The 72,089-nt window shown below is 40.7% G+C and overlaps 3 protein-coding genes across 4 annotated transcripts in view; all 3 read left to right on the forward strand.

Moving 5' to 3' along the window:
* Positions 1 to 6,187: 6,187 nt before the first annotated feature.
* R3HDML (R3H domain containing like) lies at positions 6,188 to 15,780 on the forward strand. The gene is made up of 6 exons (XM_053452896.1): positions 6,188 to 6,254; positions 6,730 to 7,033; positions 10,098 to 10,216; positions 10,755 to 10,887; positions 14,232 to 14,347; positions 15,279 to 15,780. The coding sequence occupies exons 2-6, from the start codon at positions 6,773 to 6,775 to the stop codon at positions 15,409 to 15,411; spliced, it is 762 nt and encodes a 253-aa protein (XP_053308871.1). The 5' UTR covers positions 6,188 to 6,254; positions 6,730 to 6,772; the 3' UTR covers positions 15,412 to 15,780.
* A 2,120-nt stretch (positions 15,781 to 17,900) lies between these two features.
* On the forward strand, positions 17,901 to 60,340 carry HNF4A (hepatocyte nuclear factor 4 alpha). Of its 2 annotated transcripts, none has more exons than XM_053452893.1 (10): positions 17,901 to 18,591; positions 49,695 to 49,869; positions 51,555 to 51,649; positions 53,362 to 53,468; positions 55,219 to 55,374; positions 56,393 to 56,480; positions 56,588 to 56,740; positions 56,965 to 57,201; positions 57,680 to 57,805; positions 60,191 to 60,340. In XM_053452893.1, exons 1-10 carry the CDS (start codon positions 18,543 to 18,545, stop codon positions 60,331 to 60,333), a joined length of 1,329 nt encoding a protein of 442 aa, XP_053308868.1. In that variant the 5' UTR covers positions 17,901 to 18,542; the 3' UTR covers positions 60,334 to 60,340. The 2 variants fall into 2 exon arrangements, with proteins under 2 accessions (XP_053308868.1, XP_053308867.1); XM_053452892.1 differs by lacking the exon at positions 17,901 to 18,591 and adding an exon at positions 43,399 to 43,605.
* A 5,721-nt stretch (positions 60,341 to 66,061) lies between these two features.
* The window catches only part of TTPAL (alpha tocopherol transfer protein like), a 6,349-nt gene continuing 321 nt past the window's right edge, over positions 66,062 to 72,089 (forward strand). The window contains exons 1-5 of the mRNA XM_053452894.1: positions 66,062 to 66,280; positions 67,011 to 67,460; positions 68,018 to 68,211; positions 71,345 to 71,455; positions 72,083 to 72,089. The exon at positions 72,083 to 72,089 is cut by the window's right edge and continues 321 nt beyond it. Coding sequence (XP_053308869.1) covers positions 67,025 to 67,460; positions 68,018 to 68,211; positions 71,345 to 71,455; positions 72,083 to 72,089 — 748 coding nt within the window. The 5' untranslated portion in view covers positions 66,062 to 66,280; positions 67,011 to 67,024. The remainder of the gene's footprint in view (positions 66,281 to 67,010; positions 67,461 to 68,017; positions 68,212 to 71,344; positions 71,456 to 72,082) is intronic.

Consider the following 72,089-nt stretch of genomic DNA (forward strand, 5'->3'; position numbering starts at 1 on the left):
GAGGTTGGCTTGGCTCCATTTTGCACTCCCCTTCTTTTGACGAGCCAGGCCAAGTCACCAGCTATACTTTAGGTACCTTCTGTAGCAACTCTTCTGCCACCATGGTAGTGCCCACCTCTTCAAAGGAAAAACATACAATGGACTCAGTATGGATATGATGGTCCCTAATAATGGGATAGAAGACAAAACCACCCCACCAGCCGCCATATTCACAGGGGTACCTTACCAACCACGAAGAGGTAGCGGCATCAAATCATCTACTATATGACGATCTGCTCTATCCATCATGTGGCAAATGTTACTCCCAACACCAGTAACCAGCCATATTCATTACATGGCACCTAAATAACAGAATAAAGTAACCTATTGGTAGGAAAATCCATCCTATATGTTCTATTAATTCCAAAGGATATTTCCTATAGATTGTAAGGCCTAGCGGGTAGGACCCTGGTTCCTCTTTACGGAGTCAATTAAATTTGTATTTTTTCTTGTAACGTTGTTAACAATAACTGACAATTAAGGGAGATATTTGTCAAATTGGGTAAATAAAATGAGTTAATCAAACACCCCAATATATTAATCTGTATTGCAAAAAAAAACAATGTTTCGGAAAGTCTAGTTGTGTCAGCTCTAAAAAAAAAAAATCCATTTTCTCACAGCTTTCCAAAAAAAAAAAAAAAAAAAGAAGAAAGAAAATCTTTTTCTGGAAATGCTTCTCCCCTCCCGCATTCTATGTTTACTGAAATATGTCGTAACTCCTTACCAGAATGCAAGCAGGTCAAGACTTTTCTAAAGCCGGTTCTTTCGTCATAAACTCGAGAATTAGTGAAAACAAAAGGCCAGCTGTCATAAAGAAGATGTATAGAAATCCCAGTGAATTCCGATGAACCCTTTGAAATCCCGGCTTCCTTAAGGGACAGTAAATGCAGGAGAAGCGCGGCACTTTTTGGTCAAATAGTTTATGTTTCTTATTTAAATAATTTTTTCTTACTGGTCGTTTTCTAGATACATTTTGGTTAAAAGGTACCACCATTTTCATTATCGGTATGACCAGGAGAAACTAAAATCATTCCACACGGCCACGCTGTGGACCAGTGCACCACGCCATGGGCTGGTGATCACAAGCTGGCCCTGGTGCTTTAAGGCCAACTGGTGCCGATGGCCAGAGGTCCACCGGACATTTGCCTGGTGTGCCAGTCCTGGCGTGCTCAGGATGATGCTGTTGATGTACTGGTGGCCACCAGCTGGATACAAGTAGACGGATGTTACGTTTTTATACTCTCACACCACGTGGCCACCTAGGTTTAGCTGGCGGCCTCACACTGCTGGATCCGATTGACCACCGGAGCGGCAGTATTGGTCCTATTGGCCGCCGGCCCGTCAGACCCTATGGTCCTATTGGACCTCACACTGCTGGATCCGATTGACTACCGGAGCGGCAGTATTGGTCCTATTGGCCGCTGGCCTGTCAGACCCTATGGTCCTATTGGACCTCACACTGCTGGATCCGATTGACCACCGGAGCGGCAGTATTGGTCCTATTGGCCGCCGGCCCATCAGACCCTATGGTCCTATTGGCCGACGGCCCGTCAGACCCTATGGTCCTATTGGCCGCCGGCCCGTCAGACCCTATGGTCCATCCAGACCCTATGAATCATCTATATGGTATTGTTCATGTTTACATCATAACAATATTACTCCAAAAATACATATTAAATTAAATACATTTTTAACATATTAAATTGTAGCAAAGTTCTACAATTGTTCTAAAATCTATATTGTAATTCAACATAAATCGTAGAACTGATACTAAACCTAAGACTAACCTGACCTTTCCCACTTTTTACTTTTTTTCTCCATACTTTCTTTTCACTTATACGAGAAGAATTTTCTCCAATCTGTTTATTTTCTCTTTCTCTTCTCGCCGCAGCACTGTGCAGCCATTGTCCGCCAGCGGTTACTCCAGGTTTGCACAGCAAGTGTTTTACAAACCTGGTCTTCTAAGGAAATAAACGAAACGTTGGCTTCTACCGATTTTGTTTAAGTCAGAATCATTTTACCATTTTATGACACTACGGTCCGAATGACCTTACGCCATCCCTTTTGGCAGAGTCTCGTAGCGGCGACACGATCCGCATTCCTCTTTCGCGTCCGAGTGCGGAGACAGCTGGCGGGGGAAATTATACGAGCCAAAGTTAAAAAACACAGAATTATTATTTGTCATATACCCCCCCCAATAAAGAAATGACTGATACAATTGTGTGCGCCTCACTTTTACAGGGAAATTAATGGAAATCTGGTTTCACTCTAAATAATAAAGTTTTACTAGCATCCGGTCTTCTAGGAACTTTTAATCGCTCAGCATTTTGACCCATAGTTGATTCATTTCATTTGTATTCAGTTAATTTAATATTTGACTACTAAGACCGAACTTATATTTTAGTAGAACAGATACTATCAAAACAATTTAGTTAAATTCTCATAGTACATTGGCTTCTTGATCCTAACCACATTTCATAACTCGTGGTGCAACGAGGGCACAACCATGACTGTCTTACGGCAGGGCAATAGGCTGTAGGCCAGGGCAACAGGCAGTAGGCCACGGACCATACCATTCCAGAAGGGCCCGCAACGGGTAACTTAAGTGTCCAACAGCCAATGGATTTTGTTATACCTCATTAGGGGAAACCTGTCTGTCAAAGTGTTAAGGGGTAAGTCTAAATGGAGGGACTCCAGATTGGGTTTAGGTGGAGGTACAGGATGGACTAAGGGGTGAAGAATAGGTGCTAAAATGGAGGTGGCAAGGTGCTTAGATGGATGACGCAGGTGGCACACATAGATCCTTTGGGTGGGTTTGTTGGATATATACTGTAGACAGACATTCAAGTCCATAATAGGATGGATACGAGGAGTGGGGAGACCCCAACGTTTTGTGTGACATATCTGATTATGGCGAGCCAAATATCTCTTCATGCATTATGCACGGTTGGCTCTATCTCGCAAGGAATTCCTCCAGAATTGGCCCATCACAGTTTTGGACCAAACCTGAATTATGTCTTATATTGAATATTGTAATACATTTATTTGAAAGGTGAAGGGATCCGCGGAAGCTACATATGAACAAAGGTTTTCAGGAGAACGTAGACGTAGGTCTATGCCGAGGTCCCATCAAAAAAACCAGAAACAATGTCACATCCAAGTGTCAGGTCGTTGTTCCTTCTAGTTCAATGGGATTATGATTTTGAAGTCCACTTCAAAGCGCTGCTACCCTACAGACCTTTCCTAACCTAAGTGTCAAACTCTACAAATATTTACAGGCGCCATTGGATACCTTATATCTCACACAGACATGTACTTGGCCGGGCTATAAACGTGTGAGGCTTTGATGTATTTCCAGCTGTAAATCTAGAAAAAAAAAATCTCTTCTCGTTCTGTAATGCCTATAGATATAGATATTAAAGAGTTAATACGAATCAAACCTACCAGTAATGGATCAGCAATGAAACTCACTTTCCTCTCTGTTATATATTACGGGAAAAGAGGAAAATATAGTAAGAGGACATTAAAAGTATACATTAAGCCTGCGAGCTGGGCCCTCTTTACCTAATGTATCGGCTCGTCTTAGTCTGTCGGTTCTAGTTTTGTCGGACCCTTTGAATGTATGGACTGTAAGAAGTGCTGCGGAAAATGTCGGCGATATATCAATAAAGTATAATAATAATAATAAAAATAATAATAAAAACATAATTAAAACTGACCATTCTTTGCATTAAAAATGGTGGCTTCAGAGGGTGGGGGGGTCAGGGGGGCTTTGGGCTTGCTTGGGCTTAGAGCATCGATTGATTAATAGGATTTTCTGTGGACCCCCTTATTAATAACACATTATTAAGTTATTTGAATGTAGCGGGGGTTGTAATTTTGTAACTTTCAGGTGAGGGCATGCAGTTTCACATTGACTCTTAACTCAACTGACCACTTGGCTTCTTAGTGAGTAGCCCAAAAATGATTGCATGAAGTCTGTGTCCCGGGTTAAAAAGACAATCTTGATTATCCTACTTCAAGAGAAAATAGTACTTTTTTTTCTCTTTTTTTGACGTTTCCAGTTAAAACAAACTCCTGAGCACTGTTTACGATAAAGTCAGACGGCTCCATCTGGAGCTTTATATCACTTTTATACTAAGAAAAATATGTTTCATCATAGCATTTTTTTTTTCAGCTCCAAAGCTCAGGATGAGGAGACTTTTCATGAAATGAAACACGGCTCATTAACCTGCGCAACCTGACTCGATCCGGATCACGTGTCCCAAAAACGATGACCGTTCTCCCAGCTTTGTGCTCTCTGTGTCAGAAAACGTTTCCCCTCTTGTGGCCGTCCTGGACGAGCTGCGTTCTTGTTATAAACTGGTTAAGTTAGCGGTTCGCTCGCCGTAGATGTTGTGTTTTTTGGCAGGCGACACAGTCTGGGCTGCAGGATATTGCCCCTGGTGAAGACGCAGATCTCTACCAGTTCTTGGAATTCCTTTGGCGCGTGCGCGAGGGATGATTAGGTAGAGTTTTTAGAACACACCAAAGAACAATGCCATGGAACGGGTAGATCGTGAGCCTCCGACTAAAGTTACTTTCTAAAACTAGAAGACCAGAGGCTTAGATGTAATATAAGGAAGTTTACTGTTAGGGTCGCAGATAAGTGGAACAGACTCCCAGCAGAAGTGGTAGAGGGTAATACAGCGAGGGTATTAAACATGCATGGGATAGACATACGGCCCCTGAATCTAAGACAAGACCAACGACTGATTAAGGTTTGAGGCTTTAGAGCAGGGAGGAGTAGACGGGGGCCGAATGGGGGCCGATCTGCTGGTAAATTCTATGTTTCTATGTACATAGCAGAGAATGACTGACATCACTTATGTTCATTTTTATAATAGAATTGGGAAGAAATCTTATTAGTTATCTCGGATGTAGTCTCCCGGAACAGCAGACAGATGTTCCCGCTGACGTTATCGTTCGAATTATGTTCCTGCACATTAGATTTGTCTCCGTTCCAAAAAAAAAACGCAGAACGCTCATAAAAATCTCTAAATGACCTCTGCCAACCATGGATCACGATGTGCCAATAAAAAAAATATCTGCCCATTTATATATTAAACATATGAAATGGCCAATTTATCTGTTTATTAGATGTTTTGTAGGTTATAAAGGATAACATAATAACTTTCTTGCTTGATTGCCTAATATCGACCACCTTGGCGGAGAATTACCCCACTTTTCACTAAAGACCTAGAATTCCTAATACAATTGATTATTTTTTTTTACTGGTTCAAGATTTTTTAATAACCTCAAAAATAGCAATTATTTATAATATAATCCAATTATTTCCATCATCAAAATTATTTTGAAATCATCTCTAATTTAATTTTTCACGCAAATATTTATTGATTTCCAAAGAATAAATTATATATATCATATATATATTTTTTAATAATTTAATAATTTATATAATATATATATTTTATAATAATTGTCATCCTCCATAAATGATTTGTATATTTTTTAAATTGACTTTGTTTTGTTTTTGTTGTTTTTTTTTTTTTTTTTTTTTTTTTACAGGAAATGTCTGTCTCAATAGAAAAAAATAGTAAAATAAATAAATAAATAATATATATATATATATTTTAGAGGAAATGTCTGTCTTGTCTCAATAGATACATTTAAAAAAAAAACAAAAAAAAAAACAGCGTCCTTTCCATAAAATAATCTGCAACAATTCCAATGGCAATATTTTTTTCGACCAGATATTTCTACTAAATCTGTTTCCACTTAAAATAATTTTGGATACACCATATCAAAATAAGCTTAAAAGGATGTTAGGGTCATTTAAGGGGAAATACGGCCGTCATATCAGAGAAAGTTGAACTCCGTACAACAAAAAAGGATTTATGTCGGTTCTGGTGGAATATTACTGCATTTCAAACGGAATTCTGCTTCCTCCACACACGCCGCTTACAATCCTGGCAGAAACGTGCCGGCTTTCGCTGTTTGCTAACAGAACGCAGGCTTTCATCCCATCGCTTTCCCAACTTCGAGACATTCCTCCGAGGAAAGAGTTAAAATGCAAATTTCCGTACGGATGCCATCGGAGACTCCTGTGATTTGCCAGAGTTAAAGTTCTATCCCATGTGTGGTTAAGCAGGTTGCTTGTTAAGATCAGATCCTTAGTCTGCAGCCGCTCAGCTGGTTACGTTCCTCTGATTCGGGTAGGTACTCTGCTTCAATATCTAGAAATGTCTTGATTTCTTATTTTATTTTGTTCTTTTTTTCCTTTTTTTCTTTCTTTCTTTTTTTTTTTCTAAGTATATATTACTGAATTTTTATCTAAATTATTCACGTTTTCTCAAAAAAGAATTTTATTGTTATATATAGTACAACAAATATATAATATTTTGTATTATTTTGTCTAAAGTAATAAACAATAATTTATGTTCTAAAATGGCAAAGAGTCCTCCTATAGGTGGATTTTACGCGACGTCATCATCATTATGTAATGATGTAATCGTGATGCAGTATATCATGTTTTATTGATAAGGTGATTCACTGAAAACATTGTTGCGGTTCTAAGAAAGTCATCAGTATGGAGCAACCAGGAGGAAGGTTCTGTTGGCTCCAATTGTTATTAATTCATTGTTAAATCATTCTTTATCAAAAACTCTCTCTTTTTCCCTCTCTGAACAGAGAAGCCATTCATATCTTGAGAGCTGATCAGCCTGCAGAGACGATGACCCTGTTGACCATCCATCCGTACGTCACCGGTCTGCTCGTGTGGATTATACAGTTATCCGGTTCGTTGGTTCCAGCTGAAGCTACTGATCTCCGATATCCTTCCAACAGCTCCGACCCCGATCTCATGCTCGATGTCGGGATCCCCAGGCACAGGAGAAAACGTTACATTTCTGCCAGAGACTTGAGTGCCTTGTTGGACTACCATAACCAAGTGAGGTCAAAAGTGACCCCTCCAGCTGCTAATATGGAATACATGGTAAGTGAATGTTCCAATATGGATACTTGGAATTAAGTTCAAGGGGTCATCAATATTTTCTATTTGGCCATAAGTAAGGATTGCAATTTCAATGTCTATAGGATCATATTTGTCTGTAAATTGCTCTGCTACCGATCCAAGATCTGCTCTAAATAATAAAATTTTACATTAGATATATGCAATTGTCATTCCCACCAATAATAAATGAAGTGTCGTTGCAGAAACACAAAGTATATTGTGTCCAATGTTGAACGTTACTTCCTGTGACATCATATGCTTACATCACAGGAAGTGGTACTTAAGTGGATAATTGCAATTCCCATACAATTATGTAACATGATCTCGTGTGTTTGCCTCGCTACTCATTATGTCGCGTGTCCATGTGGACTAATAATTTACAGCTGGGAAATATGACATGGAGCCAATAAAATATGGAAGCCAAACCCATGGAAAGGCTTGTAAAAAGTTACCTGCCCCACCGTACAGAATAGAATATTTCGTATGACTAAAGAATGCTGATATTCTAAGTCTGATTTTTGCTTTAAACTTTTTTAAGAAGACATGTGATGGTAACACCAACATTGTTTTTCTTCAAAGTTCAAATATAGACTTTTCAAAAGCTCATAAGACTCCTCTCTGGAAAGATAAGTGAAGGATAACAGAGATCTGTAAAACTGTAATCCGTGGACCAGAGCAGAAGATACGGGAGTCTAGCCAAGATCAGCTTTGTAAATGAGCGTCAGTAGAAAGGAGGCCAAACACTCAAGTCTGGCCAGCCAAACCGTCAATGACTACACCAAGGAGCTGGTAGGGTTAGAGGGGCAAAAATTCCAATGTGGGAGAAAGTCCACCTAACAGGCCAAAAACATGAGCCTTAATTTAGGCAAATGGAAGTGACTTATTATTATTTTCTGCATATCTTTCACTCTGATTTGACAAATTGGGTCAGAGCTTCTCTTTTTTGGCATCTGTAGACCCCAAAGGTCTCTTGATGAAGCAAATTTACTGTAATTTTTATTCTCTGCGTATTTAATGTCCTCGTATGTCAGGGACCTTTCCAAAGTTTTAATAAAGGCCGGTCCAATTCGGACCAGGACCACGCGCAGAAGCAGGAACGCAGTGGGTTTTACATGACCCTTCAGTGAAAGCACAGCGAGCTCCGCGAAGGTAAGGGGGGGATGGAGAGGAAGGGTAAAGGAGCGAGTGAGTAAGGGAGAGGGCGATAGGGGAGTTAGAGGGAGTGAGTATATATATATATGTATATATATCTACATGCATTACAGTGAATGTGCACGTGTTTGCATTGTGTATATGTGTGCTAGGGCGAGGGTAAGCATCGCTGTATGTGTAAGTGTGTGTGCATGAGCGTGTGTGTTTGCATGAGTGCGTGTGTATAATTCTGTAAATGTGTGTTTATTAGCATGAGTGTGTGTTTGCATGAGTGCGTGTGTAAGTGTGTGTGTGTATTAGTATGAGTGTGTATATGTGTGTGGGTATATGTATAAATGTGTGTCTGAGTGTGTTAGTGTACATATGTTTGTAGCATGAGTGTGTACGTGTGTATTAGTATGAGTGGTTAAAATGTGCGCCAGGGTGTAAGTTAGTCACTGTGGGTGGGTGGGAAGGAGACGATTGAGGCCTCTTTACTTTACCTGCCCCCTCATAAATGATTATACCAAGATTATACAGGTAGGACAAAAAAGGACAATGAGGTCAGAATTGAAACAATGATTGTACGGGCATCGGTAGTAAAGGCCAATTGATTAATTTATTTTCCTGTAATTCCCTGCTTATTTAACGAGCCTGATTCATATAAACCTATCCCACTAAATCACAAGAACCCGGCACGCTCTAATGACTGCTCTGCGCTACAAGTTACTTTTATTCTCAGAGTTCTTGCAAATGATACTTTTGAGGTTTTTGACCACTATGCACTGCCTGTATTTCCATTGATTAAATGGGGTTATTTGCAGGTTGTTATAGATTTTCTTGGAAAAGCTCTCAAATCTCTTGTTCCATCATGGGCTGTCTCTGCGCCGCTAGTGTGGTTTCTGCAAGTGTTTCATAAAAATCCCCACTTGGATTATTTTCAGATTTTTCCTGTATAACATATCAAAAATTCAAAAAAAAATCCATTTTCCTTTCCTACAGCTGAAATTTTCCTCCACTTTATATTTTTTATGTATATATTCATATATTTTTTCATGTCATTGCAGGTTAAAAAATAATTTTAGACATTTTAACTAAATACATCTACTATCGATTTTAATTTAGTTCCAGGAATTCTCCCCACCTTTCTCTCTCTCTCTCTCCTCTCCTTTTCTCCTCTCCCTCTCTCCTCTCCCTCTCTCTCTCTCCTCCCTCTCTCTGTCTCCCTCTCCCCCCTCTCTCTCTCTCTCCCTCTCTCTCTCCCTCTCACTCTCTTTCTCTCTCTCTCTCTCTCTCTCTCTCTCTCTCTCTCTCCCTCTCTATCTCTCTCACTATATATATATATATAGTTGAAACATCAAAACATCAGAGCACATGATGTGGACAGCTAGTATAGCTATAGATTGTTTAAACACATTGTGAAGTTTGAGGGACATCTAGTGGTCATGATGTGTAAAACATGCTAAGGCGACGTGATGTTGGCAACATAACCAATGACATCATGGCTCGCATTCCAAAGTGATGATTCAGTATACAAAAGTATAAAGGAGTTCCATTGCTATGTCGAGGTCACCCATATGGCTCAACATTTAAATGGCCAAAGCAGCGTGGCTCAGGTGCAGGGATCTACCAAGATTTTTTTTATGTGACTTAGGGACTATTTATGCAAAACATTTAAATGATAGTATAATATAACTACACATACTTCATGAAGTATTTTCTGCTGTTTCTATACACATTATTGGAGCTTTTCGTTCTTTTCTCTGGCGTAGAGCTTATCCGCGATCAAAGGATTTATTTGGTTATGCGGTATTTTAGGCATGCAGCATTGTTACTGATCTCGTGCTGATGCGTAATGTTTTCTGTGACTCGGACAGAGTGTGATAATGGTTATTACTCTTTTTTTCCCTTGGAGGTTTGGGATGAAAAGCTGGCGAAGTCTGCAGAATCCTGGGCTAAGCAGTGTAAATGGGATCACGGTCCCAGCCAGCTCATGCGCTTCATAGGACAGAATCTCTCCATTCACTCTGGAAGGTAATCCATACATTTCTATTCGATTGAGCCCGAAAGTCTATAGATTTAATCCAACGCTATCTTATATCGGATTTCCATACCTGGGAACTTCCCAGTTAAGGCTCCCCAAAGTTCTCCCTCTTCTGGGGAAGTGGCTTCCCAAAGGAGGGCTAGCGGCCCATGTAGGCAGGGCTAAATATGTGTGGGGCGGGGCTGGTGCACATAGGAATACGACTAACTTATTAGTCTTGAGGGACTAGGAAGTAGGTGGGGAGTGGGTGTGGCTAAATGCCTTCCCCCTCCCCAGAGAAAGACAAAAGTGACCTGGAGACTCCGAGTCCCACCCAGAGTTCCCAGGTATGCGGATTTTTGGACTTGTCAAGGTTTTTGGGGCTTCACCCTCTAAATTACGGGACTCGATTCATGGTAATCTTACAGTAGAAATACATTTTTTTAGTGGTTCAAAATCCCTCATTTTTTTATTTGTTATATAAATAAATAATGACACCGTCATTACTATCAACGGCACTACGATTAATATCTCTTGTTTATGTTGTAGGTATCGGTCAGTGGTAGACCTTGTGAAGGCATGGTACGACGAGAGACAGCACTACTCTTTCCCGTACCCACAAGAGTGCAACCCCAGCTGTCCGAGCAAATGCAGCGGCTCGGTCTGCAGCCACTACACCCAGGTAACGAACACACGAGCCCCCTCGTTTTACTTCTTCTGAATGAAGGGATGTGAAGAACTAAGATCTCTGGTTGGTCGTCACCAACATTCTGAGCCAACTTTTTGATGTCTGTCCACGATGGGTGTTATAGTCCATTAACATCTGTTACTAGAACAGACCATATAGATACAGAGATATCGGTGGCAGAGAAGAACATATTGAAACATCTCGTCTTCCTTATTTTCAATGACCTTTTACCCAATTCTATAGGATAGCTTTACACACATCCCAAGATTTCTTCAATACTTTTATTGACCACGTACTGGAGACAGCATATGTACGTCTCGCCATAAAGCGCTTGAGAATAAGTTGGATAACTGGAGTGGTGGAATGAGATGTTATCTTTCCACCCCAAACAGCCAAATACTCCAATGCCCACTGGGTCCATTAGAGAAGCAAATGTCTACACTTGCATATAAATATTGTTTTCTAGAACTCTTGATGTTATAAATTAGAAATCCAATCAGCCAAGTCAACCAATGTCTTGATGTAGTCCTATTAGTCAACCAATGGGATTACAGCAAGACATTCTTTATGAGAGGTATGTTATCGTGATACTATTGGCTTTGCTTAGATCCAAAACAGGCCACTCAACACATTTTTCTCGAGTTATAGGACAATCGGATATTCTTATTTTTTCCAGATATCACTTGTCCATTCTTCTTTTTAACACCTCCAACGCCACATAAAAAAAAATCCAGTGCCAAGATTATATTACAGTTAGTGGTTATTCTGCGAAATATCTGAAGCTTTTCCTATAAATGTCTTTCTAGTAACATTCTTTAGAACATTTAACCTTTTTTTTCTCCTCCACTTCCCTGGCACCTCTCTCTCCATCTGTAGGCAGTTAAACATTTTTCCATGCGCAGTTTTCCTACGTATTCCGGTTGAGTTTCAGGGCCTCGGCCGCATTTTTATTTTCGAAGGAAGGAGGTTTTCCTCTTATATTTAATTTTTACCATCTGCAGACAAGTGTTGGGTGACAGCTGCCGCATTTTCCCCCTTCTCTTATTAAACACCGCATACAAAGCCACAGCTGGTTTCTCTGTTTGCCTCGTTGTGCCCTTTGTTACTGGGAAAAGTTTGCAGATGGTGGGTTTTATGGTAGGACCATTGGAAATTGTGCTCTAGAGCATCACACGCATCGTTTAGTAGAGTAGCGTCAATAGTCCAAACATTTGGAAGGTTAGAACCTCCGACCACGGAGTTTTTCGACTTCCAACTTCCTGTCCCACCGCTCTTTTTCATCCCTATGATAGACTTTCCTTTAAATTGTTGAGAAAAATGTGACATTTCATGCTTGCTGATGAATGACGAGGCTAAAGTAGATATAGCCCAAGGACTTAAACATGGAGAATGGATAGCGGTGCTAATAAGATCTAAACCTTTTCTTTATGAAGGATTTTTTTATGGAAACTTCCTAAAAATGGGGGGTTTTTAATTCTCTTACCAAAACCAAAAACCAATAAGGAAACCCAGTAACTCGTTGGCGGGACTCGTTCCCCTCAAAAATGACTCTTAACAGGTTGGAGGTCCATCAGGTTCTGAAGATCAGGGCCAGATGGGCAGATGGGTTGTACAAATGTGTTTTTTTTCTTCATTCTCTCCCTTATACATATTGTTTTTGGATAAAATAACACTTTTAGCTGTCAAGGACCATATAGTGTAACATTGGTTTGGAAAGTAAAGCATTACAACATCATCTTTGGCAGACAGGAGAAACTGGAAATCAATCTCTACTGTAACTGACGCACGGCTCTTGAGTAGGACTTTTAATAAAAAGCTCTTTTATTTGAGACATATCCATAGCACTGTTTTTACTGGAAAACACACTTTTCCACCAGCTGCTTCTTTAGCTTCCAGTTTTTTTAATACACCTTCTTTAAATGTGGATTGATTTTGTTGCCTTAATATTTTCCCTAACATAACGCCCTATTTTTGTAGATAGTTTATGGTTTTGTGGCTTGGTTGTCTTCCATGAAGATTCAATTTGTTTGTGACGTGCGTATATTCTTTAAAATGTAACCGTAGTTATTTTGTTTTCTGTACAACTAATATACAGAGATAGGAAACTCCAGAAGCTGCATTTATCGGGACAATACCGTGACCATTTGGAATGTAGAGTCTGTAGAGATCTTCTGTTGGTTTCTACAGAAGGTTTCCAAGAGCTCTTCAGAGTTTTTGCCTAAAACTTGGTTTCATTTTGTTGCTAAACAAGCTCTCTGGAACCGATCAATAAAGAATGAAATAGAAGCTGTGTGAACACTTCATTTCCAGATTCAGGTCATGATTTGACTAGATTAGAATTTTTAAAATTTTAGTAAAAAAAAGAGATTTACAGGGACAATAACCTTAAAATGGAAATAATTGAATTTTAATAATAAATTTAAGAAAAATATGTTTGCCCCCCTTGATTAAGGACGCAGAGTAGTCCATACGACCATAGCGTCATGTATTTTTTTAGTAGTCCATTGGAATCTGGTGAGGAGTCTGTAAGCTTTTTTTTTGGCAATCTATATTTCACAAAAGTAATGCTGGTGAGTGTCGGGTTATTTCTCGAGAGATGACATAGCTGGCGACCAGATACGTCTGGCAAGCTATTCGGTCTTTCATCGAAGGTGTGAGGAGACTCTGAGACAGCCCGTGGCCACCAGACTGGCCACTAGCTGGAAATTAGCTGTCATTTTGGAGGAATGTCAGGGTGTCTACAAGTGATTATCAAATGAGACATCAACAGCCTGTCTAATCAGAAGGGGACAGCTGGGCTGACGTGAAAAGGTCCATATTAAGCGAAACAAGCAGCGCATGTATGCCGGTAGAAACATTTCAAAGATCAATGACATATGTGCTTCCTTGTAGCGAATGTATCATGTTTAGAAAGAACTGTTCACTTTGTAGTTAGACGTCTTTAGACGTTACAGATATCATGGAATAACATAAAGAACCTCATAGGCTTTCAAGACCTGAGAAGCCCTTCACCAGATTGGAAAATACCAAAATGTATGACACCTTGGGATAGATGTGACATAATATACCCAACCGAACAAACAAATATACTTTATCCACCTCCACTTCCTGTGCGTTGGGTGACCTCACAGGAAGTGAAGGCTGGAGAGGACAATGACTTCTCAAGCGCTATACCCTTTAGCCCTCTGTGTGTTTCCACGTCACGATAAAGGATAATGTTGGGTTACGGATTTGTCTACCTGCCAATAGGAATCTAAAGATGGAACACTAGACAGGAATCTACAGTGATTATAAAAATATAGAAATGACGTCTAAAAAGAATGATTATTTTGTTGCAGATGGTGTGGGCATCATCAAACAGAATTGGCTGTGCCATTAACACATGCACCAATATCAATGTTTGGGGCAGCACGTGGAGACGAGCAGTATTACTCGTGTGCAATTACTCAATAAAGTAAGTATTTCATTTATTCCTCACCAAACATTATCCTTTGGGGGTCTTCGGAAATAGCAAAGTCCTCGGAACCTTCAAGAACTATGTCTTCTTAAAACAGAAGCTCAACCTACAATATGAGTAGGCTTTTCATCTTAATCCTCCATAACTTGGACTCGTCCAAACTCGTTGGTACGTCTGCATTACCCAAAGTAAATATGGACGGTGAATACTGTCATTCACCACCAAGACACCTGGGTTTCCCGCATGTATTTTTAATCGACTTTACTACAGAATAGTTTTCCTGTCTGCAACAAGGTTTTTGGAGAAAAAAAAAATGTCTAGACGGTCCCCATTGATGTTGGAATATTTAATAACCGGTTTACGAGAAAAAAACAAAACGCAAAGGTCAAATTATAGGTGAAATTTGTATTTCATTCTAAATATAAAGGTACAGGCTTCGTCTTTTCACATGAAGCACTTCTCTACTGAAGAGCAAAGTTTATATTTCCCGGAGAGGTGAAGGTTGTAGAAGATCCCAAGCATTTTAGGCTTATTCCTCATTTCTAGTTACTTGTCAAAGTTTGTAATTTTTATACGTAAGAAAGTTTTGTTCACCAATAGGTTGGTGGAACAGACTCCCAGCAGAAGTGATAGAGGGTAATACAGTGAGGGTATTAAACATGCATGGGATAGGCATACGGCTCCTGAATCTAAGACGAGGCCAACGACTGATTAAGGTTTGAGTCTTTACAGCAGGAGAAAAGGGGCGACTAGACGGGGGCCGAATGGGGCAAATTATAGGTTTCCTCTTCTTCAATTAGGAGATGTTGGCCAATAATTATTAATTTAATTTATTATTTTAAAAATATTTTAATTTTATTAACCATGTATCTAATCAGCTCTTCATCATTCCAGCTGACATCTTGATTATATATGTCTTTTTTTATAGGGGTAACTGGATAGGTGAAGCTCCGTACAAACTGGGAAGGCCCTGTTCAGCTTGTCCACCGACCTACGGAGGCGTCTGCAGCAAAAACATGTGTTACTCCGGAGTAAAGTCTAATAAACTAAGCTGGTTTTAAAATATTTAATGGGGCACAACCGGAGCAGATGTTTTAGCAAAAGGTAAAGCTCTGGATGTTTATTTGCGAGTTTGGTACGAGTGATGGAAGTTGACGTTGGAAGGTAGATATTTATCTTAAAATTATTTCACCACCACTATGATTTTTTTTGGTTTCGGTAGACGCCGCTGCCTTGGCATGTACAGCCTTTCCGTACCAAAATAAAAATGGCGGGGTGGGTAATTTTTGTAGACCCAAGGTGCTACTCTTGACTCTTCTTGGCCAAACTGTGGGAACTTCCTAGGGTAGAATACTTGGAGCTCTTCCTCTGCTGGGGTAGTGACTTTGTGAGGGGCGGGGATTGTTAGATGTAGAGGCGGGGCTAGTCATACAAAGGGGCAGGGCTAGCCCGAGTCAACCTTAAGCGGGCTAAGAGTAGGAGGGGAAGTGGGTGGGGAGTAGGTATGGCCAAAAGCTGGTCCATTGCCTGGAGAGAGAGGAAAGTGACGCAGAGATCGAGGGAACAAGCGCTTCACCCGGAGACTCCTGGTCAAACCCAGAGAGTTCCCAGGAATGCTGATGAGGAGTATACCATCGGGGAATTAATTGTATGAAGTCAAGAGAAGCACATTGGGTGCCGCTCTTATCCAGCTGTTGGGTTCTCGTTTTAAATCCCTTATTGTTTCAAAAATGACCTGGAAATTACATCTCCGAACAAAACTGTGGATAAGAACATCGGCCAACCATTTTCCTCTCTATGTAACCTTCTGCACAGCTTTCCAAAAGGAACTGCTTAAGGCCGTCGAAAATGTGTCTTTTTCAAAGAAAATTTACTGATCAATGGCAACATTGAGTTTTCCCACTTTGCAGGCAGACCTTTAGTTAAAAATGGTAATTTTTGTGTAATTAGCAGAAATAGAAAACAGGACAGAAGATTTGTTTAGTTTTTTTTTTACTATTGTTATTTTTTATATATATAAACTTGTACTGCTCTGCACTGAGGCTACACAAGTTAAATGTTGTTTGATTTTAGTACGGTAAGGAAGTTTGTATATGATCTACATGGATATATATATATATGTATGTGTGTATATATATATATATATATATATATATATATGATATATGTAATATATATATATATATGTAATATATATATATATATAATTAAGACTCCGGTTGTTGTGTTTGATCATCGTATTGTAAGCTGTGAATTCTTCAGTGTCATTAACCCCCCATTTAAAAGCATGTAAATGTTCTTATATCATCGGAAGCACTTATTATTAGTAAATTATACGTCTGTAAGTTATGAACGTATTTCTCCATAATTTAATATCCATATGCAATATTATTGTAGATTTTTCCTCTGCTCTTGTGCATATAATAGTTTAGGGGAAATAATATTTTGTGTAGATAAAATTGTCGCTTAACATTATTGCACGTAGCCGGCACGGCAACAACGCCTACGCCGGCGTAAGTTGTATTCTCTTAGTAAAGCGGGAATTGTTCACCATGAGAATTTTACCTGAATCAAAAAAGCAAATAAATCATAAAAAAAATTACATTTTTTTTAATTATTTGAAACATTTTCGAGATTTTAATAGATTTTTGCAGATTTTACATTTTCTGTGCGTTTAGAACAGAAATCTTCCCAGCATGCACCTGACTTCCTTCTCCCATTTGGCCTATTTTTTTCAATAAAATAATCTATAGAATATTTGAAATTTGTCTTATATATAACTGAAAAGTTATAGTTTTGTAAATAATGTCAAGTTCTCTAAGTGACAATTTCTCCTTAAAAGAATACATTTTCTATTGAAACACCTGTTTCTCTTCCCTAAAAAAATACCGAATTTACAGAAATTCTTACATTTGGTTTCCAAAAATTATTAATTGTAAAATATTGTATATTTGTGTATTTTATTTTGTGTTTTGTTAGCGGCGACAGAACAGACCCACAAATTGTTCCTTCGGAAGATTAAATCTCTCTCCCTTCTAACTAAGAGTTTTAGGAATTTTTTAGGAATTTATGTTGTGCTGGGCAAAATACTTATTGTCTTTAAAATAATGTATAGTTCTGTTTTTTTTTTATATTGACTGTATGTAAAATATTAGTAATGTTTATTATGCTCATTGTGAAATATATGGGAAGAATCATTTAGATTTGTCCGAGTTTATGTGTTTGTATAAATTAATAAAAAGAAAATTAAAATATATGAGAGGCACATTTTTTTATTTATTTTTTTACCTTGACGTAGAACATTTTAAAGAAAAAAAAATGTTCAATGCATCGACAGGATTTTAATATTTGAATTAATAAAATCAAAAACAAAAAGAGAAAATATGCAATTAAAAAAAATAAAAAAAAACCATAGCAGGGATTTACAAGCACAAAGAGCGGGGGGGGGGGAATAAATAAAAATATGATGACAGCAATATATAAATTACTTTACTGCCCCATTTTCCAGAAATTGACAGTGGCTCTAAAAGTTAGAGCTCCATTCCATATAAAGTGGGGCATCTATAAAAGAAAGTAATGGCTGCTATACATATCATTATGGCGCATGTACAAGATATAGCATTGTGCTTATTCAGGGGAGTGCGTTTTAATGTATCAAGCATCTCAATTGCCATGATACCTGGACTTTTTCTGCCCTACAAACCTGTTGCTCCTTGTTTTTTTTTTACACAACACCTAGATTTTTTCCCCCCCCACGCGTTTCGCGAACCCATGAAGACCCGTGACGATGTTCATACACCGGAGCGCCTTCGACATTCCGATAAACATTTTTCGAGTTGGCCGAAGGGTGTCAGCCGCAGAGCAGAAGAACGCTTTCTGAGTCCTATTTATTTACTTAGTTAGTTAAGGTGTGAATCAAACCAAATGTACCTGCCCAGTAAAAGCCATGTTTGAGTTTCAGGCCTTCCTGTTTCTATGGTTACAACCACCGTGTAGAATTGTCTGTACAAGGGATTGGTTACTATTTAACATCTACTCCGGCATTAGCCCTGATTAGGAGAATCAATATGATAACAGGCACCGGTGCGTACCCTCCCTTATTTTACAACACCTTCCTACTCCTTCCTCGCCTACTCCCTGCGCTGCCTGCATATGCGGTGAACTCTCTTGTAAAACTGGACGGAAGGAAGAAATGGTTAACGTCCAAACACAAATGAACGCCAACATGGATGCCCCGTACGGTACGTGAGCTTTTCCATGCTTAATTCTTTTGCGAAAGGGGGGATTGGGGAGTTGTCGTCGTGGTAATGAGACAAAATGTCTGTCATCAGGAAAATGGATACATAGTAGAACACGGTTGACGTTTGGGAGTTCGCACCGCGCTCGAGAAAAAAGTGCAAATAAAAACCCCAAAAAAACAGGGAATATATGTCCTCCCGTAATCTTTTTCTTTTTAAGAAACCCGAGGTCGGCGTTTTTCAAACGCAGCCGGCGAGAAGAACTTTGGCCTTTTTTTGTCCGCGATGTCATTTCAAAACGAAACAATTTTTTTTTTTTGTCTCGGCTCCTCTCGAGGCTGTAGGGTAAACATTGCCCCAAAAAAAAATATGAAAGAGAAAGTGTTAAGCCGTACGTATTAGACACAGGTACAGCCCGTCCTGCAACCACATGTTTCTGGCTTCTGCGTGTTGTCGTTAGGGAAATATTTCTCACTTTTATATCAAACGAAGAAACTTAAAAGGGAGGAAATATTCACCTAACGCAGGAAAGCCGAGAATAAACAGAATAATTTGGATTTAAAATAAAATATTTATTAGCTAATATTTAAATCATCATGGTCATTGGCAATAATGCATAAAAACATTTTTGGGGGATATTTTTTTATTCTTGGCCTCTAATTATTGCAAATTTTGTTTCCTTTCATTAAATGGGAGTTTAATGATATTAGTGATACATGTTTTTCAGTCAAATGTCTGTATATCATATTTGTGCCAAATTATTTTTTACGTGGAAGCTAAAAACTTTTTTTTTATTTTTTGTTTCCTAAAATATTTTTACCAGTTTAGACATAAAATAAAACACTTTATAGAACTTTATTTCTGTATTCCAATACCAATGTTTAAATTATGTGTTAGGTATACAGAATGGGTTTTTAATGTAATTGTTAATCATCCCCAATCCCAATTGTACAGAATAATAAAGAATAATATACATTTACTTCAAAGAGAACCCAGTACTGCATGCGAACTCTATAGAATAAGTTCTTGCCACCTTCTGCCACACTTAGAATCTCTGAACGGGTATTGTTTTGCTCCTGTGGTGGGGTAACTATAGGGGGCGCAACCACAACCTGGGCCCTCTGATCTAATGGTTGGCCAAGATGGTTGACTTGGTCATAAACAGTGTTTAGTAAATCAACTGATGATACTCAGAGGTGTATTTACCTTGGGGGTTGTTGTTCTCCTGGGTTAGGGTTGCCCCCCCCCAGTCGTCTCCAGTAACAATAAAAGCCAGTGTAAGCCTTTAAGGAACGGGGCGCCGGGATATGATGTCATATCTTGGCAAGCAGTCGGAAACGATTCTGAGCCTCCATAGCTCCACGCTATCCATTGCGTAAATAAATAGGCTGGTTGAGGCGATCTCCCCTGTAACCGGCCCATTCTGTGGCAAGACACCAGTGGGCTTGGTTGCGGGAGAGGGATATCCCCCATGATTTTGTACCAGAGAGGCTGAGGGCCCCTGGGTGTAGTCCGCCTAAGCCAGGATCTTTCACCAATGATGCTCATTGCAAATGTCTTGTTCCTGATCTAATGTGGCCTAGACAAAGTGGAGAGAAGCCCTTGTGTGTCGTCGGTGGGGTATTGGAGTGTGAGAAGATGGCCTGGTTTGGTCAGTATCCTCTGTCCATGTTCACTGACTGAGAAGGTCAGACCACTGAAGGTCCCAAGTAAGACCATGGCTTCAGGGAACACATATATTTAAAGTTTAGACTTTCGCAAGTGTCGGTGTTCAAAAAGTAGTAAAATCTAAAAGTTTTTGCTGTCTCAGGAAGAAAAACTCTCCTCATCAGGGCCCATGGCCTCATGTAACAATATTTTATGGGTCGTTGCTCGAGACCCTAGGACAGTCTCTGTCATAATGGGTTATTGTTTGACTTTTTATAGCGTTCAATTTGTAACAGCTCGATGAATGATTTGCACTTGTTGATAACATATCTTGTTCCTCAATTTATTCCGTGACCGCAGGGAAAGGTTTTTCACGCACCTTTACGGTTCAGGAGGAGCTCTCCGCGGACCTAAAATAATATTTAATCGATCGAGAAAATAAACCGATATGAAGAGGTAGAGCGATGAATGGATAGATAGAACGATAGGTAGGTAGATAGATCAGATGAGTTCAGTTCTTGTACCAAAACCAAAAAATTAATTAATAATAATGATAAAATAAAAATAATAATAATAATAATTAATCTATTGGAAGAAAATAAATCACATATTTTGTGTATTTAGCCATTTATGGTTCTTTCACCTTTCTGGAATGCGATCGATATTTAAGAAATGAGTCATGTTTGCTTTTTGAAAAAAAGAAAAAAAAAAGAACAAAAGCACAAAAAAAAACCACCTCTGTGTTTGCATGATGAATTTAAATGGCATCCCTAATGGGGGCGCGCATGACTCGGACAAACCAACCCAATTTCGTTGCGATTTCATTGTTTCCCTTATCTAATGCCGAGGGGAAGCGTTCCACACCCACCGACATATGGTACAAGCATGCGCTGCTATATATTTGCATTGTAGGGAATTATCTTAACATTTTATTCCATCTCTTTAAAACATCATGCGAATTTTAGTTCAGGAGTTGGGTAATCCCTCATCAGCTTTTTCGCCCATTTTTGTTTGGCTCAGAGTCATGGGATTTAGTGCAAGCTGTACTTGAGGCTTATTTATGGTTATTTATTTTTTTTGAGTGGTTCAACGCCTTGCGACGGCCCTGTTTTATCATATCCCTTGAATGTCTGGACTGTAAGAAGCGCTGCATACATTTTTGGGCATTATAATATTTTTAATAATAATAAGAAGAAAAAGAACAATAATAATACTGATAATAATATCAATAATAATAATAATTAATAATATTAATAATATCAATAATAATTAATAATATTAATAATAATAAATAATTGTAGTTATTATTATTATTAATAAAATTAAAGTAAAAAATAATATTTTAAGTTTAATGCTATTTTTTAGCCACAGACACACCTCAGCTGGTATTGGACACATTCGAGGCCGGTGCCTATTTGTTTTTAATTGCACAGAGCATCTAATATATAGGTATATATAATATAAATGTAAATTATATAATATAAATATAAAGGTGACTTTAAATGTTATTTGTAAATGTGAGGACCCTCTGTAGTCGATTTTGTTGCAGCTGCTTCATATGGACCTTCTCAAACTGCCTTTTATTGGGGCCATAAGCTTGTGTTAATATCCATGAGAAATAAAAAGCTTCACTGGTATTGGTGGCCCCTGATTACTCATTGTGACCCGACCGGTGGGTGAAGTCCGGTTATCGGTCTTACAGGTAAAATCACTTCCTCAAATTAACGGGCAAACCAGGTAACCCGCTCAAGAGACAGCTAGACAGACAGGTGGAACCACAGATGAGACAGCAGTGATATAGAGCGGTAGCAGTATGTCCAGAGCAGGACAGACACTTCCAGAAGGTGGGTGAGGCCACAGATGAGACAGAACCACTTGGAGCGTGTGAGAAACCAACTAGAGAGACCAAAAAGAGTTGGAGATGGGCTTATGGATACTTGACATCAAAGCTATGATTTTAGGGTCTCAACGTCCAACCTCACATATGGGAACATGCATTTTGGCCAAGTACGATTTGCTCAACCATACTCTGTGAACATTTAGTTGAGATATCTCTCAAGGCTTGGCTGAAGGTTACAAACCATCTCCAGGTTCTTCTGCAGCTCGCTGACGTGGAAAGATCAGTGAAAGTGAGATCCCCAAAATATTAAAATTCATGGAACACACGCATATACATTCAACACTAATTTATTGGAGGACAACAATGAAGAAGAGAATGGTCATCCAATACAGGGGCACCTTTATTATTATGGATCCTCACATTTTATAAAATAAATACACATAAAAATAATTTAAACATGTCCCCACAATGATTTTTATCTGACATGGCACAGCTCTATACATTGGAGATCCAATGTGACATTTTATCGCCTTATACTATGCAGCCGCTTTGTATCTTGTTGGTTTTCCAGGTGGACGCTTCAAAATATTTAAGGTTTACCTAATTTATTTATAAAACTGTAATGGCCCAATTCAGACTTTCTACTTGCTTAAATGTATTTATGATTTTCCTGTAGGCACCTGTATATATATATATATATATATAAATGTGTGTGTGTATAAAATATATACCGTATGTGTAATAAATGGATGTGTGTGTGTAATATATATATATAAAATGTGTGTGTGTACTATATATACCGTATGTGTGGGTAATATATATATGTGTGTGTGTGTAATATATATACCGTATGTGTGTGTGTAATATATATACCGTATGTGTGTGTGTAATATATATGTATATATAAGATGTGTGTGTGTGTGTAATATATATACCGTAATAGTGTGGGTAATATATATATATATATATATGAGTGTGTGTGTAATATATATATATATAAGTGCAATAAATATATGTGTAACATATGAGTGTGTGTAATATATATGTGTGTAAAATATATACATGTGTGTGTAAAATATATACATGTGTGTGTAATATATATATGTATGTATATATATATGTATATATATATATGTATGTATATATATATATATATATATATATATTTACATATATATATATTAGTGCCTATATGCATTTTGTAGATAAAGGGTAGGCGTGTATCTGAGGTTGTAAATGTTCCCTCTTATCTCTTGCTTCCTTATCCCCTCTAATAAATTTTTTTCCTATCTACCATTTGTTTATTTTGAATACTTCCTCAACCTCGCTCCGTAATTTGCTCAGTAAATTTGTCTTAGGTTTCTCGATTGCTTTCAAGATGAAGTCACCTTTTTCTCAGCAGTTAGTAGTGCGTCAGATCCCATTTGTATTCCTTCTCCGCCAGGTAGACATCTAACTTAAATGTAGGTGGTCAGTTAGATTAGGTACCTTTTAGTGTTGGATAATTGGAACAGCCTCCCAGCAGAAATGGTAGAGGTTAATACACTAATGGGATAGGCATACGGCTCCTGAATCTAAGACGAGGCCACGACTGATTAAGGTTTGAGTCTTTACAGCAGGAGAAACGGGCGACTAGACGGGGGCCGAATGGGGCCGGGAAATTCTTGGTATCATTAGACTGCTCGCTAGCGGGCAATAAAGGATAGAGATTTGGTGTATTTTATGACGGTAGGGTTTATAGAAACACTAAAGTCCCCTTTTCATGTAAAATACACATACATATTTATAGAAATTGTTTAATGACTGCTAAACACTGTGCATGTGACAATTGAATAAAGATTATATATGGAACAATAAAACATTGAGCATCATACCTGGGAGTCCCCCTTACGGGATGCGGGTAGGAGGTCCCGCTGTTGCCAGTGGGCGGTCCTGCTGAGGTCAGTGGGTGGTTCCGCTGTTTTTTGCGGAACACATTGCATTGTTGGAGGAGAAATGGGCGGGGAGTGGGCGTGGCAGAGGTAGAAAAGGTCCTAGTTTGGTCACCTGTCTACTGCTGTGTAGGATACAATACAACTCCATACCTTACCCAACCCTGTCGCTGTTGGTATGATATATATTAATACATGTAAATGCATATTTATATATATATATATATATATCACTGACAGATATACTTAGTGCTTTACAGTCTACAGTACAGCAAAGGGAGGTGCAATAAGAGAAGTCATATAATAAGTACTTATGAATGGGGTCCAATAGTTATGAATATATTAGGAAAGGAGGTCTCTGCCCCAAAAAGCTAATCGTCTAAGAGGAGTATCTCGGCTGGGGGCTGCCCTAGGTCTGAATCTCATTTAAATTGAAAAGAGTTTTCTTCCAGAACACCGCATGGTGCTTAGAAAGCCTCACATATTATTCAATAACAGGATCATGTTGCCATTGTGTATATTGATTGACAGTTCCTCCTACCAAGAGGTTCTGCAGCAGCTTCAATCTTCTTGAGATGTACTCACTGATGGAAGATCTAAATGCAAGGAACATAAATGAAAAGTAAGATTTCATTGAAACAAACTTAAAACTTTTCTAAAGACACTAACAAATCTACACTACCATGAATGGCCTGGTGGTGGCGCCATATACAAGGATAACTGAAAATCAATCTGCGTTACAATGAGCCTTTAACCCTAGGTTAGCTCATCCCGTTATTTTTTTGACTCGCCCGTCTAAATTCATAGCGCACCGAAAAAAATAATAAGAAAATTATTGCATTTTGTTTTATAATATTCATAACTTTATAATATTCATTAAAAAAATATATATATATATAATATATTCCAGAAATACATTGGAATTAAGGAAATTATGGGCTTTTTTAATATCCATAGCTTGAAAACCTAACTTTCATCAGATGCGCTATATATGTCTTTGGTCTTAAGTTATAACACCTTTTGATAATTGGATAGAGGCTGTACCCAGCGAATGCCACCAGAGGGCAGTAGTGCATTAAGATCATTATGAAGGTGATAGACCTTGGCTTATTATTTTTTAATGCTCTCTTGTCATGATGTTTTTGAGCCACGTTTTTTATTTTGAGAGTCCATTATATAAAAGACTTAAAGCACAATGTTCTAGTTACTACAAATCACTCTTATTTGTATTTTATATGTCAATAGCGCTAACAGAGCCCACGGAGCTGTACACAGGGCAGATATACGTAACCGTTATATATTACCATATTACCCTGGGGCAGTTCTCCGGAAGCCAGAAGGGGAGAGTTTTAGCTATATGGCCCCCCTACTGCTTTTCTTTTTAAGCATACGTCACCCAAGATCAAATATTTTGGTCATTCTCACTCTATATGACCCTCCTAATTTTTTTTTATTCGTTTTTTTTTAACACCAGTGTTTTTGGCTAGTGGAGACAGCGGTGTAGATTCAGCCATGGACAGGGGGCTGCACATCTCTACATTTGGTTCACTAGACCGTGATTATACTTCCAAGATAGACTTTCTCACCCCAAGCCAATAATTAACGTTAATTCCCGTGCCTGATATAAAAATAACATTAAAAATCATTCTGAGTATTGATTATGGCCATACCTTGCCCCAAAGAGGCTGCTGATGGGCTGTTGCTACAGAACCCCAAAAAGCTTTTTAAGAGTTTCTGTGTTGGTTTTAAGTTATTAAGAAACCAAAGGAAAGAATAAAATGATAATCGCATTACTTTGCCATCTACAAAAATACAAAGACACTTGATATTTAATTAGGAGCATTTTCCTGCCACTGATTGGCTGCTTTAAACAGCCAATCCGTGGAACTGAACATAGAGGGGGCAGTCTGCTGCAGCTTTTAAGCTACAGCTTCTCCCTAAAGTAAGTAATTTTTTTTTTTAGCAAGTTTAAAGTATACATATTACCATACTTACAAAGTACTTTCATAGGCTCTCTACGTCCCTTTAATTAAACGACCAATCAGCACGAGCCAAAAAAAAGGGGGTGGTATTTTATGAGTTTATATTTTCCCTTTCTGGCATAATTTCTTTCCTCAATAAAATGGACTTACTTTGGAAGAACCCAATAACTCAGATTACCCATACCAGCAGGCTAAGAGTTAACGACTGTGACTACCTGCACAACTTCTCACGCGCCCTGCACCTCACCCCCCCCCCCAAAAAAAAAAGCTTCACATCCCAACATTTGTAAAACAATGTTTATCCAGACACTTTATTGCACCGAAAACGCTCCAAAATATTTGCAGGGAGATCTGGGGATTATTCCGTTATTTGGAGAAAGATTGGAATCCCCTCGAAGTTCCGCGAAGCTCTGGTAACGCATTATACGGGACCTGTCACACTTTAACTTTCTTAATCCTTGGTCCGGTCTTTGAGTTCAGATGTCTTTAGAGAAAAAAAATAAAAGACTTTTTCGGATCAATAATGAACTAATCTAAAAATGTATAACCCTCAGACGAGGTTTGCTGCCGTAAACTGTTTGGGGGTCATTTCATTCTTGTACCTTCAATCCATTCAAGAGAAAGAATGAGACACCTTGGGGTATATTCACCAAAGGGAGACTCGTGGATTCAGCCCCCTCACTTCGCCATTCATTACGAAGGGCCAACACTGGCAAGTTCCCCCAACATCAAGGGCTGAGCTGGCCCTGCATAATGTATAATTCAATGAATGCTGAGAAACACAGGGCCAGCCAAGCTCCTTCCACAGCAGAAGCTCATTGGAGTTGGAACTTCATAACCTACATTGAAGTCGACCAGTTGGAATCACGACTCTCTCTTTGGTTAATAAACCAATTTATCTCAATTAATGAATATGGACCGATATATCTCTGTTTTCATCTATTTTTAACACAGATCCAGGTCTTCTCTCCCAGCGTCTGGAGGATCTGTGTCCCTTAGAAGATAAAGGCCCTAGTGGTCTATCATCTTAAAGGAGTTAATGGGACCGTTTAATGTCCTGTGCAGCTTTCCCCCCAAAACTATGCATATTAAAGTATTTTATGAATATATTTTTTTATTTTTCATTATCAGCTGGCTTAAAATGAATTGCATTCCTTTTGTGGGTTAAAAACATCACTTTAGTTCTAGATAAAAACTGCTACTTTTCACTGCCTGCCCCCCTATAAGCCTCGGTTATGAAGAGAATTAAAGGATTATTTGAGTACGGAAGCATTCGCTTTAAACCAAGATACACGAGCCATTGTTCCTCCCCGTATCGGTGGTTACTGGGTAGCACCGCAGCGCCGCAGCGCCTCTTCTGAAGCAATGCCACTGACAGACCACCTTCCGAGACATGAGGCCAAATCGATATGATATCCCCCATGCAAACCCCAGGTAGGAAGGGAATGTCTTATTTATGCTATGAGTGTTATGAGTTGTTCAGATGCCCCTGAGGGGCTTAAATGGAATGTAAAGAGGTTTTACTTTACTGAGGTAGTGGTGGAACAGCCTCCCAGCAGAGGTGGTAGAGGGTAATACAGTGGGGGTGTTTACACATGCATGGGGTAGGCATAGGGCTCATGAATCTAAGACCGACGACTGATTAAGGTTTGAGTTTTTGCAGCCAGGGCCGAATAGGGGGCCGATCTGCCGGCAGATTCTATGTTTCTATAACAGAAATAGCTGGTTTTTTATAATGACACGGTATAGAAAGTGGCTTTTTAGATGCAATTTCTGATCTATAGCGTTCAGGCAAACCAAACGCCGAGACCCTGCCAGCCAGCGAACACTTATGGCAAATATTCTCGTGAGAAATAAAAAGGCGAAACAAGAAAGAATTATAGGATTCTCGGGTTTAATCTTCTCTGTTAGTTTTCAGTTGGGCCAAATAAGGACAAACGTACAAAGAAAAGCTGTGTGACTGGAAAGGTGATTTGGTAACTTGCAAGCGATACAATTCTGCTTCCGTAAAGTGCCAGGGGCTGACATTGGGATTTTTTTTTGCCCAGAAAAGCCGTGATTTGTCCCTCTGCCAGAAATATTAGCTGAGAACTATACAATACATAGAAACATGCGGCCCCCGGCTAGTCGCCCGTTTCTCCTGCTGTAAAGACTTAAATCTTAATCAGTCGTTGGTCTCGTCTTAGATTCAGGAGCCGTATGTCTATCCCATGCATGTTTAACTCCCCTCACTGTATTACCCTCTACCACTTCTGCTGGGAGGTTGTTCCACTTGTCAACCGCCCTATAAGTAATGTCTGACATTCTGCGGCCAAAGGGCTTTCTGTTGTGTGGTTCCATGGGACTGTTCGGCTCTGAGAAGTTGGAGCATTCATTGGAGCAAAACAGTCACGGCTGTACTGCTCTCTGGGGCAACCAGAGTCTGGAACCGAGCAACACTATAGTAATCCCAACAGGCACGGAGTAAACTGGCTCATAGACGGGGCGACACTGGTCTGTCCCATGGGGTACGGGCACTGCCGTTTTGGCGTACGTGGCTAGCATTGCCCACAGGAACAAGTCCCGATGAGTCGAGACAGATCAGCACCATGATCCGTCGTCACCTACGGTGTACAGTCTGGAAGGAGGCAGGTGAGTTTCACCATAATCCGGGGCTCCCGAGGATCTCGAGACTTCAGAAACAGTCCTAAATTTCGGGTGACTGCGTTGAGATGTCACAGGGAATGGCGGCCCACCATGGCCCTTGTTTGCTTGCATGTGCAGAGGCCACTTAATGCATTGAGCACGATAGGCCCCAATCATATGGACTTCTGTTGGGGCAACAACACACAGGACTTTCCTGCTTCTATGAAAAGATGGCCGCCATGATGGAAAACCAACCCCCCAAATGACGGACCTTTGTCTATCGACCACATGGACATTTGCAGGGCTGAGGGGCCCTCTCTTTATATTAAGCTACTGCGACAAAGCCTTTCCTCTGAGAAATTCCCGACTACACACCAATAAACTATATAAAAAGATGAAATATCATATTTACATCAAATTGGGATTCTTTTTTTTTTTAACCAGCACCAAAAGTGTTGACTTTGTGAGGATTTGACCAAAGCTGCCATTTCCAAGCAGAGTGATGAAAGCTGACGAAAGTGACCTACAGTAAACGGATTTTGTTAATATTTTAACGGAAAAATGTTTAACAATTTTTTAGAGAAAGTTTTCAACTAAGTGACAGAAAAAAACAATAATACAATTTTATTTATTATTTATTTATAAAAAAATTACTTTAATTTTATCTACACTGCTAAATATATAATATAAATATATAATATAAAAAATATATATATATATATATATATAAAACAAATATTAAAACAATTATTTTAAATACCAAATATTCTGAGTTCCAAAAAAAGGTCATCAGGGGAGGAAAGAGGGACACAGGGCTTTGGGACCCAAGAGGGACTGCCTTTCTTAAAGAGGGGCACTTGGAAGATATGCTGTGATGTCATATATAACGCGATGTCATATACTACAATTAAGGTTAAATTATTTTAGTGTGTTTGGTGATAAAATTCGTTGCTCAAGTTGAAAAAAAAAACTAATTAATCAAAACAATGACTTTTTGGAAGTTAATACTTCCACAAATGTCAGTTTTTTAAAGATTTTCTTTTCTTGTTATGCTCTCAATTTTTTTTAAAAAATTAGGTTAATGATACTTGTACAAATATCATTTTTTCATGATTTTTTTTCCTTGTCATGCATTTATTTTTTACAAACTTCAGGTTAATGATATTTGCACAAAATTGAATTTTTAAACACTGTTTCTTGTCCTACATTTGATTATTTGTTTTACAAAAATGTATTTGCTAGCTCAGTGGAATAGAAGACTTAAAAAAAGAAAGCATTAAAATATTTTTGTTTAAACTATATTATATTACATATTTTAACCGGAAACAGAATATATAAAAATTAAAATGACTAAAACACATTTCTACTTTGAACCAAATTAAGATTTAACGCTCTGTAAATATTTGTAAAATTTTAAATATAAGAATTTCCATTTTTAAGTCAATTTTTTTAAAATTAGAAAAATACAAAAAAATATTTTTAAAAAAGAAAGGCATACAAACTGTGTATAAAAATTCTGATTTTACAGATTTATTTATTTATTTATTTAATTTTTTTTTTTTTTTAACAGATTGGGGTTGTTAGAAAAAGATAAAAAGGTAACAATGATTCCTAACGAGACTGTCCCTTTAATGAGAAAGTCGTTAGGGTGAGACGCGCCTCGGCATGTCCCTGAGGCGGAAGGAAAGTTTACTTTGTGAGCGCTGTGTGTTTTGTTTCATCCGTGTGTCCTTGTCCAAGCAGACGAAGACCACTTGGACTAATCAACTTTTTGCCATGTTGATTAGATTACAAAACCCACAATGGCTCTCAAAATGTATAAAAACATCAAAATAAGGAGGGGAGAGTAAAAGAGCCCTTAAAAAAAAAGAATACAAAGTCTGCGTAAGCAAAAAAATAGTATATATTGGCATGTTAGCAAAAAAAAAATATTCAAAACACACAACATTTTTATAAAATATCGCTCTTGAACCCCAAATAACAGCCCAAGGAGGGGTCTGGAAGGCCTGCTTTGAAAGCAATAAGCATGAGACGATTTGGCTGAAAACCTAAAAAAAAGAACTAAAAAGATATAGACCACAGACCTTACGTTTTTGTGAAAAAATGAAAAAAATTAAAACACAAATTTTGCTAATAACAATGACATTTTGAAAGCACATCTTAAAAAACCCCACAAAAAACATTACGTTAATTTAATACGTGGTTTTATCCTCTAAACCATAGATTCCATAGAAACCATATATACCCGGTTTTAGGCTAATGGGATAATCGTCAATATATTTTTAGTTTCGATAAGCTTTCGCTGCTGCCATGGCAACAAATATTTCCGACCAATTACATAGCTCTCTTGTCACATGACTTCAGACTCAAAAGTCTTATAGGAGCAGCGAATCCCTTTTTTTTTCTTATTAATACACTTTTGCTTTTGATAGCGCAACATTTTTTTTTCTCCCCTTTTGTCGCATGATTAAATCTAAAAGGGGCCACAGTTTGGATGTTTTTGGGCATAGTTTGGTTGTTCAGATGTGTTGTCCCTAATGTTACATTTTGCTTTACGGAGTAGGTAGTACATAAGTGGAACATCCTCCCAGCTGAAGTGGCCAGAGGGAATTTAAACAGGCATAGGATAGGCATACGGCTCCTGAAGCTAAGACGAGACCAACGACTGATTAAGGTTTGAGTCTTTACAGCAGGAAAAACAGGCAGACTAGATGGGGCCGAATAGGGCCGATCTGCTGGTACATTCTGCATTTCCACCAGCGCAGGTAACGCGAAGGATTTATACAAACCCCCAAAGTACCGCATGTTTTAGCGAATTAGAAACATATTTTTTGACCCAGTGACGGGTAGAACTATTTTTGTACTTATCAGAAAACCATCTGCAAACAAACGGGGGGTTGAAGGCTTTTTTTGTATTTCCCTGCGCAGAGTGAAATCCGGCTAACCTCAGATCACCCTGTTTACGATTTACTTTCAATATAAAATATATATATATATACATAATAATAATATGATTATAATTTATCTTTATATAATATATACATATATATTATAATTATATTATAATTTACCTTTTATATATATATATATATAATAACGTATATTTTATTATAATAATATAATTTATCTTTATATAATATATATATATATAATATATAATATATATTATATATATTATAATATTATTATAATTAACCTTTTATATATATAATAACATATAAATTATAATAATATCTTTTATATATTTTATATATATATATATATAATAATAACATTATAATAATTTATCTCTAAAACAACACTTGTGACCATATGTATTGTGTTCATCAGTCATCATAAATATACTGTATGTAACCCAAATTATTGTGACGCCAAAATACAAAGTGACTTGTATGTTAACGTATCGACAAAATTCCAACTCCCAGGCACATCAACCAAGAAAAAAAATCTCTTTTCGTGGCACCTGTAAGAGAGAAGTTTTCTATTTTCTGTTACGCCACCTGCTAGTCCTTACAGAACGGTAACGACACCTAGAACCATAACTTATATTTTATTTACTTTGAAAACTCTCTGTAATGCTGGGCTATTAAACTGTTAAATTCTGAAATTTCACATTTTTTTGGTGAAAACTGCTGGCATTTCGCTCTCATATTGCTTAAAAATACCATTCAAATCTCACTTGATTCCGAATACAGAAGGAAAGAAGATAATCTCTGATTTAACGGTTCCTAAAACCACTCAGGATCGTTGCATCACCATTATCTTTAAATTCATTACTAGTTTGAAGGACTAATGCTTAAGAAATAATGAGTATTCTATAGTATAGTATTCTAACTATCCTATAGAAAGCTACGGTGGACACAAGATCCTTAAAAATTGGTGGCCTTACAAATTTAGCTACTTGCAACGAAAAAAAGGGAATCTTGTGTTCCTCCAATGCAAGCAGCCACGTTTCGGAGAACATTAAAGGGTTAAAACAAGCAGTGAAGCAGGTGACTCTATTATTTCGGATCTTGTATAAAAGCCTTTTTACGCTCGAACATCGAAAGCCAGGGAAACAAGACGTTCTAAAATACAACTCACCTTCTCCTGCTCAAGAACCCAGAAAAGGAATCCTGAATAATATCCTAAAGAGGGGAAACGCAGAGCAGAACGACCGTCCAGAATAAAAGTCGGATGTTCTTCTGACAAGTCCAGTTACCAAACTAAGGAAAGTACAAACTTCACAAAAAGAATAAATAGATTGTTACTTCAAATGGAGTTTGGTCAGTGGTCGGAGATGCATATCCTACAGCGTAGGACTTTGTCCACAAACTGGAATTTGAAATTTCATCGGGACAATGGCAGATGTTCCGGAGCTTCAAGAAAGCTGAACAGTTCAATGATGTGTTTTCTTTTTTTTTTGTTGTCCTTCTTTTGATCTTTATCATAAAATTGTACCCGATGAAGACGTGGGTTCACAGGTTAAAGGCAGAAAACCATTCAACGATTGAAACTGAAAGTTGTCAGCCATGTTTTGGAGATAGCTTAGATAGATTATTTAGGGTTTGTTACATCTTATATGTACAGATATATGTAAGTAGTCTTGTTTGGTTGGGGTAATTCAGACAATTTAGGACCTGTTCAGTGTCCTATGTAATAATAACTGTGCATGCCCAATGTCTCACTCGGTCATTGCTCTCGTGTAAGATTAGTGAAACTCTAGCATTAGGTGGGATGCGTGAAGATGAAAACACGGCTCACGTAAGGTGACTTTAACTTTGGGTAGAGGTCTCAACGAAGATTTCAAGAAAGGTGGAAATTTGGCAGGAAAGGCTAAAGCGCTGTTTTCATTAGTCGGTGGAAATATGATGTTCTCGTTGTGGAAGACAGAGATTGGAAGTAGTTAAGGCCACAGTGAGGAACCAATTAAGATCCTACATTCGACACGGGCAGTTTAATATAAGAAACAGGTCATAACTATTGGATTTCAGGCTGTCCAGCTGTGATGGGTTCCATAGTCTTGATCTAAAGCCGTACCAAGTTGTTCAGAGCTGATATCTTTGTCGCGCGGCTTGAGGAGCCCAGGGGCTTCGATCTTTGGTGGTGTAACAGGGAGATCTTCAGAGTATAACAGAGAGATCTTCCTTAAGGTCCACTCTTGGGGTCCAGATGCTCAACTTGGTGCCTTGAGTTCCCAGGAAAGTGTCAGGAATAGGAAAGTGAGATATATACCAACATGGACACAAAACCCATTGACCATGGTAGACCATCAATGGTGTTGGTACTTGGTCACCATACTCCTGATGGGACAAAGGTCTCAAGAAGGGCCATTTAAGGACCATCTAGTGACAGGGGGGGGGATGATTTTCTTTCCTCATTCCATACTAAGCTAGACATTTTGGTCAAGCTGACACTGGTCGGCCCTGTGCTATCATACACAAGGGTTATAGGGGGATGAACAAGGTCAGGGGGCATAATAAATCTTTCTGTTCCATTATATAAAAAGTCATCATTCCACTCTCCTTCAACGCTACATTGCATATTACATGCAACAGAATCATCCCTTATATCTCATCTCGTAAAACATTTCACCGTGTTAATGAAAAGTGGAGCAGGAAATGTACTCATACATTCCCTTGTCTGATTTTTTTTTTGAAGGACTTTTTAGTTGATAAAAAAACACTATTTATAATTTAATTGCCACAATAAAAAAAAAAAAAACACTTGTAGGAAGAAAAAAAGAAGAGAAGGTTGATGAATAAATTTCCCTTTTGCCAAATCCAATCATGCCCTGTTCACGAATACCTCACTGTCAGGAACATAAGTAAACATTTGCAAGGTCAACGCACTCCTATAATCCACAAGCACGCTGTGTCAAAATGTAAGCCGATTCAGTATGAATGTCTAATTTTTCACTTCTGTTTGTAAAAGTGAAAAAAAAAATGAGATGTTAGATTCTAATGTATATAAAGGTATAGCGATGTTCTGGTAAAGATGATAGTTTACCAAAATCGCATTATAATGTATACCGGCAGATAGGTAAATGAGACGTTTTCCTATAAAACCTTCACTGGATCCATTGATTTGTACACTTTGCAGATTCTAATTTTACAAAACGGCCAAAATTAAGTGGTAATAACAGGACGATGGAAGTTGGGTGCTGTAGGTTCTTCTTCTTCTTCTTGATGATGGAGGAGAGAGCAGAGGATTGGGAGGGTGGAGGTAGAGGTAGCGGTGGCAATCTCTATAGATCTCATGTACCTACTATGTCATACAAGAGAGACCCTCTAGTCGTTGTGTCTCGTGGTTCCAATACATGTTCCTGTCAATCATGTTTCACGTACACCCATACCTGGGAACTTCTGGGCTCCGGCTACCCGGAGCCTTCCCTTGCGGGACGCGGCCAGGACTGCCCACTGACGTCAGCGGGCGGTCCCATGACGTCGGTGGGAGGTCCTCCTGACGTCAGGGGGAGGTCCTGCTGACGGCGACGGGAAACACCCCCATTTAAATGGAAAATGGGTGGGGAGCGGGGCCTGTCAAGACCCGGAGGATTTGGGTCTTGACCCGGAGAAGCAGTGGAGATACGGCAGTGGTGAGAAGTTTAGAATTTTTCTCGCTCGGCCATGGAATATCTATAAACGCCAGACAACTTTCCCGAGAGTGGAGTGAAGAGTTAACAAAAGTGAAGGTCACCCGAGGTAAAGCCCATTGTGATGCCAGGCGTTAAACCTCTAAACCTTAAATTGGTAATTAATATTGAAATTAGCCAATATAAAATTGGTGGTGTTACCATGACTGATATCGAGTTATTATGAAAACATGCTGATATGAGAGGAGTAAACGGTCCATGTGACTTCCAGATATCTGCCCAGCAATTGAGAGATAAACTATCAGAGTGTAAAGAGCGTGAATATTATCTCGGTGCTATTCTCAGAATCACTGTAAAGTTTTATAAAGCAAGTGAAATGTGTGATTCGTGGGCCTTTCATTAAGTGGAGTATTATATATTTATTTATATGTATTTGTTTATATATGAACAGAGGCAGATTCATTGGCTGATTTATGGAGAATCTGCCTCTGGACACATTTTTTTGAAACTTGTCTTCTGAATGAGGAACGTAGACGGTCAACCTGACGAAGGACTACATAGAGTCTCTTGCGCCATCTGCAAAGATACGGAGCCGGATGTCCTGATTCATTCTAGGATGAATCAAGGTAGAACATTCAGGATCTCTGGCTAAGGAAAAACCTCAACATGTAGACTCCGGGTCGTGGGAGCGGCGTTCTGAAAGCCCTGAATGCCTGCTGACTTCCCCATTAACAATAGCAACATTAGTGACGCACGCATGCATGCTCACACACACACACAACTACACATCCATACATATACATATATACATATATATACTTATATATGTTTATATATATGCAAACACATATACATACGGTATATCCCACCTCCCGCCCCCGCTTACCTCTCACCGCTCCTTCAAACCCAGATACATACAGTATCTGCGACCCCTATAGTTACCCTCATACCCAGCAAACATTCTGAGCTCCTAGAAAAGAGGGCCATCAGGAGAGGAAAGAGGGGCATCAGGGGAGGAAAGAGGGGCATCATGGGAGGAAAGAGGGGCATCATGGGAGGAAAGAGGGGCATCAGGGGAGGAAAGAGGGGCATCATGGGAGGAAAGAGGGGCATCATGGGAGGAAAGAGGGGCATCAGGGGAGGAAAGAGGGCCATCAGGGGAGGAAAGAGGGGCATCATGGGAGGAAAGAGGGACATCAGAGGAGGAAATAGGGGCATCATGGGAGGAAAGAGGGGCATCGGGGGAGGAAAGAGGGCCATCAGGGGAGGAAAGAGGGGCATCATGGGAGGAAAGAGGGGCATCAGGGGAGGAAAGAGGGGCATCAGGGGAGGAAAGAGGGGTATGGGAATTTGGGGCCCAAAAAGAGACTGACCCCTACTTAAGTCTAAGCTATTTGTAAAGCTATGCCAGGGAGTAATTATTCTGATTATTTTTTACAATATATATATATACGTTACTGTTTACTACACACCCCGTATAATGCCATAATACTCATCAAAGGAATGGTAGCCCCGCGTTATATTGCTGCGCATGCCTTAGTTCGGAGTGTAATTGCAGTTTTAAAGTGCAAGCTTTACAAATTCCTGCCTTACATGTCAGTGCCTTTAATGATTACCTGTCTGAAATGTTCCCAAAAGCTGAACCCTTCACCTTTAGTTAAAGTATCTCGTTAAAAGATAAATCGTAACCCATTGTGTGTCACGACGGATATACTCGGCTCGGCAACGTTCTATGCGTGAAAGCCATGTCTGCGCTTAAACCGAAACAGAATACATACGCGTTTTACGATATCCCTAACTAATACTTATCTCAAGTCGGGTTATTGCTATCAATAAGAAACACGGCACGATAGCTCTCCGGTCGCCATTGGTTACTGTTATTCCAAGAAACCCGGTGACATGTAAAAATATGTCAAATGATCTTATTATTGTCTTTTATATTCCCTAAGACAATGAGTATCTTATCTCATTATCACAAATTACATCTGTACGGGGAACAAACACAATTGTATTCCGCTGCAGAAGAATTTTCTTAAAGGGACGGTACAGGAAATAGTAAACCTGCTTTTAAATAGTTAATAAGATTTTTTTTTTTAAATTTAATAGATTTTTTTAAAAATTTCATAGGAATGATTTTCGCTTTCGTTTACTGTCCCTGACCCCATAAAAGAAGAATGCGTAACTCTGTGAGTGACCCTAACCGTCTGTGAGTCATTTAATAGGCATTGTTTGAAAATGAACACAAATAAAGCACTTCACCTACGGAAGATGCTGCAGCCCTGCAGCTGCAACTCTCCTCCTCCTCTGTGGTCGGCCGATTCCTGCTTGAAGCAGCCAATCGCAGCCGATCGATGGGAGTGTTTTCAAAGCATGCTTAGGGAGATCTGAACAAACACCCATTCACAGCAAAAGGGCAAATACATATGGGGGAGGATTATGCATAATGCCCCCATGCATTTGCAATGGGGATACCATGATACACTATTTGGACAAAAGTGTTGGGACACCTGGTCATTACACCAACAGGGACTTTGATGACATCACATTCTAAATACATAGACATTAATATGAAGTTGGTCCCCCTTTTACTGCTATAACGGCTTCCGCTCTTCTGGGAAGGATTTCCACAAGATTTGGGGGAGTTTCTGTGGGATTTTCTTGCCCATTCATCCAGTAGAGTATTTGTGAGGTCAGGCACTGATGTTGGACGAGACGCCCGGCTCTCCATCTCCATTCTTGTCCATCCCAAAGGTGTTCGATGGGGTTGAGGTCAGGGCTCTGTGCGACCGGTCATGTTCTTCCACCCCAAACTCATCCAACCATGTCTATATGGAGCTTGCTTTGTGTGCTGGGGCGCAGTCATGCTGGAATACAAAAGGTTCTTCCCCAAGCATAGCATTGTCCAAAATGTTGGAGTTTGGTTTGTTGAGTGCCGGCAAACTCTCTTGGGTCAAGTCATCTAAAAGTTGACCTACAACATAAGACTTGGCCGGCCCATATATTACAGGTGACTATAAAGATGATCAGCCAATCGGGAAAAGGGGTGCAAGTGCATGATGGGAAATAGTGTTCTAAGTTATAATGCGATATTAAATAAACATGTTATTCAAAACTGTTCAGCAAAGAGAACTCAATCTTTAATGAAGTGGAAGGTCCTCCGGATGGTATTTAGCTTAAAGAAATGCTATAAGCCAACTATCTGCTTTATAAGTGAGCGATAAGGTGCTGACGGAGTAATAAGCTGTTTTCAGATAACCCAAGTCTTTTTATACCCCCTGCTAATGCTTCTATCAAGTCATAAACATCGGGACTCCTCCTCCTTCCAAGAATTTAAACATGTATTCTTCATAAATAACCTTGGTGTTGCATTTGTGTTTCTTGTTGTGCCTTCACAGAATCGTATTCCGTTCGTTATCTCAGGATCCTTATTTTCCCCGTGGATTCCATCTACCACGGGGGGCTGATAGCCGGTGACCATGTTTTATCTATCGTAAAAATCAATTTAGAAGAATTTATAGGAAGCATAACTCACAATGTGTGATATTTCAAAAACCCACCAACTTTTTGGTTATTTTGACTACTAACACTACAACTCTTCCTTTATGTTACAATCAGGGAGGGCTGGCAGCTTCTAGTCTGGGGGAGGGGAGTAAAGTGGCCCCCAAGTACCCAACACACACAACAACTAACACAATTACACACTTCCTTATATATTGATTAGTATGTTCTAAAACACACACTCACTCTAACACCAGACACTCACTGGAACGGAACCTGTCATCTCACCAGCTTGGGGATGACTTGAGCTGCCATGCTACTACAGCGCTACCAGTGAGGTATTCTGGCCTAGGCCGACTAGGAGCTGCTTCTCAATAGGCCATTTACAGGGCCAAGTTACACTTGGCGCAGCGTCCATAGCCTGTAGTTAAGATGGCGGCTGTGGAGTGAGCTGCTGGGTGTCCTGGGTCAGGCTTAGGGCAGCGCCAAAGGTAAATACATCGCTGGGCACTCCACAAGCTGGTCACCCCCTTTTGGAGAATTGGGACCAACCCGTCCCCCCCCGGCCAACCTGCCTCTAAGTGTCCATACTCTGGGGTCGAGTCTCAGTTTCCTCACATATAGTAAATATGGTCAGGGAGAGACATATCGACATCAACGATGGGTGATCGTATGATTTATATAATGTCAGATAATAAGGGAAAATGTGTTATTGAAAATATTGCCTAAAAAGCCCACTTGGAAGTGAAAAGTTATCAAGACGTTTTCAAATTAGTTTAATGGCCATTGATTTCTGATTAATTCTAATATTTATTGTCTCATCTTTTAAAAAAAATGACTCCCAAACTATTTATTCTGCTGGTTAAACCCCAACAGGCAGCAAACAGTTTTGTCAGCAGAACACATTTTATCCTAATCTCTCCTGATAAGGTCCTTTGAAATCCACAGATGACACAGAACGGTGGGGGTAATAGAGGTTGTTCTTTTTAACCACGGTGGAAATAAATCACAGTTTGAGGAGTGATGTGATGTAGATGGAGGTTTTGAGGCATAACATGTGACTTGGCTTCTTGGCTTTAGCAAAGTTTTTACCAAAAAGACTACCAACAAATGGGGAACTTGGGAACTGTTGAGAGAGTGAAACTGAAATGTGCTACGAGAAGCAACTTCTTGGATTAACTACGTTACCAAGTTAGGCCATGGAGGTGGACGCTTGTCTTCTAGTCCATCGATCCAGTATGGACGTGTGGGGCTCATTTATCCTGGCTTCCCACACCCAACTAGTCTTTATACCTTACCTGCCCAAACCATTGACTTCTTCTCCTTGCTGGCTGGTGATGTTGGAGGCACTTACTCCACCAGAAGATATTCCACTGCAAGACCCAACTCTATATTCACATAAATATTTACTATGTACCTCTAAAAATAGAATGATTTAATGGAACTCTGCCACATCCATTTGTCCATACATTGGGTTTACCAGCGTCTTCATGTAGGTCAACCTTCAGACTACCCTTCAGACTACCCTCATTTAGTCGTGTGGTCTCTGTGGCTCCATTTGTGTTGGAAGGGAGGTTGGAAGCTTGGAATTAATTATTCCCAGGTTCTGAGGTCTTCAATAACCAGAAAATGAAATATTTAAGAAACCGTTTCAGGCTTCATTGGAAAGTTTATCTTGTTTGACCCCTCTAGCACTCAACAATTTAATCAATTAGATTCTTTATAGTAAAAAATCTTTTGAGCCACCTCGGTTCTGATTTGGACCAACGTGGGTCTGCCTTATTACCCTGGTGATCCAGAATATTTCGGATTAGCGTTATATACACACCTGTATCTGTGTGAACACTGATATGTGTCCATGAATGGTGTTAAAGGACAGTGGATGAAAGAGATAATGGTTGACTTATCCACACTACAACTGGCCTTAATTAGAAATCCTGTTGTTTCCACACAGATAACATTTCTGGTCTATTAACTTGCTTAACGAGGGATCAAAACCAGGGTATTCGTGTATTCATTTATTTAGATTTAAAAGGGGCTTTCTCAACTAAGCAGTAATTACGGTGAGAATTTCGAGCAGGAAAAAAAAAACATCTACTTGACATTTTTTGAGAATTAAAAGTAAATCTTAAAATAAGGAGAATAAAGATTTTTATATGTTATATGTTTAAGTTATATGAGGCAGGGTGAATGTTGATCTTGATAGTGAGAAGTATGAATGCTTTTTGTGCTATGTACACAAGAAGAAAAGTATTTTAGGGCCGTTTAGGTATTTTAGGTATTATCTGGCTAATAAAATGGAAATTTGTGGTGTTTTCCAAATTAGAATTTGTTATACATACAAATAAGTACATTGTTATTAATAAATACATTCAGCTATTCTTTGTCTTCTCATAGAAGCATGTGTGTAGACATGGTGGACCTGTACCTTGATGTTTAGGGGGTCTTAAGAATGGGGGTGGGGGCATAGCCCATTGGGCTGCTCTTGCACTACGGGTCACATCCTGGAGGATCAGTAAGAAGTACTTTAGGTGACTTTCTATTATCACTGGATCCTTTCTGTGCTCATTGGATTGCCTTTCTACATGGACAGGATTAGACTCGTTGAGACTGTGAAATGGGTCTTGGGCGCGTTTTTACTGGGCCACTTGGCAGAAGCTGCCCCTGGGATGAATGTTACCAGCCCAGTCCTGAAGATGTTCTCCTTTCTCATTGTGAGTCCTTGTTCTATGTATTGTGGGCCCCAACGCATTTGTGGGATATCTGAAAGTATTACGAATAAGCTCGTTGATGAACACGCTACGGGTGGTCAGACTGGCCGTGCCAACACCGTAGGCATGGAGCCTCCAAGAAAGTGTATGCCACGTACATTCCTTAAAGGAACAGACACGTAATTATTTTTTTCTGTAAAAACTGAATTCCCTGCATGGCTTTCCTCTTGCCTTTTAATGTGAAATGTTTTGTGTATCCACCTCGCCCCCAACCCCTGTCACAATAATGATAATCACACCCTTATCTTTATTGGCTCTTTGACAAGAGGATTGTGGGATTCAGGTAAAGAACTCAGTTAACTCCTCTCCAACTCGAAGCCAACCGCAACGGGGAAAACAGCCCAAGTATTGCTTAGAACCGTCCATACTAAAAACATACATAATCATAAACATACATAAACATACATGATCCACCCATTCAGTGACAGCACCCAAGCCCCCTGTTTTATAGGCCTATGTGCTCTGTTGATGCGTTTTGTGGTCTGTTGTTATGGATCATACCATTTGCCCAGATGTTTATCCAGTATGCCAGGTGACCTATCACGGCCTGCTCAATATCTGAGCGTCTCAACAAGAAGTGGGTTTTAAGTTCTACTTTCCCACAATCCCAGGAAGGAAACTGGAGTGTTAGAGAGCGTAACGGGGCCTGTGATCACGTAAGGCGACAGGAAGTGATGTCACAACAAAGTGAATGTTGTGAATGTCAAAAAAAGCCCATTGGTCGTAATTGTCCTACAATCTGGCCCTACTCTGTCGTTTAAACTGTATTAAGCATTACTTATTGTCGCTTCCCCCGTATTATGGCTGTAGAACCCTCTGATACCCTCATACCTAGCAAACATTCTGAGCCCCTCGAGAAGGAACTTGGGTCGTAAAGATGGTCCTGAAGCTCTTAACCTGGGTTCTTGGAAGGTTTGTTTGGATACTTGTTGACATTTGGCATATAAGATTCTGCCTTCTGAGGGGCAAATACTTCCACCTGTCGGTCTGGTAACTTTCCCCATTCAACAATTCCAAATCCGAGGGCAAGAAACTCAGGTCCCCATAGGCCTCCCACGTCCACCCTATCACTCCTGCCACCTCCTGCCACGGCACATTAGTCGTGGTGGGTTTAGGATAAAAGCATTTCGATTGTTATGGCCCCCCCATACAAATATAACCCCCCCTCCCGTGCTGATACCAAACATTCAATGTTAAAACGCAGAGTTACGAAAACAGTTGTGAAATACTTGAGTGTTTTGAAACTTCCAAATTAGCTAACGTGGAGACCCCTGGAAATATTAACCCTTTTATAGCTGGGAAATCTGTATATTAGGTTCATTTTCAGCCCACATGCTGTGTTAATGTTTTTTCGGCAGGCGATCTTGCTTTGCGATTGGTGGATAATTATCGGGGGGGGTCATAAACAAACAAACAAAAAAATCTGGTGACATTTATATAATTACACAAAATTATAGACAAAGGAGAAGAAATTTTATGCTTTATTTGATAAACGAAAAATAAATCCATTAATAATAATTCATCAATATATAATTTATTTTCCCTAAAATAAAATAAATAAAAAAAAAATTCTAAAAAATATATTTTCGTTGGGGATTTTTTTTTCAATGCCATAAATACCTTTTAATGGCAAAAATTCAAGCTGCTTTTGGAATGTCGTTTGTCGTTGGCGTTAAGAGGGTTTGACGGGACTAATGGAAAGCGGGGACCAAGGCCACCAAAAACGGGACACTTGGTGGCACAGATAGCTTCACCTCTGAAGCGCTATTTGTAACTTGACAACTCAATGAAACAATAAAAGTGGTAAGGTAGAGAGAGACACTATCTGAAAAGGAGGGCTGGGTTATACGGTGTGCATGGAGAGGTGGGGTGATTAAACATTAACCCCCGGGGACTCCACCTCAAGCTATAGGCCTCATCCCTTCGCAGGCTCTCCATTGCAAATTAAGAGCATTGGTGAGATAGGAGACCGGAGTCGATGCGGTGCAGTCTCGGGGGACCCGCTGGAAGTCAGCCGCTGATTCTTAGACTATAATGAGACTGTCTAAAGCTCTGATAGACATGGATATGGCAGATTACACCGAGGCTTTAGATCCTGCATACACCACCTTAGAATTTGAAAACATGCAAGTTTTGTCTATTGGGAATGGTAAGAAGAAAAAAAAGATTTCTAATTTTTATATAATTGTTTATTGGGTAAAAGTTTGGGAAATGTTTTTTTTTATTATTATTTTTACTCAGCTACTCGTATATTCTTAGTACAAATACTCCTGCCCGTAGTACATCCGATACAGAATGACGCAGGGCAATAACTTGACGTTATGTCTCTGAACCAATAGCGGAGCTCTAAATCAGGAAATGGTTTTTGCTCAGCCAATATCTTAATTGGTCTCACATTTCTGCCCGAAATGATTTATTTGTTTAATTTCTTCACATTGTGACAGACAGAATATATATTATATATATTTCTAATATTTATTTTATATATATTATATTTATGATATGTTATATATATTATTATATTATAAATTATAATCATACCCTTTATGCCTACGTGATACTTTTCAATGCCTATTTTGCTTATGAGTGTACGTGTATAGCAATATATATATATATATATATGTATATTTTACTTCTCTAGATTTTAAAAATATTATTCTATTATTATTACTATTATTATTATTATATATTATTATAAAACCCTCCTTTGACACTATGCTAGTTGGAAGTTATTGCATTATAAATAGAGTATATTCGCTAATGGAGAGTGGTAATAACTCTTTAGGGAGCCTCATTGGGATGGCTCTTTACAGCACATTGGTTTATCTGCTTGTACTAAAAACCAAACCGGGGTTTCAAGCGATTTTGGGCCCTGTTTAGTGAGTCGTTAGTTTGTATTAATTATATAGAGGGATGAGAGACGACAGAAATAGTAAAGCCTAAAGAGGGAGTCAGGATGAATTAAGGGATACCCACCAAGCTTACGTCCCACCGGTCGCAGGTACAATCTCTCCCAGTGACACTTGTGTGACGTCTTTTAGGGAATGTATAGATCAAATCAGACATATTTCGTGCTACACTGGGTGCTACTAAATAGTTATATAATGTGGAGACATTTCTTCTACTTCGTTATTGTTAAATGAATCAGGATGCCGGTGGATGGAGATTACGAGGTAGAGTGTCAGCGTTAGGGACCGCGTGAGTGCAGTCCCGAATCCCGCTGTCCCACCGAGCTCTACCTGGCCCGAAAAGCGGTACGGAGATAGAACTTGGTGAGACAGTGGAATAAAGTGGCAAAATCGGGACTGTCCCGTGCAAAGCACGACAGCTGGGAGGCATAGGTGTATGACCTCAAACATTCATACAAGCACCCTCGTAATGATGTCATGCAAATGTCATTAATCAATGGGTACCCAACAGAGCTTGGATAATGCATTACAAGCAGATCCCGGTTGGCAAAATATTTGAGAATCGCTGGCTCGAATGAACGTGCCCTGGAGATTTGAATTCTGGTGAGTTTCATAAAACAAAGCATTATGGGAAAACACAATAGAACAATAAACATGTTCAGATTTCGTGTGACATAAGGCGCAGCCTTCTTATACAAGGACGGTTTATATGACATCTGGAACGTATATATACTTGATACACAAATGACTGGCAAATAGTTTTGTAGTATTTCGCAGTAACATTGGAATTGTTCATTCACGGGCTTGGTATTTCAGTATTCACGCACACTGATTTATAGAGCTGTTTTTAACACTTTGTAGCTTGACATGGAAAAATCATAAATCACAGACTTGTTGCAGTTTCCTTCATGAACACTAGATGGCGGAACCTTGTTTATAGGCAACTGCAAATAGAAAACTTGTTTGGACTTCAGAGAAGCAGATAAGGCACTGTTTGAAAAGTGAGGTCACAAGGGGTTAATCTTGCATGGTGGCATTGGGGGAATTAGGTGTACAAACAAGTCAGTGATTCAAAGGGTAGTGATTCTATATACATACAGTACATCATATATATATATGGCCAGAGGCACCTTGTCTGTTAATAGTAATTCTTGTAACTGAAAAAGACCCTGTTTCCACCAACACATACCCCACCGTTCAACTTTAGGGTCACTTAGGAATTTCTTTGTTTTTGAAAGAAAAGTATATTTTGTCCATTAAAATAACATGAAATGGATCAGAAATCCAGCGCGGACGGGGTTAATGTTGTAAATGACTATTGTAGCTGGAAACGGATGATTTTTAATGGAATCTCTTCATGGGTGTGCAGAGGCCTTTATCACCCCCATCACTCCTGTGTTCCAATGGCCCTTTATCATTCCCATCACTCCTGGGTCCCAATGGCCCTTTATCACTCCCATCACTCCTGTGTTCCAATGGCCCTTTATCACTCCCATCACTCCTGTGTTCCAATGGCCCTTTATCACTCCCATCACTCCTGTGTTCCAATGGCCCTTTATCACTCCCATCACTCCTGTGTTCCAATGGCCCTTTATCACTCCCATCACTCCTGTGTTCCAATGGCCCTTTATCACTCCCATCACTCCTGTGTTCCAATGGCTCTGTATCACTCCCATCACTCCTGTGTTCCAATGGCCCTTTATCACTCCCATCACTCCTGTGTTCCAATGGCCCTATATCACTCCCATCACTCCTGTGCTCCAATGGCACGTTGTGTTCGCTGATCCAAGTTTAAGTTTAAAAGGCTAATTATTTGTTAAAAAACACTTTTGCAATTATGTTACCGCCAGAAATGTCCTTGTTTCCATGAAAACAGCTCAGTGACCCCAAACCTTTGAACAGTAGTTTGCACTGCGGCTGTCATCATGTGTATTATGACATCATGACGGACGTGAATTTCCATTTTCGCACTCATCAATGTTTTTGCAGGAGTTATCAGCCGTAGCAGGAGTTAAAAAGCCTGGTATCTAAGTTACCTCCACTGTCACTTGGAAGGGATGTAACGGGATTAGTTTCCTTGCAATCTCAAACCTGGTATCGGTTAAGGAAGTTTTCCTTTACTGATAGGGTGGTAGTTGAGTGGAACAGCCTCCCAGTAGAAGTGGTAGAGGGTAATACAGTGAGGGTATTAAACATGCATTGGATAGGGATACGGCTCCTGAATCTAAGACGAGACCAACGACTGATCAAGGTCTGAGCTATGTTAAAATAACCGGAATATAGTTTCATTATCATATATTATTATATAATTTATGTTATTATATCTTAACAACAAATTGTGCAGAAATGTGCAGTCGAGACATGATACATGTCTTGTTCACAAAAGCTTACAATCTAAAAGGGGGAGGGGCGTACACAATGAATACATTATATAACCCAACTTTAAAGATAAAAACATGGTTAGGGTTGGATTGGGGGTGTGGGGTTAATAATGTGCCCTTCGGGGTATTTGTTTCATACGCTTTAGAAGTTTAAGGGAAATTCCCATTTTCTATTGTTTAATAGGCTGGTTTCAGAGGCTCACAAACTCCATTGTGCAGCAGAGAGCTGAATAATTCCATTTTAAATGTTTGTTCTAAAGAATTCATTGATCAGGAGGATTTAGACCCAGATATTCTGCTGTTTGCCACAAAGCCGTGAGATAAGAGCTGTAGGTTTATCATCTAAAGCACTGAGATAAGATGAAATTGTTCTGCACAAATGGGGTAAATATGTATACAGAGAATGCTAATGTGCTTCATACTTTAACAAACAGATAAAACGATATAAAAACAAAACATATTGCAAAAACAAAAGTCACTAATATATGTTTTTAATCTGTTTTGGTGAGTTTTCCTGCGAGACAGTATGGGAGTGGCAAGGTCTTAAAGCAGCATTTAGACCCTGGCTGGATCCGTTATATGCTCCATTTATGCAGTTTCCGTAGCAGGCCAGTGTGTGTGTGTGGGGGGATCAGAGATCTCCCTTATAACCACCCCATTGAGCAATGGCACACTGGATGCCCTCGATTGCCGAAGAGAGCAATCGGCCCCCTTGGCTTTTTTGGGCGGGGGGGGCTGCTCCCCTGGACCTGCTTTATAACTGAGCCTTACGGCTGTTCCGGGACTGGAAATGCCCCTAATATCAACGTGTAGACAATTTGTTGCAACAAAACAGAATTGATTTTACAGCACTCTGGGCCACTTGAGCGGGGCAGCGTGACTGTCCTGTGAAAACTAGGACTGTAGGGAGGTATGTTATAAGTAAAAAAGCCTTTAACTAGATGGAACTAATGGAATTTAATAGCACAAATCATATATATTTTTTTTTAATTTCTTCTTCTTTTGATTATTTTATTAGTATTATTTATTAGCAAAATAGTTTTATTTATTTATTGTTTATTATACAACAAAAATAAATATTTTGGCAAATAAATAATTTAAAAAACGTAAAACATTTAAGCCTCAGTGCAAAAAAATAAATAAATAAAACTACATAAATAAAAATCTCATCCCAAAACACACAGAATTTTCTTGGCACGCAATGGGTTAAAGGCATGGTTGTTTGGCGGAGCTGAGAAGTTGATACATAGCTGGGTCGCTTATCCGCAGCCTTGAAACGTCCATAAAATCGTCTAAGTGAGTTGGTAAACACATACAGAGAGCCGCTCGGAGACGAACTATACACACACTCAAACATACAGCTCTTTGCAGATTCGGTGAATGAACCCCCGTTGGCTGGTTTAATTTTTGGGGGTAGATCTTGGGTTTTTAGGGTCCCTAAACTTAAAATGTTTTGCGGTGAAGCGGCCCCCATAGATAAGTAGAGACCCTAAGCAGCTGCTGATGATGGTTGGACTATAAGGTCCATCTTGAACATCTGATCGCCGTTGATCAAAGAACCCGTGGATATTTTAGACTCATTTCCTGTGACATCATAAAGTCAGAAATGTCCGGCTTGGAGGAGAGAAGAGAGGATATGATAGAAGCATTTAAATACATAAAGAGATTTAATATACTATACACATTATTGGGGCTTTTAGGGCTGTAGGACCCCGTGATAGCCTCATACCCAGCAAACATTCTGACCTCCTAGAAACGAGGGGCATCAGGGGAGGAAAAAAACTCAGGGATTTGGGTAACAAAAGGAGGGACTGACCCTCCAAAATAGAGACACTTGGGGGTACGCAGCTTCCTTCCAGTATTTCACGCCGTGTAATATATTATTTGTATGCGTTGGATGTTGATGTATAAAGAAGCGGCTGCGGCAGAGAGGCAGATTTAGGCGCGGTGAGCTATTTCTGGTGATTCAGAGGCCATAAAAATACGGAATGGTGATAAAGGTAACGCTCGCTGGGTCATAAAGACATTCATTCGCTTTACATTCGCCGGGTGCTGCAGTTATTAGGTTATTGGTACAGTGATATACAATGATATTCCAGCAGCCGCCATACTGAGATAAAACGGGGGTCATTTGGACCACTCAGCTGGGGCAACCGACAGGGCCGCCTTCCCAGCTGCTGGCGATCGTCATATCTGGGAACTTTCTGGCTTCCGCTGCCCGGATCCCCCTTTTTTCGGGATGTTGGTGGGAGGTCCTGCTAAGTTTGGAGGTGGTCCCGGTGATGTCAGTGGGCGGTCCCGGTGACGTAGCAGGGAACACTTATTGTTGGAGGGGGAGTAGGCGGGGAGTGCCTGGCGTTTCCCTGAGGTCACCCGGAGACCCAGGGAAGCGGCGGTTCTCCTGGAGTCTCCGGGCAAAGCCCAGTTGGCCCAGGTATAGTCTCGTTTTGGACATGCAGGGGCAACAGCACAGACCTCCGTTGCCTTTTCACCTCTTTTGGGCTGGTCAGAGGAGATCAGAGGATTTCCGTTACTGGCCCGTGATCCACACGGCTGGTACACGTGGTAACGGGGCAGTTATGCTTCAAGATAATCCACATGAGCATCCATAAAACGAGGAACAAAATAAGCAAACTGATGCAAATGCTAAAAACTGGTCTTGTTGCCACAGCAACCAACAGAATATGCCAATTGATAGGGCCATTCCATTGGTTGCTATGGTAACAAAATCATATATCATTTACTTTACACATATCCAAACCTGTTCCTGCGATACCTTCTCTTCTTCTCTTTTTTTCAGGAATTCTTTTGAAATTTTTGAAATAATAATTTTTATTAAATATGAAATAATAATTAATATTAAATATATATAAAATATATCATATTAATCATTGCTTACTCGTGTTACGCTGGACATGCGCTTCTCATACACGTTGTGTCATTCGCAGATACGTCCCCGTCGGAAGTGACAAACCTCAACGCGGCCAACAGCATTGGAATTAACTCCTTGTGCGCCATATGTGGCGACCGAGCTACGGGCAAACACTACGGAGCCTCCAGCTGTGATGGCTGCAAAGGATTCTTCCGGAGGAGCGTTCGAAAAAATCACATGTACTCGTGCAGGTAAGAAGCGTTAGGGACAAAGGATAATAACTGAAAGAGTTAAAACGGAGTTAAAAAGATAAAATGCTGGATGAAAGAGAAAATAATGATGACGAGCAAATTTTATGAAATATATAACGGGAAATGTGGGATGGCAGACCAATCATCGGTAGAGGTTTTTGAAAGTGATTAATTTCAGGTGTTTCTGGGGAAGAAAACCATGTACTTCCTCAAATCTTCACATTCCATCTGAACAAGAGACCTCCGAGGTCCCGTAAAGCTTATAGAACTTTACATTTTTTTCTATATTGGCCCAAAAAACGTATCAACTTTGACTAAAGACTTCATTTTTTTAATGGGCTGTATCTATTTTTCTTTGCAAAACGAGCATATTGTTTTTTAACGGTATGGTTGATAAAATTAACTATATTTTAACCCTAACTGGGTCCCTTATCAAGCTAGAAATCATTACCCTGCTATATTTGTGGTTTCTGCCCTGATGAAGACCCAGCTGGGGTAGAAACGTTGGCCACTGCATTGGGTATGTGGCTTTTTGAATAAATCTTTGTAACTCATTTTGTATTTTAGAACCAGGACATTTTTTATGAAAATGTTTGCTTTGTGTGATTTTTTTTTTTTTAAATATAAAAACCGCTGGTTTATTAAAGCCGCCTTTTTTATGATGAAGTCCCGTGAAGCCTGAGGTAAACTTTCTTTAAACCCTTCCAACAAAACCCTGCTAATCCTAATTTCAGACTCTGAGCAAATATTGAGATTCATCTGTGGGTTCGGAAATAAAATACAGATTGTTAGTCGAGTAATAAAATCTATTCTTCTCTGTCCTCATCATAAAAAACCGAAAGGGTAAACAAGAGGACAACGGCGTGAACTATCATCCAACCCGCGGCCAGCAAATCATTCGAAACCTTTCAGGCTTCAAAAATTCAGAGACGGGCAACCCTAAATACAATATATTTTCATTTTAATGTCCAAGTAACGTGGTTACCGCAGAACCTTTAGCTTGTCCCTGATTGATGGTACTCCACAGCAAGACCTCTCCGTAGGGTGGCAGACTTTGGTGCTTAGCATTAAAAACAACAAATCTTCTTTATATATTTTTGTTGTCAATGCCAAAATATCTCAAGAGTCTCTTGAGGATCTTATGCAACGTGTCCAGGAGCTCATTTTTGGTGGAAGGGCCTTGGGTTTCAGCTACGAAGGTCAGCCCAATCCAGAAAGATCTAAGCTTCTCCAGGTTGTGTCCCGTTGCCATCTGTGTAGGGTTGTGACATCATAACTCATTTTTTTTAGGCTAACTAAGGTAGACACACTGAATGATGAGGTGTTATTTGACTTTAGGTGGTTGGTGGCCTTTAAATACCCGCCAACTACTTTGTTCTTCTAATTTAAGAACCCAAGTGACTCCTCAGAAGATAGATCTTCGTCTAAGACCTGGGAATTCTGTGATGATCTGTAAGGTTGGGCTTTAATGAGGGCAAAATGACATTGTAAGACATGTAGGAACCAAAGGGAAGAGGTGTAGCGTAATTTTAAGGAAAATAACATTGGTGTTATTATTTTTATTAAATAAAATATGAATGGTTTCAAAAATTTGCAAGATCCCTACAAATCCAGAGACCCGAGGAGTTGAGGACTGTGGACGGAGAATATCTTGGGATAATGGATGTATTCTTCTCTTGTTTCAGGTTTAGCAGACAGTGTATAGTAGACAAAGACAAAAGGAATCAGTGTCGTTACTGCCGGCTGAAGAAATGTTTCCGAGCTGGAATGAAAAAAGAAGGTGAGGTTGGAATGTGTTTTTTTTTTTCCCCTCGCAACACCTGAATTACTTTATTGGCCGTTAACTCCAGATCTGTTTGATTAACGCAAGAACTGAGAAATACAGGTTAGAAAAATGTGATATAAAAAGCATTTTATCAAACACATGCGCCATGTGAAATTTTGTGGGAAAATTCAGTTAATGAGGATTATAAATTAGCCCCTTATGGCCTTGTACTAGAGGGGACATTCCTTCACCTTTTCTGGGATCTCTAGAAGAACCATTTCCTATTACTTCATGGACCATACACATCCACACAGACAGAGGGCGCTATTGAGGACGCTTGACATGGGATACCAGGGGCCACCAAATGTTGGGAACAGAGAGGGGTAAAATCCAGGACTCATCCACAGCCAGTTCAGGGACTGTTGGGAATAGTTTGGGAAGGAAGATTCTGCTCCAGGTCCAGCCACTTCTTTGACCACTTGGACCTCCTGATGCATCCCACCTTGGCTCATGACCATGATACACCTGTGTCACCTCCCCACATATATCCCCAAGAGTGCGCCTGTTGTCTCAAGCCATGTAACACACCTGTTGACACTGTCATTGCATATTGGTTGTTTTGCTAATCGCTGAAATTTGGCACAACCACCATGAAGTGAGGGAACGTTCCCTTCCGAATCGGTTCACTTTGCTCCAGAAGCGCTCCACTTTTCCGCTGATAAATGAATCCCATTAGCCAGCACTCTGATGCACGGTTCCTTGTTAAGGATTACCTGGATGAATCTCGTTATGTTTTTCTAGATGCCTTACTGGTGTCTGTTAATATTCAATCAATTTCACATTAGGTCCATGACCAGCTAATTCTGAATAAACATTGGAAAACATCGTGCCGTGTCTGAACTCAGCGAATTTACTGATAAACGCTCCCGTAACCTTGGGTTAAGCTCCCTTTACAGCGTTGCTGACTACAGAAATTTAGTCCTTTTTTTTTTCCTTTCTAGTCTCCGCTCTGCTTAGTCATACTCGGTTATCAGAGCGAGATTTACATTTGGAAAACCAAACCTACAAGGCCGACTCCTACTAAAGAGTCTTCGAAGGGTTAAACCCAAGCCCTTATTGTTTTATTACCACAAATTATTTGGTAATCGCATTATTTCCTCAGCTAACCCCGGGTTCCCTGCAATAACAAGTAAAGCCAATGTTTATTCAATGCGATGAGATTCGACCACAATGTCCACCCTTTGGTAGACACTAAAAAGGCGGCCGCAGGGTGGTCTTCTGTTTTATTAATGGAGGTCACACCATGTGGATGACCTCCTATCCATTTCCTCGTCCTATGGTCACATAATTCTCTTACTGTTTTAGGTTTTTGGCCTTTACCGCCAACTTTATGTCAATGCCACCATTTTCTAAATGATTCCATGTTCTAAAAGTTGAAGACAATGTCCACCATTCCCAAGCAGATGCTAAAAGGGCAGCCAGACCCTTCTGAACATCTTCTGTTATTATTAATGGGGGTCTCACCACGCGGGAGACCACTCATCCATTTCCACTCTTCCTCTTCTCCAATGGCCATTAGAGTTCTCCTACTGTTTCTTGGTCTTCTCTGTGTTTCGTGGTCTTCACCACCTACTTTATTAAAAATGCCACCATTTTCTAAATTATTCCATTTTCCAATGTTATAATTGCTCCTTTTTTAACCCCGTTTTATCTCTCCATCGTTACAGCTGTACAGAATGAACGAGACAGAATCAGCACAAGACGATCGAGTTATGAAGACAGCAGTTTACCATCTATTAACGTGTTAATCCAAGCTGAAGTACTGTCACAGCAGGTAGGAGATGTTTGCCAAGGTGCCTGGACCGCCATTTCAATTCATCTTAACTTCATGTTCTCAAGTTATGCATGGTTATTCCTCCCCATTAAGTTATCCCCCCCCCATGGTTAAGTTGTTGCTTGTTGTTGATTGGATGAGGCAACCTTCGTAAGGGTGAGGGAAGGAGAAGGGAGAGAACTTCAGGGCAGGAAACTGATGAGATTTTAAGAACGTGTGGTTTTAACCCAAATCTGTTCATTTTTTCCTTATTAGTTTAGACAGCATCCCAACAGACCATCGTGCTATGTAGAACCCATTAAATAAAATAAAAGTACAATCCAAGCTGTGAGGCAAGCTTCATACAGATTAGAAGGCTTGAAAAAGTTTAAATATTACATTTTTTTAGATAGTAGTAGGATTCTCCCAATAATGCACGTAACCTCAGCGAGGAAATCTGCGCTGTAATAGTTGTTTTTTTTTTGGGTTGTTTATTTAAGATTTGGTTAGATGAGCAGAGAAGGCAAGCAGAGAGGAAACAGTGCAGGGCATTTCAAGCAGACACGTCGTGCGGCTCTTGGCAAAACGAGATCTTTCTATTGTGAAAACGAACAGGATGCCAGAGCGGACGCACAGCCGAGCAGTTACACTGGAAGTTCTGCTTTAAAAGGGGGTCCCATGGATAACATATTTATCTCCTTGAGCCTAAACCCCAGCGCTGTATACAGTAATAACCCCCCAGCGCTGTATACAGTAATAACCCCCAGCACTGTATACAGTAATATAACCCCCAGCGCCGTATACAGTAATATAACCCCCAGCGCTGTATACAGTAATAACCCCCCAGCGCTGTATACAGTAATATAACCCCCAGCGCTGTATACAGTAATATAACTCCCCAGCGCTGTATACAGTAATATAACCCCCCAGCACTGTATACAGTAATATAACCTCCCAGCGCTGTATACAGTAATATAACCCCCAGCGCTGTATACAGTAATATAACCCCCAGCGCTGTATACAGTAATATAACCCCCCAGCACTGTATACAGTAATATAACCCCCAGCGCTGTATACAGTAATATAACCCCCAGCGCTGTATACAGTAATATAACCCCCCAGCGCTGTATACAGTAATATAACCCCCAGCGCTGTATACAGTAATAACCCCCAGCGCCGTATACAGTAATATAACCCGCAGCGCTGTATACAGTAATAACCCCCAGCGCTGTATACAGTAATAACCCCCCAGTGCTGTATACAGTAATAACCCCCAGCGCTGTATACAGTAATAACCCCCCAGTGCTGTATACAGTAATATAACCCCCCAACGCTGTATACAGTAATATAACCCCCCAGCGCTGTATACAGTAATATAACCCCCCAGCGCTGTATACAGTAATAACCCCCAGCGCTGTATACAGTAATAACCCCCAGCGCTGTATACAGTAATATAACCCCAACACTGTATACAGTAATAACCCCCCCAGCGCTGTATACAGTAATATAACCCCCCAGCGCTGTATACAGTAATAACCCCCAGCGCTGTATACAGTAATAACCCCCAGCGCTGTATACAGTAATATAACCCCAACACTGTATACAGTAATAACCCCCCCCAGCGCTGTATACAGTAATATAACCCCCCAGCACTGTATACAGTAATAACCCCCCAGTGCTTTATACTTGAGTGAGAGACACTTTTTCGTGTCTCGAAATGACTCGTTCCCCTCGGATGTGATGAATAATTCTGTGATATATTTTTTGGCAGATAACGTCATCCGTGTCCGTGTTGAACACAGATATCAGAGGGAAGAAAATTGCAAATATCAGCGACGTGTGCGATTCAATGAAGCAGCAGCTCCTGGTTCTGGTGGAGTGGGCCAAATACATCCCCGCTTTCTGTGAGCTTCCATTAGATGACCAGGTGGGCTCAAAATTCATTAATAACGAACAAAAATAGTTTAAGAAATGGTATAAGACATGATTCTCCAGAAACGTGCCTTACCCGTAAACCCATATACCTCACCTACCTAAAGCCAGGGTCTGGCTGAGGTTAATGGGAGATGAGATCCAACCACAGCTGGAGCGCAGGATTTTTCCCACTTCTAGCAGAAGATAGACTTTAAATGTATTTTTTTATGGACAAATGATTAAAACTGCTGGTTTTTAGCAGTTAATCTGTCACGTTTTTAACCTCTGTGTGTTCCAAAACCTGTGATGTGTAACGGGAGATAGAATGAATGGTTAACCGAGCCGAGGCAGCGACACGTGTAACTACATAACGCGCCGGGCGCCTGGAACAGGACAACAGATGTTCTAGATGTTACAATCTTCCAAGACCCAGCTTAAATGGCTCATAAAATCCTATAAGAATAAAACTCTATAAGAAACATAGAACGGGCATCGTAGTCCACTACATACTGCTTATTATAACTAATTAGCTTGGTGCCTTGTAGTGTCTAGAACCAAAGATCATAAAATCATTCCACGTTCCGCGTATTCTGATGCTTATTCATACTTTACAAACTTCACCAATAGGACCAAGTTCATCGGCCTCCTAAAAGATTCTGTTCTAATTACTAATTTGGCTTTCCCTCCCCTAAAATAATAAACTGTTGCCTCATTCATTCATAATTTTCCAGGGAATGTTTCAATGTCACATGATGTGTGATGTAAAGCCGTGTTGGCTTTATGCTCCGCTAAGGCTTATTTGCTTGAGAAGCCAGTGCGCTCACTTAATATATTGCCCAAGTGGAACAGCGCCTTTAATCTAGAGCAAAACAGGTCAGCTGTTCAGGTCCCATGGATTTCCAAGGGGTCCAAGTGACCCAATCACAATAAAGGCATTCCTGGTGCTCTCTCAATGCCAGTACATCTCTTAAAAGTCATATACCTTCAAGACTACAAGTTAAAACATGTTTTTTCTGGTTTTCTTGTTCCAGGTGGCGTTATTACGGGCGCACGCGGGGGAGCACTTACTTCTCGGAGCTGCCAAAAGATCCATGATTTATAAAGACCTCTTGTTACTTGGTAAAGATATAAATCTGGAGTTATATTTGATGACGGCCCCCTTGTAATTTGTCCTTGAAACATGGGGCTATAACCTTCAACTCATAAACTCTTCTTATCCTGGACAGGGAACGATCGCTTGGTGCCACGAAACTGTCCCGAGCTAGAAGTTGGCCGAGTGGCCGTCAGAATTCTAGACGAGCTGGTTCTTCCATTCCAGGAACTTCAAATCGATGACAACGAGTATGCGTGTTTGAAAGCTATAATATTTTTTGACCCTGGTACGTATCATTTTGAATTTAATTTCCGCAATCTGAATTCTCGGAGCCAATAAATGTATTAAAAAAAATTCGAAATGGAAAAAAAGTCCTGGTGGCCATATTTATCGATCATTTCTGTTGTACCATAATGCTGGTAAATGTAGTATAGTATTATTTTTTTGGAGAATCGATCAAATATCGGTGACATTGACACATTTTTTAAAATATTTCCTTCTCGTGTGAAGATGCCAAAGGATTGAGCGACCCGACCAAAATCAAAAGGATGAGGTACCAGGTTCAGGTCAGCCTGGAAGATTATATCAACGACAGACAGTATGACTCCCGGGGGAGATTTGGGGAGCTTCTTCTCCTGCTCCCCACCTTGCAGAGTATTACCTGGCAGATGATAGAGCAGATCCAGTTTGTCAAGCTTTTCGGGATGGCCAAGATTGACAACCTGTTGCAGGAGATGCTTCTTGGAGGTCAGTAGAAAAGAAACTGGAGAAGACATAATCAATGGTCAACGGGTTCTTTCTACCCAAAATATCTTCTACTCGCATTTTGTTCATGGGATGGAGTAGAAGGCTACTCCGGATTTGTGGCTTCGCCCCTATGTGGCCTTGCCATACAGCCCCATAAGCAAATAGACTACAACAATGTAGAACTACGTACGGCCAATGGAACTATGGATGGACATTAATGGTGAAAATGATCTTTCACTTGCATAGATGTGATCAGGAACTAATTATTCTTGGTTAAAATAGTTCTATGGATGGTAGCAGTGCGGGTTGAGAGTGGGTGGACAAGGCAATGTATGGGTAGGGTTACATCGGTTCGCTCACAACCCCAGACCAGTGGCAACCAGATGTACCTAGAACCCTTGGGAGATAACCAGATATAAAATCTACATCAAAACAGATGAATACGGTAAAAAAATGCCTGTTTTTTTTTTTATTCCAGGATCAACGAATGAAGCACCGCACGCTCATCACCCGCTACACCCTCATCTGGTCCAAGACCACCTGGCAACAAACGTCATTGTAGCCAACAACAGCCTGCCAACCCAGCTCCACAATGGACAGATGTGTGCGTATCCTCCTTTTCAACTTAATGTAGGGTTACTAAGGATTTAGTAAAGATTAAATATATTTGGTAAAAATACTTAATATCCCAGGAGTCAGAGTTATTTAAGAAAAACAGATAAAAGAACCTTGGAAGCAGGCCCGGACTGGGACAAAAAATAGGCCCGGGCATTTCAGACTGAGCAGCCCATTTTTATGAAAAAACATATATGTACATACATATACATAATACTTGGTCATTCAACATGGGAAGCCTGAAGCCACAATTTAGTACAACTAATCCTTTAAATAAATATTATAGAGTAAATAACACAATACCTTATCTTTTCCACTAAATGATTTCAGGGCCTTGAATGTTTTGTCCCCTGAAGTCACTACAAATTCAGGAGGGCATTTTATCTCTGGATAAGTAAAAATGAAATAGTTCCTACTGTAAATTAAGGAAACAGATAACCAAACACACACACCAGGACAGGCTTTTCCACACCGACACCCAGACACACACACACACACCAGGACAGGCTCTGCCACACCGACACCCAATCACACACCAGGACAGGCTCTGCCACACCGACATCAAAACACACACCAGGACAGGCTCTGCCACACCGACATCCAAACACACACACCAGGACAGTTAAAAAAAGAAGAAATGGTTCAGCACTCAACTCCCAGGAAGCTGGGAGCTAGCAGGAAAAAAGGGCAAAACAAAAACAGAAAGCATAACAAAAATAGCAACGTTTGGCCGAAACGTTGCTTTTTTGTTTTGCTTTCTTTGAAAAAAGTAACCTAAGGATTGGAAGCTGATTGGAGTGCTGGGGTTCTTTTCTGTGTTCCTACACACACCAGGGCAGGCTCTGCCACACCAACACCCAAACACACACCCCAGGACAGGCTCTGCCACACTGACACCCGAACACACACACACTAGGACAGGCTCTGCCACACTGACACCCAGACACACACATCAGGACATGCTCTGCCACACTGACACCCAGACACACACACCAGGACAGGCTCTGGACAGGCACACCAAGACCCAAACACACCAGGACAGGCTCTGTCACACCGACACCCAAACACACACACCAGGACAGGCTCTGTCACACCAACACCCATACACAAACACACACAAGGACAGGATCTGCTACACTGACACCCACACACACACACACCAGGACAGGCTCTGCCACACCGACACACACACACCAGGACAGGCTCTGCCACACCGACACCCAAAAACACACACACACACACCAGGACAGGCTCTGCCACACCAAAACCCAAACACACACACAACAGGACAGGCTCTGCCACACTGACACCCAATCACAAACACCAGGACAGGCTTTGCCACACTGACACCCAATCACAAACACCAGGACAGGCTTTGTCACGCTGACACCCGCACCCTCCGCCTGCCTGTGGCATCTTTGCCAGCAAAACAGCCTGCCTGTGGCATCTTTGCCACCAAAACAGCCTGCCTGTTGCATCTTTGCCCCCCCCTTACACATCCATGCTATCACACACACATATTCATTCACTTGTTCACAAATATTTTTTCACTAATTCAAAGATAATCATTCACTCATTCAGATATTCATTCATACATTGATACTCATTAATTCCCTCATTCAGATACTCATTAATTCCCTCATTCAGATACTCATTTGCATATACTCATTCACAAACATTAATTCACTCACTCCTTCACATACACTCATTAATTAATTCTTTCATTCAATCTCACATACTCCATACAACCTCCCTCACCCCCTTACCTGAACTGTCTGTACGCGCCGCTTGCAGACGCCGGCAGATCTACACAGGGGAAGCAGACGCGCAGCAGGGTCATGTGACGTACGTGGCGTACGTCACATGGTTCTGTTGGAGTCCTGCGTCCCCCTGGCGGTAGAAGAGACGCTGCTCGCGCGCCTGCCAGGTAAGTTGTGGGCCCGCTGCTAGAGTTGCGGGCCCGGTCGCAGTTGCTGCGGGCTTAAGGGGCAGGTGCCCCTTTTGCCCTGCATTAAGGACGGCCGAATAGGCCCAGTCAGTCCGGTCCTGACTGGGCCTATTTTAAGGTAGGGGCCTGGAGCTGCAGCTCCATTAGCCCCTAAATCAATCTAGCCCGGCCGCGGCCTAGGCTGGCCCGGCCGCGGCCCACCGGGCAAATGCCCGGTGTGCCCGATGGCCAGTCCGGGCCTGCTTGGAAGAAAAGAAGAATTTTAAAGATTTATCCAACTAAAAGTTGCTGTTGCAGCAGAAGAACTCTCCCTGCCCTCTTACTAGGTCTCCCATATTGTTTTAATGAAACCACTAAATGTGTATATTAAGTAGCACAGCAACAGTCCGAATAATAATAATAATTTGATTTTTTTTTCTTCACCAGCCACACCGGAAACACCTCAGCCGTCCCCGCCAGCCGGTTCCGGGGCAGAACAATACAAAATTGTACATGGAGCAATCGCCACTGTATCTAAACAGCCAACCTCCATCCCGCAACCCACCATCACCAAACAGGAAGTTATGTAAAGAAAAACACTAACAAAAAAACCCCAAAACAGTAGACTATATATAATAACAGACTCACTGCCGTGGCTAAATATACCATTAAAAAAATGAAGGGACTATTTAATTTATAGCCGTGTGAAGCGTAACAGGAAAAGAAACCCTTTAATTTCCTTTTTTACGTTTGCAATGTGAGGGTTGTGTGTATATATTTTATACATCATCCAGAAATAGGTTTCATTGGACAGCAAAGGGTTCATTCGCTCTTACTATAAGTGATATTTTTTTTTAAGCTGAAGTAATATTTTTGGATTTTTTTTTCTACTTTTTTTGTTTTTGAAGACTTTGCTTCTAAGTTGCCTCGTAATATTTAAATATTTTTCGATGTGACTTCAGATTAAGTAGTGATTATGTAGTAGAGGAGATGTGGGCAGGTGGAACGTCCCATGAGGACATGGGCCTGGAAATTGAAGATCTCTTGGGTTCCACCTGGTCGGCGACCGTTCTTGACGCTACGATCGTGGAGAACTGCTGAAACACTGATTTGAAATGATGATTTATTTTCCACAAATGATAGTTTTGAAGGACGAGCCTGCCGTATCTGTCTGCTAAAGTCCTAAAGACTGATTTTTAGATGCACTTGGTGGACCGATGGACCTTCTCATGAACCTTCGCTTTTAGTACACAGAGGAGGCAATATTAGGACAAAGATCACCATACTTGGCTTGAATGCGGCCATGTTCGTAGCAGCTACAAGAAAGCCCCACAGCGTTATCCGTCCAACTGTACGCGGTGCCTTGAAGAGGTAGCTTGGAAAACCCAAAGAAACCTTTCCAATGTACATGAAGCAAGCTTCCCCCAAAGCCAAGGATATTAAGGAAAAAAATGCGTCCCCAAGATCTTGCAATGAGTAATGCAGAGCCTCTGGCGTCAAAATTTCCGTTACGATGACATCATTAGCATTTCTTTCAATTGCTGCAAATCCATACAAAGAGACTTTATGTTATTAAAGCTGCGCCTGCGGAGTCAACGCCTATGCTCAATCCTATGCTCAATTTGTAAATGATATTCGGGGTAAACGTAAATTGTGCAATGTGTATTAGAACTATCAATGTGCCGCAATGTATTTGGGTAAATTTACTTTTCACTTCTCTGTTCATCGACATCTCAGATATGTATTAACATGTGACACTGACATAGTACCGGAATGAAGAGGTTAAGCTCATTACCGTGGCAGAAGGGCATCCGCTTTCTGTATTTGCTCCATATTGTTTTCGATGATTTTAATAATCTGGGCACATTGTAGATTCATTTTTAATGAATTCATGGGACAGCCATAGTCATTGAGAGATCCAACCAACTCCAGCTTTTTTGGTGTAGGCGCTTGCATTTCTACCTAAAGATGCCATAGAGACGTTGACTTTTCTTAGATCAGGGTCCATAGTTAAACGTCTGATCTTCAGTCCTTGTTTCTGCTGGGAGTCTAATTATTTTGTCCCGTTCTAGCTCCATGTCAGCTCCTTCTTCAGGTCCTCACCATATAATCATCAATCTACCTAAACTCATTGGAGCATCTGATGAAAGCTCCTACAGATACCACCAAACCCTCAATGAGGTTCCATTGGTTTGGATTCCTGATCATTGAGTATTACATTTGGGATGACATCATCTCTTCAAGGTTATGTTCTACCTACTTTGTTGACATCATTCCCAGTATCGCTGGAGGCACCGAACCCTTCTCAGAAATAAAATGCTTCCTCGTTCCTATTTTTTTTCCCCAAGGACACTTAATCGTCATGTGACGGAAACTCAGGCACCGATAGGTTGATGTTATTCTGTGTCTGTAAATGAAATCCACTTTCTTTCAGCTACTGGTATTATCCAAACAAGAGGAAAGTGTATACCACTGCCATGATATAAACGCCGCGTATGATGCGCATGTAAATAGAAACTTAATATTTCCTGTAATTTATTTTTTTTCCAATGAATACATTTTGTAAATTATTGTTGTAAATAACACTGATTTATTATTGCGAATCAAACAAAATTTTACCAAAATGATTAACTGCTTTTTGTAAGAAAATTTCTCATTTTTGCAAATCTGTTTTTTGTCGGACGTATTGGTGAAAGCTAAATATTTGTACGTTGTATGCGTATTTTCATAATTTTTGGTAGGAGCCATCTTTGAATGGGGAAAATTACGAACGCGCGGCTAATACGGTTTGTTAGAAGTAATTAAATACAATGTTTTTTTTTAACATGCGTGTGTGTGTCATGTTCTCTACTCTTGGGCTACGTGGATAGCGACACGTTAAGGGTTCTAAGCACTGAAACATCTGTACATTTACTATATAATATTATATAAATATATCATATATTATATATAATAATATATTATAATATATTTTATATAATAATATATTATAATATATATAATAATATCGCAGAAGAGGTAGAGGGTAATACAGTGAGGGTATTAAACATGCGTGGGATAGACATACGGCTCCTGAATCTAAGACGAGACCAACGACTGATTAAGGTTTGATTCTTTTAAGCAAGAAATATGGCCAGACTGGACTGGGGGGCGAACAGGTCTTATCTGCTTCTTCCATGCAGGAGAGTTGACTTCACTATACATTGTGAAGGGCCAACCCCACCGAGCTTCTGCCATGGTCGTTGGTCTCTTCTTAGATTCAGATAACCATACCCCCACCCAATGCATGTTTAAATTTCCTTATTATATTAACCCCTTCAACTTCTACTGGGACGCTGTTCCAGTATCTACAAACTTCCATTCCACCGAAGCCTCCAACCCTCTATTTTTAGATTATGGTCTCTTGTTCTAACATTTCTCCTCCTTTGAAATAAATGTCTCTCCTGTACTTAAAATCCCTTTAAATATTTAGATGTTTCCATCACATCCCCTCGCTCTCTTCTTAGGGGTGTCCGACTCCAGTTCTTGAGTCGCAAACCCAACTGGTTTCCAAGACGATACATAAAGCTGGGCTCGGAACGGCCCGCCGGCGGTCTCCTCAATGCTTCTAGTCTTTTGCTATCTTCACAATAAAACCCTGGCTCTGGAGCGATGAATTGGACGGAGTTAATCTAGATATTAGATTGTGTGGGCGTTTAAATAAACAGCAGACGCAGCCGAAGGTCCTTCTGCATCGTGTAAGAAGAAAAACAGCCATTTTATCTTTACAGCCTGCAGGGAATATCTGTTAATAGCCCGTATAGCGTGTTATAAACAGCCATCGGACATGCAAGCGGTCGTAAAAACTGCATTGTGGGTCGTTGCTGAAGAAAGAAGTTACAACGTGGCAGTGCTGATACAGCAGCGAGTGCCAGGACGTGCAACCATGTCAAGGATAATTACCACAATCCACCAGAGATATCTAATACCACGTATTAAGAAATGATAAACCACTGCGCATGCAGACAGCGGCAAGCTCTATGAGCGCCAATCCCATTATGTCCCTCTTTCCTCCCCCCGATGCCCCTCTTTCCTCCCCTGATGCCCCTCTTTTCTAGGAGCTCAGAATGTTTGCTGGGTATGAGGGTATCGCAGGGTTCTCCAGCCCTAAAAGCCCCGGTAATGTGTATAGAAACAGCAGGAAATGGCTTTATAAATTAAACGGGGTAAATAAAATACAATATTTTACTCCAACGTACATCGGTGGCAGGAAAGTGTTCCCATTAAAATCAATAGGTTGCAGTTGCCGTGCAAGAGGTCGGGGGGGTCGGACCTCCCGTCTGCAGCATTCGCTGAATCGGCATTGGAAACTCTGTAAACTTCCGCCCTGAGCCATGTCTCTAACCACCCCCTTAAAACAAAAATGGCCATTTTTAGTCTCTGGAAATGTTGGGGATGAAACCGGGACACTTGGTAGGTGTTGCATGCAACATGTGCAGCATATCCGCACATGCCCCATCCTACAAGATAGCTTTGCTCTTCCTCACCTTAAATTTCAACCCCAAACCCTAATTCATGATATAGATAGTACCCCAACTGTCTTGATCTTTGGCCAAAGAGTAAAAATTTGTATTCAGGGGCCAGATGAACCCAGAAACTCAGCTTCGGGGGGGAACTCACCAAATCGGCTAACGGCCTAATAACCCACGGGGATGAGAGCCTGGTCCTCCGAGATTCACCCCACGGTCTCTGGAGACAACATACTGCTTTCCACGTACATTCTAATGGAGCCAACCACGGCTACACAAGCATTACCGCCATCTTCTAATTTTACAAATATTTATTTTTGGGCAGAAAAGGTGACACTTTTGTCGATTTGCACAAGGAACGCTGGCTACACAAGACATGTCCTTTTTGTCACCAAACCAAATATGTGGCATTTTATTCACTCGGCGTGAAGCCGATGTATTAGCGACACGAGGACATGTTGTGCCGCGGTTATTGTGCTGATTCAGAGACTTGGGTGTCGATAAATTATTGACCGAGAGAATATTCCTTTAGTTTTCTGACAGCGTTGGGATAAAATAAATATTAACCGGCATGAGGTTAGATCTTTAACAAATCACAGGACCGTCTTTCTGCGTCATACCCTTCTGTGTGCCAAAAAGTCGTATCGAGAACATTGATGCCAAAGGGGGATCAAACCGAAGGTCCGAGGGGTTTCTGCGTCAGTGACATCACTTCCTCAACACGGGTTTGATTCCCGAATGAAGTCATAGATGCCAGTAGTCCAGATTTAGTCAGGATCAAGGGCAGTTCTCGTTGGTGGGAATTGTGTACAAATTGCTGGCTGTGACTTGGCTCTTGGTTTGCAGGTCCACTGCCAACTGTGCACGTGGAATGCTCAAACTGGGCACTACGGGCATGCGAAAGAGAGAAGAACTTGATGAGTTGGAGGGTTACACCATAGCGCTGCTGCATTTCATGAGTGGTGCATGATGCTACATCAAAGCGAGTCACGTACCCCCTGGCCTGGTCTTCTCACTTGTTATGGGCCAACCTTGGGCACCTTCATGCCAACCCCAACCTGGCTTAATGAGGGACCCCAACCTCTTCTGTCTGTGCACTCAGCCAGTGGCTTGTATCATGGACATGGTTAATGTGAGGCGTATATCTCAGGTTTCAATCAAGTTATTTTGTTCTTAGGTTGGTGTTTGAGGGTGGGCAGGTGGCTCAGGGGATCATGGCCCTTTTGACTTGGTGAGTCACGTGACTGTTGATTTTTATGATCCATTGACTTCCTTGATCTGACTCAGTCAAGGCGGACTCCTTGGAATAAATGGTGCATACGTCATGGCTCAGGGGACAAATAGTAAGCAATCCTGTAACACATGGTGGGACCCCTTTTGTGGGACCCCTTTTGTACATACGCAATGCCAGTTTTGCAGGAAAGGTCACATTGCGCAAAGCTGGAGACCTGTGATAAACTCCCAAACCACAATCAGGACTGTTGGCAACTATTGCATGCAGTATTATTTCAGCCATTCGGAGGGCCTAAAAATAGAACGGTATAATAGAGAGGCAGGGAGACTTGTCTCGCAGACAAGGACTGTCTCCTGTAATGTATGCCTATGGATGGAGCGCCCTCTGGTGGCCTTTCTCAGCATCAGCACATGTAATGCGGGGCGCGCGCACGCACACTGACGTGCACCAAGCGCGTCCCCTTCGCACATCATCAGCTTGTTTTTTTTTTTTGCCAAGCATCGTCATCCAGGTGGGTGGTAATCGGGAGCGCGAGCACGTGACCGACGGGGACCAATCGGATCTACGCGCAGGTGAAGCCTGGGCAGGAAGGGCCACAGGGCTGGGGGTGTTCGCAGAGGTGACCCTTTCCAGCCAATGCTGTAGGACAGAGCGGTCCCCGCGGCAGCGGCCGGCACACCCCCCGCCTTTGTTGCAGGTGAGGTGGTTTGGTCTGCGTATGTGGTGCAGTGACAGCTGGACAGGTTCTGTCAGCAGGGAGTGTGCGGCCCGGGTGCGAGTGACAGCCAGCAGGAGGTCTGTATGGGCACCTGGCCCCCTATATATGGCTGGGTGTGTATATGTATCATATGTGTGTATCTATATTGGTATGTATATGTGTATAATACATGTGTATGGATAAGGTGAATAATATGTGTATGGATAACGTGTAGAATATGCGTGTGGATAATGTGTATGGATGTGTGTATATTTATAATGTGTGTGTATATAATATGGTATATATATATATAATGTATATGTATGTTTGTATAAATATATGTGTGTCTGAATGCGTATAAATATTTCAGCTACAGGAATGATGTTATTGGATGGCTCGTGCTCCTTGGTGAATGTATTTACTGGGATAGACGGTTGTATCGCACGCGTGATATCCTGCATCCTGCAGCACAGGAAGTGTCTTTCGCTGTAACCGCTGCTTTGTGTTTCTGCGAAGTTTCCTGATTTCGTCTTTACCTATGCAGCAGATTATGACCTCATCCTTCTGCTCGTTATATAGTCATTAATGATTGAAGTAACAAAAATAAATTGTAAAGAAGTTAAAAGCATCACATACGCTGTGGTGTCCCCCCCCCCCCCCGGACTGAAAATCGCATTTCATACTTTTAACTTTTAACTTCTTTACAATTTATTTTAATTTTTTAATCTTTTATTTCTATTTTCTCTGGATTCCTGCACGGGGGGGGGGGTTAATCATAATGTGTGTCATCAGTGGTGACATTATTCTTTTCTTTATTTTTTTTGATAGCTGTCCTTTGCTCAATGGCAGAAGACAATGAGACATCAGTAGCAAGTTCATCTGTGTCTTCTCCATTGGATGAAAACTCCGCTCCCCGGCACAGCTACGTCTGCACTTTGACCCCTGAGCTGCTTCTCAAAGCCAGAGAAGAACTTCAAGAGAAGCCAGAATGGAGACTACGTGATGTCCAAGCTCTGAGGGACATGGTATGGAAGGACTACCCCAACTTAAGGACCCGCGTCGATGATTCATTCCTTCTACGCTTCCTGAGAGCGAGAAAATTTGATTACGACCGGGCGCTGCAGCTCCTGGTGAATTATTACAGCTGCCGGAAAAGCTGGCCCGAGGTTTTTAACGACCTGAGGCCGTCGGCCGTCAAGCCCGTGCTGGACGCTGGGTTTTTAACCGTCCTTCCGCAGACAGATAGAGAAGGCCGTCGCATTGTTTGCGTTCGCCCTGGTAGGCAACTCTTTGTAACCACTACAAGTCATAGGGCGGAAGGAACGTGTACTGATGTTTTGGTTTCCTTTTTATATAGTTGTATGTTTTTCAATACGGAAGTTTATATAAAATTACCTATTTTATGTAATTTAAGGGTAAGTAAGGAATCATCCTTTTAGAAGTACCGACCTCTTTATCTGTTTTAGTTATGTCTTGATAAAAAGGCTTAAAACTTTAAATCACCATGAAATCTTAGTCCATGAAAATACAATATTTTTATTTTCCCCAATCCTCGCAATATATCGCCATAATTGTAAAAAAATACAGGTAGTTTCATGTCACCTGCAAACCCAATGACAATGATTAAAAAGTGATGCCAATGGTTCTCTGCGGGGAAAACCAGATTAATTGCTTTTAGATGAGGTAGTTTATGCAAAATTTAATAATTATTTTATGAAAACAGCTCAGTTATATGATTCTCTGTCAAACTTTGTCCTTATTATGTTTTTTTTGTTTTGTTTTTTTTTTAAGTTATTGTCTTTTTACTGTTGACATCTAGTATTCTTTAATATCAGGTCAGTGGAACCCCAGGGACTACCCAATTACTGAGAATATCCGTGCCATGTACCTCTCTTTGGAAAAATTAATCGAGTCCGAGGAAACTCAGGTTAATGGGATTGTAATCCTTGCAGATTATAATCAGGTTGGCTTGTCGCAAGCATCTCATTTTGGACCGTTTATTGCCAAAAAAGTTATTGGAATTCTTCAGGTATGGAAAACTTGGATTTCTTCGATTTTTGTAACGGTGGTGGGTCATGAGCTAAAGTCCTGGCATAAACCTACCTTCTAACATCTTTCTGCTTGTAGTTGCCAGGTCTTTGGGGGGGGGGTGTACGCCGTATTGTCCTGATCATAGGCCGCACTTGCGCCATTTTAAAGAAAATGTATTTTTCAAAAAATACACATTTGTAGAAAGGTAGAACAGGATTTCCTCACTCACCCTTTCTCATGCTCTCTCAATGTCTCCCTAACTTTTCTGCCGACTGATTCCTTGTCCATATCTCCTTTCCCGCGTCTCAGCTTCTTCTCTTGCTTCGTTTTCTTGTTCTCCCTTCGTTTTTGGAAAACCCTTGTATCATCTCCGCTGACCAGGCCTCTCGGAGCGCTTCCTCAAAAGGGTGGAGCCTTCGCGCACACCCTCTCCCCCGATTGGAGAAGTTGGGGAGCGGCTGTCTCCGTGGTGCGCCCTGTGGCTCCGCCCTTTTGCGGAAGTACTCCCAAGAGGGAAGAACAATGCACACAGGTTTGTGTAGAACGAGAGGCGCAGAAACTCTTCTCTTTGTCTGTGAATCTGCAATATTCTGGCCTCTTGGAGCACTTCCGCAAAAGGGTTCCACGTTCCTCCAATGTGTGCAGAGGCTCCGCCCTTTCGAGGAAGTACTTGGATAATGGAAATGAGGGAGAAGTGGACGAAGACAGAAGAACAAGAACCAAGAGAAGAAGCGAAGCTGCCTCTGAGACACTAAAGGAGAGGTAAAAACGCACTGCTCACCATCCTAAATATCTAAACCACAATTCTTTAAATTTGGGGGCAAAAGGTGCAGCATATAATCAGGACAATATGGTATATACATTTTACTCTACTTGATGGAGACTCTTTGGGTAAATAGAGGTAGCCAGAACCTTTGTCCAGGGCTCGCAAGGTCCTCTTCCTGTGTCTAAAATAGTAACGGCCCCAACCAGTCTATGTTAGTTCTCGAGTAGGGCTGCAACAACTAATCGATAAAATCGATAATGAAAATCGTTGACGGTTTTCATTATCAATTAGTCGAATCGATTTTTATCGATTATAAAAAGAGGTTTTTTTCTGAGCAAATGCTCTGAAAAACTCCTCTCCTTATATAATCCGACCTCAAACAGAGATCGGATTATAACACTAGAATCCAGATCCCCCGCAACGCTGCAGGGGACCTGGATTCCCCTCACTGTCAGCCGGTGGGTGTCCGTGCGATGCGCACAGACAACTTCCGCCTCTCCCCTCCACTTCCGCTGGACGTGAAGGGGAGTAACGGAGGCTGTCTGTGTACATTGTGCAGACCCCCACCGGCTGACAGAGAATCGAGGTCTCCTGCAGAGGATCATCCTCTCTGTTAGCTGGTGGGGGTCTGCGCGATGTGCGCAGACAGCCTCCGTTACTCCCCTTCACTGCCGCTGCACTTCAGTGCCGAAGTACAATAGATCTGCATAGCTCCTACCGGCTCCGGTGAAAGTGCCTGTCAGCAATGGAGGTTCACAAAACACCAGGGAGTCGGGAGAGAGGCAGAGTGGCGTATGGGAGGGGAGAGGATGCAGATTGGTGGGAGCCACCCTCACATACACCAATCTGCCTCCTCCCCCCTCCCATACACCACTCTGCCTCTCTACCCGACTCCCTGGTGTCTTGTGAACCTCCGTTGCTGACAGGAGGCAGAGTGGTGTATGGGAGGGGGAGAGAGGCAGAGTGGTGTATGGGAGGGGGGGGGGGAGAGAGGCAGAGTGGTGTATGGGAGGGGGGAGAGGGAGAGAGGCAGAGTGGTGTATGGGAGGGGGGGGGAGGCAGAGTGGTGTATGGGAGGGGGGAGAGAGGCAGAGTGGTGTATGGGAGGGGGGGAGAGAGGCAGAGTGGTGTATGGGAGGGGGGAAGGGAGAGAGGCAGAGTGGTGTATGGGAGGGGGGAGGAGGGAGAGAGGCAGAGTGGTGTATGGGAGGGGGGAGGAGGGAGAGAGGCAGAGTGGTGTATGGGAGGGGGGAGGCAGAGTGGTGTATGGGAGGGGGGAGGCAGAGTGGTGTATGGGAGGAGGGAGAGTGGTGTATGGGAGGGGGGGCAGAGTGGTGTATGGGGGGAGAGAGGCAGAGTGGTGTATGGGAGGGGGAGGAGGCAGAGGGGGGGGAGAGGCAGAGTGGTGTATGGGTGAGTTATAGTGGTGTATGGGTGTTTAATGAATTTCAGGGAGGCAGAGTGGCATATCTGGGGGAGTTAGAGTGGTGTATAGGGGGGTATAATGAATTTCAGAATGGCATATCTGGGGAGGCAGAGTGGTGAATCAGTGAGTATAATAAATTTCAGGGTGGTACGGGCATTTATGGGGGGCGGAGTGGCATATCAGGGTGCACAGTGGCATATAGGGAGGTATAAGGCATAAATGGGGACAAGTGGCATATTGGAAGTTATAAGGCATATCAGGGGGCACAATGGCATATAGTGGGTATAAGGCATATCAGGGGGGCATAAGACATATCTGGGGGTAAAAGGTATTTCAGGGGGCTCAGTTGCATATCACTGGCATATAAGGAGTATAAGGCATATCGGGGGCACAGTGGCATATCAGGGGGCACAGTGGCATATCAGGGGGCACAGTGGAATCTCCGGCATATAGGAGGTATAAGGCATATATGGGGCAGAGTGGCAAGCTGGGGGTCAGATGTGCATAACTGGGGGCAGTTTGGTAAATAAAATAAAATATAAACAAGGCTTTTTTCTCATCGTTTTTATTAAATATGAAAAATAGTTAACATATGAATTAATATTTACTAATAACTTTGTATTAAAACCTAGTTTGAGAAACACCGTGTTTGGGATCTTGTAGCTTTTATTATTATGTCAGTAAAGTAAGAAGGTGAATAGAGAGAGGCCATTGCGATAAAGAGATGAAAGTGTAAATTGTAAGCTTTTTATTACATTATTTTAAATTTAAAAAGAAATTGCATTTTTTTTTATCCGATTAATCGAAAAAATAATCGGCCAACTAATCGATTATTAAAATAATCGTTAGTTGCAGCTCTATTCTCGAGCACACATTTCTTTCTGGTTTCCGGAAACCTGATGTTAATTTTTTTTTTTTTTTTTTTTTCTTGTGAAATAGGATGGTTTCCCCATCAGGATAAAGGCTGTCAATGTAATAAATGAACCGAGAATATTTAAAGGTATTTTTGCTATCCTGAAGCCGTTTCTGAAGGAGAAAATAGTAAAGAGGGTAAGATTTTTGGTTTCTTATGGTATTGATTTATGTTCGGTATTCAGTATAATCTGGTTTTTGTATGAACTTCGACATCATAATGAGACCCGTCACGTCTGAGAAAAAAATCAGAATTTAATTCTTCATTAAAAAAACATATATTGTTTGTGTTAATTTACCAAATTACGGATTCCATATTATTTCGATTTCAAGATTTGCCTCGGCCAATGGGATAAACTGCATTAAATTTAAATTTAGCTGTTATACTTCGTCACGAACGAAACATATCACCTAGTTATATGTGCTAAATAATTTCTGAATATGTTTTGACTTCATAGGCAACCTGATTTGTTGTTTAGCTCTGGCCGACATCGAGAAGGTTTACACAGAGACAGTAGGGATATGTATAAAAACTGGTGCAAACGTGGTTTTATCACCATAGCGATCAAAAGAACCATCTGCAGAGCAGGAACATTACTGTGGTTGCTATAGTGATAAGACCGATTTTTGAAAGTTTGCCCAAGAGCCACATTTTGCACATTACTGTCTGCATGCGGAAGTGTATGAATGAATGCTGTGTAGGAATGAACCTTCCCCCACCGCCTGTCTTCTCAGCCCCCCTGCGTTATGTTCTTATGCTTCCAGTTCTTCC

The sequence above is a fragment of the Spea bombifrons genome, chromosome 13, assembly GCF_027358695.1.
Source record: "Spea bombifrons isolate aSpeBom1 chromosome 13, aSpeBom1.2.pri, whole genome shotgun sequence".
In the NCBI taxonomy this organism is placed as follows: domain Eukaryota; kingdom Metazoa; phylum Chordata; class Amphibia; order Anura; family Pelobatidae; genus Spea; species Spea bombifrons.

Coding starts and splice junctions, on each gene's coding strand:
- R3HDML (XM_053452896.1), top strand. CDS start 6,773: ATGACCCTGTTGACCATCCATCCGTACGTCACCGGTCTGCTCGTGTGG. Junction 7,034..10,097: donor CTGCTAATATGGAATACATG/GTAAGTGAATGT, acceptor TTTCCCTTGGAG/GTTTGGGATGAAAAGCTGGC. Junction 10,217..10,754: donor CTCTCCATTCACTCTGGAAG/GTAATCCATACA, acceptor TTTATGTTGTAG/GTATCGGTCAGTGGTAGACC.
- HNF4A (XM_053452892.1), top strand. CDS start 43,491: ATGAGACTGTCTAAAGCTCTGATAGACATGGATATGGCAGATTACACC. Junction 51,650..53,361: donor AGCTGGAATGAAAAAAGAAG/GTGAGGTTGGAA, acceptor CCATCGTTACAG/CTGTACAGAATGAACGAGAC. Junction 57,806..60,190: donor GCTCCACAATGGACAGATGT/GTGCGTATCCTC, acceptor TTTCTTCACCAG/CCACACCGGAAACACCTCAG.